This window comes from Cibotium barometz, chromosome 5 (assembly GCF_041138505.1).
Source record: "Cibotium barometz isolate CiBa-2024 chromosome 5, ASM4113850v1, whole genome shotgun sequence".
NCBI classification, from domain to species: Eukaryota; Viridiplantae; Streptophyta; class Polypodiopsida; order Cyatheales; family Cibotiaceae; genus Cibotium; species Cibotium barometz.
The window spans coordinates 29,569,435-29,641,523 of NC_141050.1; the positions used below are offsets into that span (position 1 = coordinate 29,569,435).

The following is a 72,089-nucleotide window of genomic DNA, read 5'->3' on the forward strand; positions in this document are numbered from 1 at the left end:
AAAATACTTTCAACATTTAAAAAAAGCTCTCTAATCTAACACATAAACTTAAGACATGCCAAAATAACTCTCCCTCCCTCCCCCCCCCTCTCTCTCTCTCTCTCTCACACACACACACAAAGTTAAGACATGACAAAGTTAATGCAATAACTCTCTCCCTCTCTCCCTCTCTCCCTCCCTCTCTCTCTCTCTCTCTCTCTCTCTCTCACACACACACACACACACACACACTTGCTATTCAAATTAATAAAACATTTTAAAAACTTTCACACACACACACACACACACACCAAACACAAACACACACATGGCAAAGTTAATGCAATAGCTCTCTCTCTCTCTCTCTCTCTCACACACACACACACACACACACACACACTTCAATAAAAGAACACTCTCAAACACACACGGAACACACACACACACACACACACACACAAAGTTTAAACATGTTATGTGAGTGAACTTTCTTGAGAATTTAATTATATTTATTCAATAAAAATTATTGTTAGTATAAGAAAATAAATTTATGATAAACATCCCCAAAACATAAGTCGATTTTTGTATACGGTTGAATTTAGCGAAACGACCCATAATAAGTTGTAGACCAGGCCTATTTCCATAATTTTAAGTACCAACTCGACTATATTCTGATGAAAAACTAGAGAGATATAGTGGCTGCAAGTTGCAGGCCTATACTTGTATACAGGGAGCCAAGATAGGCTAAAACAGGCAAACGTCTACAGGGAGTATTAGTTCTCTTATTGTTTTCCTTATATGGTTTAATTGTTTCATGAGAGAGAGAGAGAGAGAGAGAGAGAGAGAGAGAGAGAGAGAGAGAGAGAGAGAGAGAGATTAAACATGGTTTGTAAGAATTGCAGGTTCCTTAGATGAAGCTCTCATTTCTTTCTATCTTCTCTTTTCTCCTCTGATGAGAAGATGTATGATTGTATCAAATTACTTCATACCTTAATAAATCATTGAAATACTCATATGTGAGACCGCGGGTCTTACATATGGGGGGTAGATTGGACCCAATGCTTTTGTCTTGTGTTCATAAGTATTTTTTCATTTAAGTTTTTCGTTTAATTCTTTTTCTAAGGTTGATGTACTAACTTATAGTTAACTTGTTTAAAGTAATTTGTAAAATTTGTTGAAATCTTGTACTTAGAGAAAAGGTCTAGAGAAAAGGTCCTGTAATAGTGGTATCAAAGCTGCAGGCCAAGTACAAGATCTTTTCACATGCTTAGGGAAAGAAAATCAAAGATGTGGGTTATGGACTAACCTATTAATAATTGGACTATAGTGCTTTTGCTATTTTGGAGAACATCATTGTAATCGAATCTATGTAAGGTGCTACCTTCCTACTCTTAACTCGATCTTATGATTGCCAAGTTTCATATTTATTATTCAAGTTTATTTCAACTTCAAATAGGAATTAATCTTTTCATCATCATCTTCTTTGACATTAAGGTAAGCACATATATTTAGACTTGTTGATTTGAGCCATTTCAAACCTAAGGATTTCTTTCCTCAAATTTGAGAGACTCGCTATAAATATCTCTTTCCTCAAATTTGAGACTTGTTGATTTGAGCCATTTCAAACCTAAGGATTTCTTTCCTCAAATTTGAGAGACTCGCTATAAATATCTCATAAAGGTATTTATACAAACCTCAATGAAATTATGACTTACATTTTGTACAAGTTTATTTTGTTCGATTTAATTTGATCTATTTTTCTTTTATGTGCTGAACTTTGTTATTTTTCATTCATAAGAGTGAGTTATTATTAAATAGTTAAATTCAAGTTTTTATTTTATTAATCAAGATTGTTAGAATTGTTGCTAGTCATTCATATTTATATTTGTATTTAAACTTTCAATGTATTGAAAAGTCATTTCTATCTATTGTTTATTTATAATCTCGCATCCTCTCAACACTCAAGGTTAGTATGTATTATCTTGTATCCATGATCAATTTATCATTCATTGTTATGATGTTAAGTTTCTCACGAATTATCTTCAAGAACTTTATATTCCCTATCCAAAGAAAGCATAACGATTCACATCTCTTGGAGTGTTAAATTATTTTGATAGATAATTTCAATCACACCACAACAATAGAGGTATGTGTTGACTTTATTTAACCAACCATTCATATCATTTAAATTTTCTTTTATTTTTACAATAAAATAAGCATTCTCTTTCAGAATAGTTATACTCTATTTGTCAATTCTTAAATGGATACCTGAACGGTTTTGTCCCACCTATCCCAACCTCACCCAATCTTACTTTCAAACACGAGCCAGTTGATATGATGCAATTGAGTACAGTTGCTACCCTGGGCAGGAGGGATGTTATGATTTGTCCGTCCATCCTTTTGTGGTTAATTGGGGACGCCTAATTACCACTATGTTTGAAGTATGGCACTTGGGTGATCCCAAATATTCCATCTGTAGGACATATGAAATTAGGGATGGCTGGAACTAAGTGTTAGATTTAATGCTTATATGTTGTCGTGTAACTTTAGCATGTGTTGCTAATGTGAATGTGTTTGAATGGACAACCTTGTATAAGTTGGCGAGATAGACGGGCTTTGTTCTCATAAGCCAAAAATGGCTGGGACGTGATCATGGTGATATGGTGTGAGTAATTACCGGGATGGGTTTTCTTAGCCGCCACACACTGGATGACAGTTATTTTCTTGGGAACGAGGCACTGATCTGGTGTGTTTGATCACGCTCTGAGGTCATTGGGGATGTCCATGGCTTAAAGAAAATCGGACTTGAGTACGGGTTAGTACTCATGATTGCTGTCGGTGTTAGTAGTTGTGAGCTGCTAACATTATGTGATGGTGGACACCTGGTATAGTTAGAGAGAGTGTAAGCATGTGTTGTTCATTAGCGAGGGTGAATATGGTATGAATATAAGACAATGGATCGAGATAGTTGATATCTTAACAACAATATCGAGCTTTTGGTATGACGGGTATGCCTCTTACCAACTGTTATTATTTTTTTGAAGAAAAAAGAAATATATTTAACAACATGCATACTTTGTTCTTGATGGTTTTGGCAAGACTTGCTAAGCACATACTTTGTTCTTGATGGTTTTGGTAGGACTTGCTAAACACATTTTATTTTGGTAATGTATGATCTAATGTACCATGTGTACAACCTTGCTGGTTTGTTGGACTTTTCTTTTGTCAAATTTCTAGGCCAAGTTTTGCAAGCTACGCAACTGAGGACAGTTGCGTTCATAACCGGGAGGACTATTATGTGAGTGAAATTTCTTGAGAATTTAATTATATTTATTCAATAAAAATTATAGTTAGAGATGAGAGTATATGAGAAAATAAATTTATGATAAAAATAGCATATTTATGATAAAGATCCCCAAAAAGTAAGTCGATTTTTGCATACAGTTGAATTTAGCAAAATGACCCATGCTAAGTTGTAGACTAGGCCTATTCCCGTAATTTTAAGTACCAACTCAACTATATTCTGATGAAAAACCAGAGAGATACATTGGCTGCAAGTTGCAGGCCTGTACTTGTATATATATATATATATCTCACACACACACACACACACACACACACACACACACACACATGCTATTCAATTTAATAAAACATTTAAAAAACTTATTAAGGCTAAAGCTTTTAAGCTCCGCACATGGGCCAGAACGTGGAGGTATTGTTATGCATGAGGGGAGAGAGGGGCGGCCAACATGTCAGCTATGCATGTGGGGAGAGAGGGGCGGCCAACAATCCATCTCAAAGGGGGTGGTGTTCATAGGCCAATGTAGTTGGCGCCACCTCCATGTAACACTGTAGAGCAAGCGGGCACCTTCACGCAATGCTGCAGAGCAACCGGGCGATGCATACCCTTTGGTCTACATAGGGCACATCAGTCAAGCCGAGCTTTTTCTCTTCCTACAGTATTTGCTGTTTGCAGAGTAGGCATTTGTAAAGCAAGTGCTTTGTCTGTAGACTTATATGTAGACAATAGGAAATACTAGGGCATTGCTAAAAATTTTGCAGGTACTACCTACTAGCAGCAGCTTTTTAGGAATGTTCATTAGTCATTTAAGAATGTTTTAAGCGGGCTCTCGCAAGAGAGAGAGAGAGAGAGAGAGAGAGAGAGAGAGAGAGAGAGAGAGAGAGAGAGAGATGCTAACCTGGTTTTGATTTTTTTGCAGGGGGGAGAGCGAGAGGAGAACGTAACAACCTGGAGTGTTCGATTGCAGGGGGGGAGGGAGGGCAGAACGCAGCAAGGAGCGCATGCACGAAGGAGAAGGCCAAGGAGGGAATTTGAAAGCAAGGCGGTGAGTCGCGACTTCAATTCTCCTACAACCCTCTGGCTTCAAATTCCCTTGCAACCTCTGCATCCGACGTGCCCTTGGAACCCCTCTGCATCCGACGTGCCCCTGCAACCTCTGAAGTCGACGGTTGGCAGGTGTTGCATGGCGGTGGACCCCTTTTTAAAAAAAAGTGACACGTGGCGATAGTAGAGAAGCCTTGTAATATATAGAGATGCGTTCGATTCTAGTCCACCACCCCTTCGGTGTTCTCCTCGCAAAAAATTGAAAGAAGAAAAAAAAGATGTTTGGGCTGAATGTGAACATCATAAACGAAAGAGACCCGTCCTGGTCCATGCATGTGTGAAGCTGGTCGATTCGTGTAACGCTAGAGCATGATTCCTCTCTTTCTTGCCGAATTCTCGCTTTCGCTGTTGTGGGTCCTAGTACATGCAATGGGTCTTCTCCTATTAAGAGACATGCACCCAAATTTGGTTGCATTCTGATGCATATTTCTGGGCTGTCATGCGAGACTTTACACGTTCATGAAGTTTGCAGACAGACTAGAGACAAGTGAGCGTAGAATGCAAAGCAAAAAGCCCATGGAGGGTGGCTTAAGCTTGTAATTAGGGGCCTGTGGAGGGTGGCTTAGGCTTGTTATCATGGCCCTTTGGAGGACGGGCCTAAGCTCTGTTTATGTTTTTTCCTCCCAATTGCTTTTAAAGCTGTAAATAACGATGGAGCCTTCTCCGGAAGATGTCATTCTGGAGGAAGAGATTGACCCCGATTACGAGCCAACAGAAGAAGGTAAGCAACCCAACATTTTTTATCTCAGTAATCAGGTTTTAATCAAGAGTAAGCAATCAAAGTTTCCCTTGTTTAGGTGAAAGTTTAACTTAAGAGCTAACAGTGAATTTTCACTTGTTTTTTTCAATAAAAATTATGCTCCTCCATTAGGCTACTGAGGGGTGGTGAGTAGGCACCCCCATATGGCATTTGCGGAGAGATGGACACGCTCTCCATGTGGCCTTTGCCAAGGTATGATCATGCCCTCTAATGTACGCTTCTCCATGTGGCATTTGCTGTGGGATGGTGATACCCTCTATGTAAGCACCTCCATGGAATTTGCTGAGGGATATCGATGGCACCTCCATGTGGCATTTGCAGGGGGTGGGCCATGGCGATGCTCTCCATGTGAGAGATGGAAATGCCCTTCATGTAGGCACCACCTCTCTGTGACATTTGTGGTGTGACATGGTTTGCCATGAAGAGTGGTTGGAAGTCATGAATGCAGGGGTGGAAACTACCATTCATTGATTTTATTGTAGCTCGGGTGGCATTGCCATGTTACGATCCCGAGGAGGTGAATATAGGAGCTTATTGACGAGTGATTGAAGCCATATGTTGGTTTGACCGACAGGTGAATTTAGCAATGAAGCATAGGTCACGTAGTTTGTGATATAGACACCTTCACACAAGGTGACTAGGAAGTCTTTCATAGTAACAGGAAACAGCTGTTTCCTAGCCAAAAGTTGTGGAGAATCTGTTTCTTGGGAGGAACCGTTTCCGTTTTGGATTCCCCGTTTCCTAATCTCACCTAAGAATTTTCCCACGATTTTCCCCTGGCAAGTTTTGATTTCCCCAATTTTCCTTATTATCTTCCAACAGTGGGACTCACTTACAGCTTGTGTTTCAAGGTGGACACAGCCTTTGATGTTAATCCAGATAAGCTGGAGCAATGGGTCAAAAAGCTCACTCTCTACTTTCAATCCCAGCCTTTTTCTGAAGCAGACAAGCTTTACCTTGCCACCATTAAGCTTACAAAGAGAGCTTTGCATTGGTTGGATGCTATGCAAAGTAGAGTTCAAAGAGAACTCCGCCCCCCCATCTCAACATGGGATGAACCTGGTACAAGCCACGGAGAAGCAATTTATACCCCTAGGATAAAAAGAGAAGATCTCCATATATGGAAATTCTTGAGGCAAAATCCAGGGCTATCTGTATCTCAATACATTGGAGCCTTTCATCAGCTCCTACTCACGATCAAGGGTGAAGAGAGTGAGGAGATGCTCACCATTGAATGCATAGGGAGTCTTCTCACAAACATTTAGGAGGATGTCAATATGTTCTGCCCTAGAAGTCTTAGTGAAGCCTTCCTCATGGCAAAGAGAGTAGAGCTCAAAAACCCTATAAGCCTCAACACCAAAGCAACTCTTCTACCAAGCCCCATGACAAACAACATCACAAGGAGAGTAAGCATCCAACCCCTAATGAGTGTGCTACACTTGAAAGGAAGACTCAATGTAAATACTCTGAGAAGTATGGACACACTGGGAAGGGGTGTAGGAGCAAGAGGAGGGCATCAACACATACAACTGTAGTTGAGGTGGACTGTGGAACAAAATGAAGTCAGCCCACATATCATTCTCATTCCTATGTGTGCAGCCATCAAAGGGAGGCTCTATTCATCGCCAGAGGGCAGGTCAAACTGAGCCTTGCATCCTTTCTCTTTGACAATGGTAGCCAGCTCCCCATTGTATGCTTTCTCTTTGACAATGGTAGCCAGAAGGATTTGGTAAACTCCAAGCTCATTCGTAGCTCCCCATCCAAACACCTTAGCATGGATGAACGAGGGTCACAGTTATCTCGGAGTTCTTTACGATGGCACCGGCAAGCATCTTGATGTTCAGGTAGCATCATAGCAGCAAAACTTAGCCATCTGTCATGGGCAGGGGTCCCTCAGGCTCGTTGACGTTTTTCTTCCCAATACAGACTTTATGCATGTCCTTGCCTCCACAAGTGGCATAGCTGCTTGGCCAGCCTCTATTGATCAAGTGGGATAAATTATCCTCAGAGGTGTTCACGGTGTTGTGTTCATATAGGTTTGTGAGGGCCTGGTGCTTCTTTGATACCCCCATACAGATACTCACAGGCTTGGCTGGCCTTAGATCAATGGGGAGCAAATATTGTGGCCAGTGCTCATGGGTAGTGTGTGTTGCAATGTGGTGTCGTGTTTGTATGATTGTGAAGTCCACGATGCAAATCCATTAATCCGAGATACCAGGAGCCTTTATTTATGGGCATACATGCATGCTATTTGCCATTTCATGTGATGGTCATATTTATGATCACTATTGGGATCATCTTTGTGGATGTAGCGTAGATACTAGATCTAGCCCTAAATGCATAGTAGAGGATGACGTTGAACTTGCCTCTTCAACAGAGAATAGATGGTAGGGGTGAGTTGGGTAGCCTCCCAATCACTCCTTTGCTGGTCTAGGCCTTTACTGAAACAGCCCCTTACTCTCAATGAACTCATGCAACACAAAAAAAACAACTGGTGAAGTGACCAGCAGCTCGCCTTGCAACAATAGCTCCATCAAGAGCATCCCCGAGCTAGAGGCTAGACCAAGACCACGACCATGCTTGTTGCTTGTTACCCAAGTTCCAACCTTGGCGTTCCATACCAATGAAACAAGTTGTTCAAGTGTCTGATTAAAGTCATGGCCAATGCCTTACTCAGGTCTTAATCTGTAGAGACTCCTCCTTGTCTAGGATATGCACTTATGTGAGGTAATAACTCACTTATAATATAGGGCTGGGTTATGAGTGTTACAACCCCACGGATCTCCTAAACACAAAGCACAAGTGATTAGTACAAACTCCCTAAGAGGGGTGAAGGCTAGCTTACCTCCCAGCTGTAGGTTCTATGCTTTGAACCACTCACGAGCTAGAGGCTAAGGTCAAACTCCCACACATCCATGCCAATCTACCCCATAGAGGCCTTCGGCATGCCGATCCACATGCACCTGAGTCTTGGTCTAACTCCGACAAAAGTGATGTTATGACAATAATAACCTAGGTTTCACTACACATGGAAGGGGGAACTAGAACATTAATATTTTAATGTTTTATGTGTGGTGCCCCTAGGCCTTAGTGGCCCCCAGGGAACTTTAATAATTATTAAAGTTGGGGCCCTAGGACAAGTTTGGGGAGGGGGCAACTCCACTTTTGGAGTGCATGCCTCTCTCTTGACTCTCTCTCTAGCTTTTGGGGAATCGTGCAAGCCTAAGCGTGGAAGAGAGGAGAAGCATCGTGGGACTGCTGGTCGACTGCTGTTTTGGGGTTTTTGCTGCTGTTTTTCTGTGCAAACCAGCCGTATAGTCCACGTGTGCAGCCCATACAGCCCTGTACGACTGCAAGTACAGTACGGCTGTCTTCTCTGCTGTAGGTTTCACTGCTGGTACAGGCAGCGCTGACAGGTTGAACTGTGGGCTCAGACAGAGGCTGTACTACAGGTACAACCGTACGGACAGCAGGTACAGGAATCTGTACGACTGCTGACAGGTGGCTGTGCTGCAGGTACAGAATTGTACCATCAGGTACAGTCGGATACAGCAGGTGCACCAGTAAACTGAGGCGACAGTAGTACTGTCCGTACAGTTCTGTACGGACAGATTCAGTCAGGTGTGCAGAGGTTGTACGGACAGGTACAACATCCTCAGTTGCACACAGTTTTTCCAAGAGTTTGGTTGGTGCTGAGAACAAGTGATTGCAAGGGAAAGAGTACAGACAGTCACTGTCAAGTGCAGACTGGTACAAACTGTTCCCCGGGTGTAGGGTCAGGCACTGACTTGGTAAGCTCTGAACTTGTTCATCTGTCTTTCTTTCCATTGGCTTATGTCTGTTGCAGATTTGTTCTATCTGGCCCCTTGTGAGAGGAGGGGTATGGCAGATTGAAAAGGGTGGAAACAGAGATTGGGACAGTGAATGTATGTTTGTGCTGAGTTGTGGAATCAGGTGCATGAGATATGCTAGATGTATGCTCAAGGCTGTCCTACTGAATGGTCTTGGCTGATCAGAGGGAAGCACAGAGTGTTGCTTTGAGACACAGATCTCTGTGTGTGAATCCTCTGTGCTAAGAGGTATTGTGGGCTGCCAGATTGGCCATACAGGTGTATTCTCTTGGCTGGTTTTGTTGTACTCAGCCTTTCATATTTTTGGAATTGAATAAAGAAATACCGCAAGGGGCGCCAAGCTTTGGGGCCAACAGGTGTCGTTTTATTTTCAGATTTGGGGCACTCTAGCTCCAATCATTTTTGTTTTCATATCTAGACTACAAGTGGAAGGGTGACTACTAGTCCACCGCACTTTGGGTTATACCAGAGGCCGGTTTCAGTGGCACTACTGTTGGCCACACGACTGTCGGCGGACGTTGAAGAACCAGCTCCCATAGCCAACTGCAATTGAGAGGTGTTCGTTACCTCGCTTGATGTGGCCACTTGTGATATGCCCACATCTTGCGAGAGAGCAATCTCATCTTGCGATCTGGTGAACCCCTTCGATTGCAAATGAGTGCGTGGAGGCATTTTGTCTTGAATAGTTCTCAATTTGATATGCAATCATATTTAAGAATAGTTCTTAAATTAGTCTTTAATCATGATCAATTATTGATTTAAATAAGATGTGATGCAACTACCTAAATTAGCATTGTATTAAATTTGCACAATCTCTTAATATTTAGAAATTATTAGGCCATTTATATTTTAATCAAAAGAAGTTTATCTCGAGAATTTGGATGATTGAGGACTTTGGGCGTTGAGGGCGCGTGAGGACCGCTTAAGCTTGAGAGCGTTGAGGGCGAGTGAGGATCGCTTGAGGGCCGCTTGATCTTGAAGGCGCTCGAGGAAGAGTGTTGAGGGCACTTGGGGAAGGGTGTTGAGGGCGCTTGAGGGCGAGAGAGGGCTTTGAGAGCGAGATAGGGCTTTCGTCGAGGGCTCACAAAGTGTGAGCCCTCAACGTTGGTTGTGCAAGCCGTTGCACAGCCACGCAGGCCACGCCGTGTGGCTTGTGCCACGTGTGTGGCACGCGGCACGACGCGTGTGATGTCCGATTGCGGGCATTACACGTGATGGTGTTGAACAATCCACGTGGCAGGCCATGTGCTCACTACGTGGACTGCTTAGTCCACGTGGCAAGCCATGTCTAGCCACGTGTGTCACACGTAGTGACATGTGGCTGTGAATTACACGTGGCACCAATGACTAGGCACATGTAATGGCTGTGGTGCCCACGGGGACTGCGCAGTCCATGTGGGCGCTACGTGGAGTGCGCACTCCACGTGTAATGTCCAAGTGCGGGCATTACACGTGGCTGCCACGCGTGGCACAACGTGGCGTTGTGCCACTCGTGGCCGTGTGGCTTGCATGCCATTGGCCACTCGGCGTGGCCGGTGGCATGCATGCGGCATTGCGGCATGTGGCATGCATGCCATAGGCCACATTGGAGTGCCCACAAAAGCCTTTCTCCCAAGCGCCCCCCTCCCCTATCCCTCCCCAATGTCCACCGCCCAGACCTTATCCCCTTTGTACAAAGGGAGTAACCAGCCATGTGTCCACTCTAGCTTGCTCCACAAAGCACCTGCCTGCCACCTACACTGGACAACTCACCACCTCTCTCCTCCTCTCTAGAGATTGGCGCCTCCTTCATGAGGGATGTTGGGCTGCATTTTCTGCACTTTTTCCTTCCCAACTCCATTTCCAAGCTTGCTAAGGTGTTTCTCAAGCTTCCAAGAGTGTTTCCGGATGCTAATCACACTTCTACACACTCCCAATGACTGAAATTTTATATTTACATTTATTGTCTTATTACGTTTATTCTATTTAAGTGCCATTATCCTCACATATGATCTTGGCATGTATATCACACATATGACCCTACTCTCAAGAATAGACTTCGCACATTAGTAGCTAACATTGTGCAATTATTAGAGAGATTTAGAGAGACAAATACAATCAATTTGCACTAATAGGTGATAACCTCTCTCTGTCCGTCACCGAGAGAGAGAGAGAGAGAGAGAGAGAGAGAGAGAGAGAGAGAGACCAAGAAAAAAACATATAACTATAAAACATGTTGAGAGATAAAGAAAGAAAGAGTAAAGAATAAAGACTTTGAGAAAATAGAAAATACATGAATATTGCCTGAAGAGTCAAAGCAGGAAAGTTGACAACAGCTCTCTTTATTGCTGTAATTTCTGGTCTTTTTGCTGAAAATCCTAATTTCAGCCCTCCTTTCTCAAGTTGAACCGTAGGGGAAGCTTTCCCAAGGTTCCCTTCATCCTCTTGAAGACTGTTGTCGCGAAGAAATGCGACAAATCGAAGATCTCATCACTCCAAGGACTTCCATCGCGAAGACTTCCGCTGTCATTGACTCTACTTGCAATTGGTAAGCTTTTATGCTTAAATATGGGAGCAAGTAGCAGGAGGGAGGAACCAGATTACAAGATCACATACCTTGTGTAGTGTTCTCTTGTCCTATGTGCTCTCTTGCAGATTGCTGCTACCATATGTTGGTGGAACAATAGAGAGCACATGGTAGGGAACATGGGCACTTGAGAGGGCAGTGTGGGTTGCAAGTCTACATCGACAACCACTTGTTTGCAATACTGTATTCATATGCATTGGTATGGAAATCTGGTCAGAAATGCCCATGACACTATGAACTTGATTCTGCCAAGATCAATATACTTTATTTGAGGGAGGGGTTGGCCATTCCGGCTCATTGTGTGTCTCTTGTCAATTTAGCAAATTACTTCTTGTATTTGAGCAAGTGTCCATAAAATCTTAGTGTGTTGATTAGCATTGTGTTCAACCAAGTTACATTGGTATCAGAGCATACGGTTCTCTTTCACTTCTATCGTGAGAGATGATCACCGTGACCACTAGCTATCTCTACACTTAGAACATTATGGGCAGCTGAAACTGGCCTTTAGAAACTTGACGGGCGGTGAAACAAACACTCGCACACAAAACACTTTAACTCCTTTGAGGACCCGGAAAAGGAAAATAAACAGCGGGAGCTAGAGTGCTTATGCAAATAATACAAGGACACCGATGGGCCCCAAAACGCAGTGGCGCCCCTTGCGGTATTTCTTTATTTGATTATAAGAGAGCTTTGATTACAAAAAGGCTGGAAACTCAGCCATCAAAGTAGAACCCTTGAAGCCTGCAAAGACCCTGCATCATGGCTTCTTGTCCACTCGGCATCCATAAACAAGTCCAGCCATTGTTCACATCGAAAGACTCTCTCACATGAGTCCTCCATACAGAAGCTTTCCCCTTTGATCAGGGCTACCACATCTATCCATAGTCTCTCACCCTATGAGCAGCATACATCCCGATACTTCCAGTGCTCCTGTCTCACAGCAAGGACTCTAATCTGTTTCCAAAAGAATACTCTCGTTATTATAGCACAACATACCATAGAGAAGGGGCACACCTGTTGTTACGACCTTGTGTTTTTCTCTAGACAACAAGGAGGTGGGCACGGGCACGGGATGGACAGTGTGAACGGCATCAATTTGAATATGAAAAGGAAACCCATATGTGGCCAGCCCAAGTGTGAAAGGGGACAAAAGGGATTTTGAGTTTATAAGGTTTTATGACCTTTGATAATTAAAATAATTATTATGTTTGAAGGCATGCGTTTTTGCTATTGCTTTTAGTTTTTGGAGAAAAAGCAGGTGGAGGCGCCTCTTTATAAAGGGAAGGGTGGCGGATTCCGAAGCATGGTCGTCGTGTGGTAGCGTGTGGTATATGCGGGCGCATCTCCTTGGAGCAGGCCATGTGCGGGCGCCAGGCGGGCTGCAGCCAGTCGTGCAGCTAGGCGGGCGTCAGGCGGGAGACTCTCTGCAGCTTGGAGCAGGCCACATGCAGGTGTTGGCGGCTGCGTGTGTGGAAGCAACCAGCGCAGGTATATCAGCCAGGCGGCTGCATGTATGGAAACAGCCAGGCTTTTCCGGCTCTCTCTCTCGGTGGTGGAAGGCGGCTGCAGGAGAGGAAGCGCACAAGGCGACTGGTGGGCTGGATGGAAGCGCAAGGGTTGGACTGCTCTCTCCCTCTCTCTTGGATGCAGGTGGGCAGTTTGCAGGCAGCCACAGAAGCGCACAGCTGAACAGTTCTCTCTCTCTCTCTCTCTCTTTTGGAAGGGGCATAGGACTATAGGCGGCCACAGAGGTGTATGGCTGAACAGCACGCTTGACTCTCTCTCTCTCTTGGAAGGAGGCGAGCTGAAGGAGGTGCCGAGGGGCTAACAGCCAAGAGGTTTCTCTCTCTTTCTTCGCGAGCACGTGGGGTTGCAGGAAACGCACAGCCGAGAGACCTTTTCCTCTCTCTCTCTCTCATCATGGATTGCAGGCCTTGTTTTAGAGATTAGGATACAGAGGATCAAGCTAAGATGCACGGGATGATGTTCTTGGAAGAGATGTACGGTTCCTCTTCGTCTTGGACTTATGTGTATTCAGGGATTGCTTGACACGTCCTCTATCTTTCTCTCTTTGGGTTTTGGCAATCGTGCTTGGACAGTATATCTATCATGGAAACAGGACATTGGTTTTCGAGAGGAAACATGACTTTGGTATCGAGGAAACAGGCCTATGGTTTATGGGATACAGGTCTTTGGTTTATCGGATACAGGTCTTTGGTTTCATGTGGAAAGCATGTCTTTGGATTCATGTGAACAGGTTGTAGTTTTCTCGAGGTTACATACAAGCTGTGACTATAGGGGAGGACATATGGCTTGGCACAGCCCTACTGCTGTTTGAGAAAGGGTTTGAGGGATCCATAGTAGAGATGGAGAAGACCTTTTCAAGCAGGGAGATGTTGTAAAGGTGTGCCTTCTCTATGGAATGCTATGCTGTAATAACGAGAGTTCTTTTTTTGGAAGTCCTGGGTGAAACTATAAGGGATCTTATTGGTGGAGGATTCTACAAGTTGTACTTTGTACTCAAATTTTGATCAAGTAAAGAAATACCGCAAGGGGCACCACTGCGTTTTGGGGCCAATCGGTGTCTGTGTTCTTTTTGCAGGAGCACTCTAGCTCCCCCTGTTTGTTTTCTTTTCCAGGTTCCCATGAGTGATGAAGTGTTTTGTGTGCGAGTGAGTGTTTCACGGCTCGTCAGATTTGTGAAGGCCCGTTACACCTGTACAACACCTCACTGCTTTGCTGTTCAATCTCTTGTAATGTATACACATTCTCCAGGTGTTCTCCTTCTTTCTCCTAAGCAACACAGGTGCACCCCAAGGTGATTTACTTGGACGGATCTGGCCCATCCTCAAATAATCTTCGAGTTGTTTAGCCAACTCATCTTCCTCAGCTTGGCTCATCCTGTAAGGTAGAATACTGACAGGATGAGCACCAGGGATCAGGTCAATACGATGATCTACTGCCCTTTCAGGAGGTAAACCCGATGGCAGTTCCTTAGGAAATACATCTTGAAACGAATCAAGTATCTTCTGTAATTCTTTGCTTTCAAATACACTTAATTCATTGACATCCATAGAAGGTATGAGAAATGAAGAAAGTGGAATCAATACACAATGGAAAGCAGTATACAAAGAAGAATCCATTATATTTCCAAAATCAACTATATTTACAAGAGGTCCCTGAGAGGGATGTATACAATCACCTAAAATACTATACTGGGTGTTCCTATATGTTGAAAAGAAAAAATATGACTAGACCAATCTATCTGGACTTGAAGAGTCTTAAACCACTCAACCCCTAAGAATAAGTCTACATGTTCTAGGTGCATAATATAACATTCCAGAGTATCTTTGTAGTCCTGAATCCGGATTGGTAGCATCTCCACCTTTCGATCCCATACTTGCCGACCCGTAGGTAGGCGTACCTCAGGTATGATCGCTGGGCGACGTATCAAGACTCAATGTCTGCACAAGTTTGTAGTTAACAAAGTTGTGTGAGCTGCCAGGGTTTAGAAGAATGTGGATTCTATGGCCGTTCACTTCTCCATAAACTCGGAGAAGATCATGCAAGCCAAAAACTTTAGAGTTGAACAGACAATCAGAACATGTACTAGGGCGAGAAAGTACAGTAATAGATGTACCTGTCAAAGACAACTGGTTAGCTGCCTTTGGCTTGGGTCCTACTTTGATCTTTGCACGCTTTCGCTTCGGGCACTCGTTACGCATGTGTCCCTTTTCTTCGCGGATGAAACAACGTCCCTCCTTCTTGAGCTTCAAAGCCTTAAGGAGTCGTTTCTTCTTCGCTGGTGTCGAACTGGAATTCTTCGAAGGTTGGTCTGTTGACTTTCCTTTAGTCGTGTTAGCCATTGGTGCGGAGAACTTTCTTTTATGCTTGTTCACATGCTCGATAACGGGTTTAGACTTGAAAGAGACCATTGTATCATCATAGATACGAGCTGAATGAATGGCCTCGTCCAAAGTTTTCCATTTGTTATTTTTAACCTGTAAACGGTATGAGTCGGGTAAACCGGCTACGAAGAACCCCAAAAGAGTTGTGGGATCCATCTTCGTAGCTTTCATCTGCAAGTCTCTAAATTTCTGGAGGTAGACCTCATAAGTGAGGTAGGTCATGGTCAAAGCAATAAACCGGGCAACAACATTATAATCATCCTCTTTCTTGAGGAATTCTTTCTTGAAGACGTCTTCGAATTGTGCCCAAGTCGTTGGTTTAGGGTTGAGTTCCTTCCACCAAAGCAAAGCTTTGCCTGAGAGGAAACCTGCTGCTAGCTGGATCTTTTTCCCATCGTCATATGGTTGGAACTGAAAATGGACTTGCCACTTATGTAGCCAAGTGTCGAGTATCTCCTTGGTACGCTGCTTTTGCTCGCCCCCGAACTGTTCCGGAGTAATGTTGGGGCCTAAAGCAGATGCCAAGGTATCCATACCCGAAAGAGTAGATAAGGTAGTGGTCAAAAGAGAGACGAAGTTATGCAAAGTCTGCATTTGTGCGGCGATTGTGCTTCACGTTCCGAAGAAGAAGCTTCGAGAGCAACTTTAAACTCTTGGAAATCTAATTTTGACACATAATCATCGAAAAGATTGGCATCGGTGTCTTCCGTAGCCGACAGGCCTTCACGTTCGCTAAGGGACTCCAACTCGGATTCTTGGGTCGACATCTTGAAGAGAGCAAAGGGAGAGAAAATTCGAGCTTGAGAGCTTGAAAACTTGAGAGATGTGTGGCAAGAAGCCCGCTTAAGGGGAATATATAGGCTTTCCCAAAAAACAATCTTGAGCTTTTGCTTTTCTGTTTTTTTTTTTGAATATATATATATATATATATATATATTCTGTTTTCTTAAAAAAAAAACCTTTAAGCATTAAGTAGGTTTTATAAACCCTTTACTAAGGTTTAGGAAAAAAAAACGAAAGCATGAGAAAAAAAAACTCCACGCTACGTTGCTTTTCGCTAAATCCATCGCCCCTCCTTGCCACCCGTCGGACTGCGAGTATACGCCTGTAATCTGCCGTCGCCTGCGCACGTGTTTGGCCGCCTGCATCTAGGCTTAGCCGCCTACATTCGGTTGAACTGCCTGTCGAAGCTGTCGACTGCACACTTGTGCGCCTGCGCCGCCTACGCATCTGGTGATGCCCGCCTATACAGACTGCGCCCACTGCCCGAGTACAAGACCCGGCCAGCGTTTGGAGATGAGCACCCGCCCTGCGCATACAACAGCAGTTGGCGACCTTCTCTCTCTCTCTCTCTCTTTCTCTCTCTCTCACAAACAAAAGCCGACATGCTTTTTGTTTTCTCTCAACTGTTCATACGGCTGCAAAAAGCGCATCTAGCCTTCTTCTTGCTAAACAAATCAACCCTACTAGACCACCATCTCCATCATCACGGGTTTCTTCAATGAAAAAGCAACATACTAATCTGAAAAAACAACAGTATGCATAGAAAAAACAGCAAGCTTCTTGAACTCGTACCTTTTCTTCGACCTCATCTTCTCTACCTACCGACTTGCTTCTTCACGAGGCATGCTCTCATACCACTTTCAAATCCCCAAAGAATCTCCTCGTAGAACGCTCCTGGTACGAGACTTGAAACCTGCAAACAAAACAAACAAACAAGACGGGGGTGTAGGCCTGACTCACCTCCCAACCTCGACAGCCGTGGGCGAGCCCACAAGACTTGGCTGTCCCCACCGAGCCACGAGTTGAGCTATCTAGATGGACGTACCGACCAATCTCTACCTCGTGACGTCCCATACCGCCACGAAGCTACCCTCGCAGGCCTCGAGACTGCTGCCGGCCTCGGCTGCATGAAGCATGTGCACGTCTGCACTAGATCCAGGCTCCTGACCATAGAGCTCTCAGAAATCACGTGAGACTCTATATGACTAATGACTAACCTTGGTCACCCTTTTATAGGCTCTTGGCCGGTCATCGGGCGTCCGTACTTGGGGGCCTGCCCATTCGTACTTGGGGGCCCGTCCGTTAGTCTATCCCTAACTTAGCTCGCCGATTGTGACTAACTCTCTTAATCTCTCCTTAATTACTCCTTAATGCCTTATTAACTGAAAGGACACCTGTGAAGGGTCACACCCTTACACATGGGTCACTATCAAAGGACATGTCTATTCATTAAAAGGCACACCCCTAAGTCCAAAGGACATAACCGTTGACTCAAGAGCCACACCCCTTCCCAGGGATGTGTCTCTTCACTTGTACCTTTTCGGCCTCTATATTTAAGAAAGGCCCCTGTCTCAATGCAAAGATCTCAATCTTTCTATTAGCATTTGTCTTATGTTTGTTAATTAAGTCTTAATTATGTTAATAAAACTATAAAAGCTTTACAGTGGTATCAGAGCAAACTTTTTCCCGCCCTGTGAGATGCCCAAACCCTAACCCTAACCCTAACCCTAAAATCAGTCCAAACCCTAATCCTGAAATCAGCCCGCCCAAACCCTAAAATTGGATGTAGCAAGTGTTGAATGGAAGAGCAGGAGAGAATGCCCGATTTAATTTTACCCAATTTTGCCAATTTTGCTTGATTAAGCATTTTTTTCCCAATTTCATTATTAAAAAAAAAAACGATGGGAAGCAGAGACTCACACTAGGGTTCCATCGAAGTGCTTGTAGGCTGCCTGTCCTCTACGGATGGTCTTGAGCGCATCCTTTCGGGCTGAATCGTTCTCCCAGCCAAGGGGTGCGACTTTACTTAATGCTCTTTATATTAATCCAGGCAAAAGTGAATTCTTCAAGACATCCTTGGAATACCTTGGACATGTTGTTTCAGTAGACGGAATTTCCGTGGATCCAAAGAAAATACAGGTTATTGTCAATTGGCCAACTCCCACAAACATCCATGATGTTCGTTCTTTTCTGGGACTTGCCAACTTCTATTACACAAAGGATCATCGATTTTCCGAAATAGCTGCTCCTCTCACTGAACTTTTAAAGTCTGCTCCTGTATTCCAATGGACTGAAGCCGCAACAGAAGCTTTTGAAAATTTAAAGACAGCTTTGACGACAACTCCTGTCATGGCTATTCCAGATCCTACTCTCCCCTTTGATGTTTACACGGATGCTTCTGATATTGCAACTGGTGCCGTCTTAATGCAACAAGGACGTGCTATTGCGTTTGACAGTCATAAGCACTCTGCAATCAAGGAAGATACCCGGTATATGACAAGGAATTTTTAGCTATTGTTCATGCCTATCGTGCATGGAAACATTATCTCCTTGGTGTGGATTCAGTGGTGAAAACAGATCATCATTCTTTGAAATATATCTTCATGCAGCCAGTTATGAATGCTAGGCAAGCACGTTGGGTCGAATTCTTAGCCAATTTTCATATGACAATTGAGTATGTTCTTGGTCTTACCAATGTGGGTGCGGATGCTCTCAGTCGTATGCTATCAGCTTCGGTCTTGGCTATTTCTACAGTTGAAATGGATATACCTCAAAGTTTCAAGGACCGTTATTCAACAGATCGTGATTTTGGAAATGCATTTCGAATTCTCAATTCTCAGAATGCAACTCCTTCCGACTTAAAGATTTATGGAGCCTATACAATAGTGGATGGTTTATTATATTATCAGGACCGTATTTGTGTACCTCATGATACTCATGTTCGAAGAGTATTGGTGAAAGAACATCACGAGGTCACTTATGCTGCACACCCAGGCATCAACAAGACTTATCGTCTTTTGACAGCTACATACTATTGGCCTCAAATGAAGCAAGATGTTATTAAGTTTGTTACACCGTGTCTCTCATGCCAACGTATGAAAGCTAGTAGACAAGTTCCAGCTGGTCTTCTTCAACCACTTTCAGTTCCCAATGAACGCTGGGAAAGTGTTAGTATGGATTTTATCACTTCATTGCCACGTTCTTCGAAAGGCAATACACAGATTCTTGTGGTGGTTGATAGATTTTCTAAAATGGCACATTTCATCCCGTGCAAGAAAGCAGCCCAGGCTTCAGATATTGTAGTATTATTTATACAGTATATCTTCAAACTTCATGGATTGCCAAAATCTATAGTTTCGGATCGAGATCCAAAGTTTACAAGACATTTCTGGACTTCGATATTCAAGTCTCTTGGTACAAATTTACTCTTTAGCTCTGCTTATCATCCTCAGACAGATGGCCAAACGGAACGAGTTAATCAGATTCTGGAAGAAATGTTGCGACATTATGTTCAGTCTCGATTAGCTTCATGGGAAGAATATTTACCTTTGGTCTGCGAGGTCATGGTCAAAGTAGTAAACCAGGCAACAACATCATAGTCATCCTCTTTCTTGAGGAATTCTTTCTTGAAGACGTCTTCGAACTGTGCCCAAGTCGTCGTTTTAGGGTTGAGTTCTTTCCACCAAAGCAAAGCTTTGCCTGAGAGGAAACCTGCTGCTAATTGGATCTTTTTTCCATCGTCATATGGATGAAACTGAAAATGGACTTGCCACTTATGTAGCCAAGTGTCCACTATCTCCTTGGTACGTTGCTTGTGCTCACCCCCAAACTGTTCCGGAGTAATATTGGGGCCTGAAGCACATGCCAAGGTATCCATACTTGAAAGAGTAGATAGGGTAGTGGTCAACAAAGAGATGGAGTTCTGTAAAGCCTGCATCTGCGCCGCGATTTGTGCTTGACGTTCCGAGGAAGAAGTTTCGAGAGCAACTTTAAACTCTTGGAAATCTGATTTTGAAACATAATCGTTGAAAAGATCGGCATCGGTGGCTTCCGTAGCCGGCAGGTCTTCACGTTCGAGAATGGGCTCCAACTCGGATTCTTGGGTCGACATCTTGAAGAGAGTAAGAGGAGAAAAAATATTTATCTTGCACAAGGAGAGTGCTAGAGAGCTTGAGAGCTTGAGAGATGTGTGGCAAGAAGCCCGCTTAAGGGGAATATATAGGCTTCCCCAAAAGCTAACTTAGCTTTTGCTTTTGTGTTTTTTCTTTTTTGCAATATATATATATATATATATATATATATATATATTCTGTTTTCTTAAATTTAAAAAAAAAAACACTTATAAAGCAAAGCATGGGTTTTTTAAAACCCTTTCTAAGGTTCAGCAAAAAAAAACGAAAGCAAACGAAACAAGGCGTGGGTTTTTTGTTTTTTCTAAAAAATACAAAAGCTAAAAACTCCATGTCACGCTTTTGTTGTTCGCTTTTTTTTTTTGCACCCGACTACCTGCCTGCCTGCAATTAGCGCCCGCTTGCCTGACGCCAATCGGCCTGCGTGGACCATTTGCGCACGTACTAGCCTGTCTGCGCCTTGCTAAAATCGGCGCACCTGCGCCTGTGACTTCGCACACAGCCCGACTGCAAGGCGTGTCTGCCTACGGGCGCTAGGCCGCTCGCCTACCCGCCTGTGTGGGTGCCCATGCCTAAGTGTACCAGCCTAACTGCAACTGGCTGGTGTCCTCACACGTATAGGCTGCGTAGTCTTCAGGCGTCACACACATAGGTGATATAGCCTTTAGAGCAAAGAACCGGCGCTACTTTCTCTCTCTCTCTCTCTCTCTCTCTCTCACAAAAACACAGCCGACATGCTGTTACTTTTTCTCTCTCAAACTGTTCAAACGGTTGCAAAACATACAGCCCTTCTTCTTGCTAAGCAAACCAACCCTTAACAAGACCAAAACCTTCATCACGGGTTCCTACGACGCAAAAGCAACATACTGAATCTGAAAAACAGCCGTATGTACAGAAAAACAGCAAGCTTCTCAAACTCATACCTTTTCTTTGACCTCTTCTTCTCTACCTACCGACTTGCTCGTTCTCGAGGCTTGCTCTGATACCACTGTCAAATCCCCAAAGGATCTCCTCGTAGAATGCTCCTGGTACAAGTTTCGAAACCTGCAAACAAACCAAACAAACATGACGGGGGTGCAGGCCTGACTCACCTCCCAACCTTGACAACCGTGGGCAAGCCCACAAGTCTTGGCTGTCCCCACCAGCTGAGCTAACTAGATGAACGTACCAACCAATCTCTACCTCGTGACGTCCCATACCGCCACGAAGCTACCCTTGCAGGCCTCGAGACTGCTGTCGGCCTTGGCTGCATAAAGCAAGTGCACGTCTGCACTAGATCCAGGCTCTTGACCATAGAGCTCTCACAAAGAAAGGCGAGACTCTATATGACTAATGACTAACCTTGGCCACCCTTTTATAGGCTCTTGGCCGGTCATCGGGCGTCCACACTTGGGCGCACGCCCATTAGTCTATCCCTAACTTAGCTCGCCAATCAGCCTGCCTAGCTCCAAGCTTCCCCAACCTCGAAGCTAGTCTTGTGTGTGTGTAGCACACGGTAGATACACTGTGCACATGACAGGGAGGGAAGGTGGTGGAAATCGAGCAAGAGGGTGCTAGGCGGGTGGGGGCTAAGGAGAAAGCTGGAAGGTGGGAGAGGAGGGGCTACGGGCAGCAAGGAGGGGGGTGGGGGGGGCTTAGGAGAAGGGGGGCGGTATGTGGAAGGGCAGGTGATGGCAGGGGGGAAGTGCAGGAAGAGGGGGGGCCGGGGGGGGGGGGGGGGGGTAGTGGGGTTGGGAGGGGAGGGCACAGGATGCATAGGAGGGAGGGCGACACGGGGCGAAGGAGACGATATGCAAGCGCAGGGGGGAGCTCCAAAGAAATGGCCAAGGGGTGCTTGTTCACGTTGTTTCATTTATCCTTGTTAGATAACAACTAGAAAAGTAGCTTTGTACTAGGATGGAGCTCTGATATCATTGAAGAGGATACAACATGTGCTTATGCAACTAATGCTCACAATTGCAACAAAAAACTTAAACTCAAATTCCATAATAATAGATATGGAGAGCAATACTGTATTACAGATGTGACACAGTAAATGGCTACATGCTTCAGACTCATGTGCTCTTGTGATGGTTGATCAGGAACTGCTGATACTGAAGGGTGTATGCTAATAGAAGTTAGGGTGCAGTATAGATATCTGGTGAGCGAATGGGCTAGAGTGTCAGTAAGTAAATAGGTTTTGTGAATCACAGTAGGTTGAGGTGGCCCTCCATGATTATTGTGTGGTAGGCACAAAGTGGGTCGATATGAGTGTTTTGTGTACGGTGGATAGTAATGCTAGTCGCAAACAAGGAATCATCAGTGTTGCTGTAGCTTTTGGGCCCATTTGGAACCATCTAGGTGCCCATTTGGGCCTATAATCTCAACACAAGCTGTCCAAGACTACCAACCCATTGTGTGGACCTTTTTGGGGATATCAAGCATGTAGCATATTTGGCAATGTGCAAATCTATTTAAGCCATCTTTATTGTGACACACTTACAGGTAGTCAGGATCCACCTGATAGCAATTGATAGGCATCGGGCAATAGCACACAGGTGTCGGGCAGCAGCAGACACGCAGCGAGCCATAGGCTGCTGGTTGAGCGGTGACACTAGCAGCTAGGTTGGGTAGGCAGCAAATCAGCTGTTTTTTGCTACTCATGGATCCATTCTATAGGCTGACAGCCTAAAGGCTAGCTGACTGGATTGGATGGGCACTATATAAACATGCTCCACATCTCATTTTCTGTGAGCGATTGAAGCCTTTGGAGCATTTCTCTATATTGGGGCTGATATGAGGGTGATCTATAGCAAAGTTTGGGCTGAGATCAGAGATGTACACTTTCAAAATCTTTTTATTCTTGGAGAGTACCGTTGTATCTCATTTTGTTGTAGATTAACATACATTTTTTAAGGTAGTTGTGCGTTGTGCATGTGCTTCGCTATCCAGCTATTCTTTATTCTCTGCTGGAGTGTTCTCTTCAGTGTATGGCAGCATGTGCTTCTGGAGTATGTTCCATAGGGAGGACCATGCATTGGCGTCCAGCATGCAGGTAGATGTTGGTTTGAGCATACTGGTGGCAGATATAGGATTGAATCATTGATGCAACAATTCTGTGGAGCGGTGGATTTCCACTTGATTTATTCATTGGGAAAGATGTGTGAGGCTTCGGGAAACCACGGATGGTGGTCCATGTGTGGAGATTCATAGATGGATGGAGTTATGATTGAGGGGGTTCTCTCCAGGTGGCTGTTTTGCAGATATTGTACAGGAGGATGCACTACAGGAGTCAGCACTTTGACACGTGGTGTTGGTTTAGGAGGATGCTCACTGGTGATCAGCATTTGATCCTCCAGAGATGATTGGTCACAGGAGCAGTTGGCACTTTTCCTTGCACAGTTTAGTGCTGACAAGACCAGGACGGAATGTTAGGCTCCACAAGGCAGTCTCTTAATGCTAGGGACAGTTGACATCTTGGATGAGAGTGGATTGGAACTTTTCCTTTGTTGGAAGGACCATTTGTATGGACGCTGTGCAGCCGAAGACAGCTGCAATACGAGGGTGATCTACAGCATTGTTTGGGCTGAGGTCAGAGCTCTGCATTTTCAGTACCTTTTTGTACTTGGAGAGTAGTGTTGCATCTCATTTTCTACAGCATTGTTTGGGCTGAGGTCAGAGCTCTGTATTTTCAGTACTTTTTTGTACTTGGAGAGTACTTGGAGAGTAGTGTTGTATCTCATTTTCTACAGCATTGTTTGGGCTGAGGTCAGAGCTCTGCATTTTGAGTACCTTTTTGTACTTGGAGAGTAGTGTTGTATCTCATTTACTACATAAATATACAGTAGTTTAGTTGTGCATTGTGCACGTGTCTCTGTCTATTCCACTGTTATATTCTCTGTTATTCATGTGTACGTTAGGCACAAGTCTAGCCACATTTACACTATCTGGCTTCTCAGGTCACCATCCTTGTGGAGATAGGTTCATTGGCGAGTGCTTGGGTTGCTCAACCATGGCTGCTCGTCATAATGGAGGTTGTACATGAGGTAGTTGGTGCTAGGCATAGTCACATGGAACGTCATTCCCTAATGCTTGGAACGTGGGAACGCCACTTAGCACATGTGGGGAGCGTGGGAACATCATGGAACGTGTGAGGTGGCTGGTCACACAACTCACATTCCGGGAATGGATGTATGTGGGGAGCGTGGAACGGAACGGAATGTCATAACCTCTCATTCCTATAGCTATGAAGTTATAGAATGTCCGCATTTTCTATCTTGCAATCTCTCTCTCTACTAACTCACTCTGCTCTTTAGAGTTTAGACTCTCTCTCAGAGTGGAGACAGGTAGAATTGAGCGCTTCTTTAGAGCCGAGAAGCTCATACGGAGACTCAGAGAGGATCTGCCGACTATGCCACACAGAGGTTGAGACAGAGGAGCATTAGAGGTTGAGACGGAGGAGCATTACATATGCCGTAGGAGGTTTCACTGTCTATTACGTGAGGGATTCGGTCCACTCTCCAGGACCATTGACTTCCAGAACCAGCGTTGCTTGGGCCTCTTCCTGCTTGAGCTCCGCAGACACAGGGACACCTTCTTGAGAGAGCCTCGGCCCTAGCCACCCCGCCCCCTCCCTCGCCAGCCAACCGTCACCAGTTTCTTTCGGACCTAGGAGGTGGAGGACACTGACATAGTGGATCTTGTGGACCCTCCATGAGCTGCTCTAGACCTACCTCGCCCGAGAGGAGTTACCTCGGACCGAGCCTCTGCACTCCAGCGTGCTAGACGCCCTCGACCCCCCCATCGGCCATGATCACCTCATCAGCTCCAGATCTAGGACATGCTCCACCGCCATCGAGCTACCTTTCCATGTGACATAGCTGAGGGAGACCTCTCGGCCATACTCATCAGCCCCATGCTTGATATTTTGGAGAGTGGTATACCATCTACTCGGAGCTGATGTCGCTCCCATGTTTTTATGTTCTTAGTATTCCATGATGAGTTTCCATGGACAGTTTTGTATCACCCGAGTGAGATAGCTATGTTTATGTTTTCTTTCTGTTTTATTCTCCATTCCATGATGAGATATGCCATGGACATCATTGTATCACTTTGGTCTCATAGGCCCATTGGGTTTTTAGTAGCCGCACCAGAGGTACACTGATTGATCGGGCTATAGAGTTGGGGCGGTCTAGGCGCCCCAAGATGAGAGGCCCATCTCGACACCAGCGGAGACTACAACAGAGGATCAGGACCATACTAGCACGGCATGGGAGATGTCCAGTCAGAGTACTCACCATGGAGGACATTGAGGATATCCGCCATCGACCGATGAGAGACATCTTTGGATAGTGATGTGTATGATGCTTACCTTTGTTGCTGGAGTTTTCCTCCCAGATGTTATCCATTAGGAGCTCCTAGTACCGTACTTTTCCTCATAGTTGTTTCAGTTTCAGTTAGCTGTTTAGTTGTTTTTAGCTTTTCTTACACAGACATTGTATCAGATCCACCAATTGTTGTAACCTTTTTGGTCTCATAGGTCATTTTGGCCTTCTGAAGACGTTAATATATCATTTCATTTCTCTCTCTCTCTCTCTCTCTCTCTCACAGAAGACATGTATGGCTGACCGCGAAAAAGACATCACAGAAATGCAAAACACTTTGGAATCATGTAAGGCAAAAGTGGCTGCAGGTGAGAAGGAAATGCATTCATGGGCTGAAATTGCCAATGCCACAAAGAAACAAATTGAGGAAGTCAACCCATGGATTGAAGTAGTAAAAAAACAGAAGGATACACCAGTCAATAAAGTAGAGGTGATGAATGCTACGTTGGAAGAGGAAGCCAAGAGACGGGCATGTGCCTTACATGTACGTGTAGTTGGGTGGGAAGATAAGGGAAATCCCCAAGAGGATGCAAAAGCTCTTGCAACAAAAATTGGAGCCACTGATGTACCCATTACCGGAGCATGGCGAGTAGGCAGAGATGAAACCAGGGTGAAGATATTGATCATCAGGTTTGGTGACTTGGAGAAGAAGAAGGCCTTCCTCTCCAAAAGGATGGCCCTTAAGGGAGAAAAGATTTATTTGGATGAGGACCTTACACCGGCACAGATAGCACACCGGAAGGAACACATGCCGCGTGTGCTTGAGGCAAGGAAAGAGGGGAAATGGGCGGTATACAGAGATGGTCGAGTCATCATTACGGAGAGGAGGCCCGCTTGATGGTGCGCGGCCTATGAGACCTTGCGATTCACGGTGTGGAATTGCAACGGAGCCCTTAGAACAGATGAAGGATACTTTGAGGATACTTTCAGACACAATGATATTGCTATGTATACGGAGACCCATCAGTGCACAAACAAGAGGCTTCCTGACGTCCGGGGTTATAGATGGGAATCAGTTTTCCGCCCTCAGCCACGCACAGTAGGAGGTACCAGAGGATCTGGAGGAGTGGGAATACTTTACAGGGAGGAGCTTCGTGACAAAATACATGTGGTACATAGAGATGCAGATGCGAGGTACATGTGGGTCCGAATATGCAAAGGGGGGCTCCGCGAGCTATATGTGGCGGTATGCTACTTTCCCCCAGTCCACTCCAGGTTTGCACCATCAGGAGAGTCGCCCTATATACCACTATATGATGATATCATGAGGTTTGCCTGCATGGGAGACATACTACTATTGGGAGACTTTAATGCACGTACAGGCACAGAGCAGACAGAGTTGTATGATACTCAAGAGGCTATGTACCGGGAGATCGCGGCAGAGGATGTAGGGTTGCAGAGATCAACACAGGATGAGGGGGAGATTACAGATTATGGCAGGCATTTTCTCACACTCGGGAGTGCACATGGGTTGGTCATATACAATGGCTTATTGATATGGCAAGGATCAGATGCTCTCACACACTAGAACTCTAAAGGGGGAGCGAGCACAGTGGACTACTTGATGGGATCTCCTTCATTGATACCTGATGTGCGGGGTTTCACGATTTCCAGTAGGCCCACTGGCATAGCAGCCGATCATGCATACCTGAGTTTCACACTAGTAGGTAGATCCCCGAGAGATGGGCCAGCCACTCATCTACCTAGGTACCCGAGATATCAGTTTACACGTGAGACGGTTGGGGTTTATTGGGATGCAGTATTTGATGGCTTGTTCGCTTTAGACCCTCATAGCTCTCTGTACGAGATCACGAGAGGATTGGCAGGTATTCTACATGCATCCGCCTCATATGCTTTTCCCTGCACTATGATCCCTTCCACCCACCCCCGCAGCACTGTCCCACAGAACAGTTGGTATGATGATGAGTGTCGTGAGACACGAGCACAGCTACATCGTGAGATTGCCATTGGGTCTCACATGCATAGACAGGCCAGGATGATCTTTCGGCGCCTTGTGCGGAGGAAGAAACGAGCCTATCTGGCTAAGCTAGAGGAGGAGATCTACCAACTCTTCCTGGGGAAGGGCAGCAAGAGGGCATGGAAGATGTTTCAGGAGAGACAGCCTGGTACTTCGATTACTGCACCTGAGGCATGGCATACTTACGCTAGAGAGCTATATGATGCACCAAGACAGCCCCCCACCCCCCCTCCACTGGGAGCTAGACCGGCTAGCAGCACCTTTTTTACTATGCGGATGGTGCTAGATGCGATAGACAGGTTACAGAATGGAAAGGCACAGGATCATGATGGGCTAGTTGGAGGGCACTTCTCATATGCACGAGACACTTTGGCTCTGCTCATCGTACATGCGTTTAATCGTGCCATTTGTGAGGGTTTCCCGACAAGCTGGACAGAGCATATCATTGTACCACTCTTTAAGAGTGGAGACCCCATGGTACCAACTACAGGACGAGCATGATTGGTCATTACTTGGCCAAATTATATGGCTCTATATTGGAGTCGGAGCTGAGCCGATGGGCAGAGAGGCATGGTCATCGAGCACATGGACAGGCTGGCTTCAGGAGAGGATTACTTACCTTGGATCACATACTGACACTTCGGGCACTTATTGAAGAGGGCAGGGCACAGAAGAGAAGGATATATTGCTGCTTTGTGGACTTCCGCAAAGCCTTCGATACCGTACCACGTGCCAGGCTTATGCACAGATTGCATGACATTGAGGTACCCGAGGATATGCAGTGGGGGATATATGCTTTGTATGAGTCTGTGACAGGCAGAGTCCGAGCTCCAGGCGGACTATCTGATAGGGTGACCAGCACGATAGGGGTGAAGCAGGGATGCCCGCTATCGCCCACCCTCGTTGGATTGTACATTGATGCAGTCTCTGATTATGTAGACAGATTGGGAGGCCCAGGGGCATGCCTGGCAAGGGTGTTGATACCCATCTTGTTATATGCTGATGATATTGTTCTAATCTCAGACTCTTCAGAGGGACTACATAGACACCTGGATGCATTATAGGCATTTTGTGCGGATAGAGATCTGACAGTGAACCTTGGGAAAACCAAGGTTATGGTGTTTAACACCACACAGGCATGGGTGACGAGATCAGAGCCTCAGTTCACTTTTCGAGAGAGTACGTCAGGTCATATATCTACTTGGGAGTTACTTTCACAGGACCGCGTTTCTCCCTGAAGGGGGCAGCAGTAGCTAGATTAGCTCGAGGGCATGCAGCCTTGGGGACACTTGAGAGGCAGTGTGCACACATACAGTTTTAGGAGCCACGCACCAAATTGTGGCTATTTGATACGCTTGTCACACCGACTCTCCTGTACGGGGCTCCAATTCGGGGGCCCAATATAAATCACAGATCTCAGAGAGGGACAGATGAGGGATGGAGGCAAATGGAGAGACCACTGATTACGATGATTGCTTGTATGATTCGGAGCAAATCATCAGTACCACATGAGATTGTTCGGGCTGAGCTGGGTGCCCCACTAGTAGTAACCGAGGCCCTATTCCAGGCAGTTACCTTTTTACAGCGGCTATGGGAGCTCCCTCAGCAGAGGTACTTCCGTTTGGCATTGACCTCATCCATACAGTTGGCAGAGGATGGAGATACTCATTGTTGGTACGCTCAGATGAGATCATGGTTTGACTACATGGTTTGTGGATAGAGGCACTACCACCCTTTTAGTACAGTCTGGATTGTCCATTTTTGGATCTCACCCGCTCAGAGCAAAACCGCGTGATCAGGATGGATATCATCAAAGTGGACACAGAGAGGACATGGACTAGCCCCCTTGAGCCCTTGGGCACGAAAATGACTCATTACAAGAGCCATTTTCTACACCTCTCACCGGATGATTTTATCACCCGCCCGGCATACATGGATGTGTGAAACCCTGCAAGTCCATGCTGACTATCATCCTACAAATACAGTACTAGATGTACACCTATCACATGGGATACGTTGTGCCATTGGACAGATCCGGACCTCATCACACCAGCTGCGGATTGAGACAGGGCGATATGATGTGCATAAGATCGTGGATGACCGCATTTGTCAGCTATGCTACCAGGAGGTAGAGACAGAGGAACACCACATTTGCCGATGTACAGTCTATTATGAGATCCGAGGGAGATATCACTGCCTCTTCCGAGAGGGTTTTGGGCCGTTACGCAGGGTCATGGAGTTTGAGGATCAGAGATGCCTCGGATTGTTTCTACTTGAGCTCAGGAAACACAAAGAGACCCTCTTGGCAGACAGGAGGCCGAGCCATGATGTACCTAGACAGAGGACCTTGGCAGATTTCTTTGGCACCAGCACCAGCAACCCAGCCCACACACCTCCTGATACGTCCTCCATTGGACCATCAGGGCACCGACCACGCTCCCAGGGAGTCACCACTGATAGAGCAGTTATCTTATGTCGTGCTCGTCGGCCACGCCCATCAGGATCCCGACCACGGCATCCTCACCATCGCCAGATCAGAGCCATTATTGCTCGGCATCGGAGGCGCCTACCTCGCTTCTACGACCTCTCCATTCTAGACAGCCCCATGGCGGAGATACTTGATCTAAGGAGAGGGCAACAATTCAACTGATCAGCATACATGGATCTACCTGATATACATTTTCCAGTATTTTCAACTCAGTATCATCTCGGAGTCTTTCAGTTATGTTCTTATAACTGTAGGACAATCAGTTTATTGTACTTTTTAGTCTTGTTCTCTTTGATGAGACACCAACTTCAGATGTACTCTCAGTTTTGGTCTCATAGGCCACTATGGCCTCTTAGAGACGTTAATATATCATTTCATTTCATTTCATTTTCTCTCTCTCTCTCTCTCTCTATCTCTCATGATGACATGTCGTTCCCGTTCCTATTCCCGTCCCGAGTCCAAACGTCCCCATTCCCCGTTCCGAAATCGGGCCTCGTTCTTGCTCACGTTCCACGTTCCATGTGACTATGGTGCCAGGACATTAGAATATAAGGGTGGAGCATTGATACCCAATAGAGGGGAGCCTCTTCTTTTTTTAACCCTCATTATTCCTATTTGAGGGTTGTAATTTGGTTTCTTCAAGATGTTTTGTGCAAGGATCTTGTTCACAGAGGAAAAGAAATTGATTCTTGTGAATTATTCCTTGCACGTAGCCTACATTAGAGATGGAATTATTCAGGTTATGTATGTCATGTATGGGCATATCAATGCCACCATGCTTGAGACTGACTGGCATCTATCTAGGCTTGATTTTGGTAATGGCTCTAGGCTTGATTTTGGTAATGGCATAAGATTTTATATGGTGCGACTGCCAGAAAAAGTAACCTTCTACCACTTGGTAGTGCATTTTAGTGTTCCTATCTCAGATTGGGAGCTTCATTGTTCAATAAAATCAGTCTTTCTTCTTTTAGGGGTTAATTTACAACCAAAATCTTCGAGTTTCATGGGCTTAAAATGACAATGATTGAACCCCCCCCCCCCCCCCCCCCCCCGCCCCCCGTGCATGATGCAGAGCTCGTGGAATATGCAACTTGGCTTGGGATGGATTTGGCAAATCATAAGGACTTGCTTTGGATAGCAAAAGATGCTCTAATGGCACCTCTTCCGAATGATTGGAAACCTTGGTAAATGCAGTTTATCTCAACTCGTGGCAGTGCGATAGCTTCAAGGATCTTAGGTCTCCCATCCTATTGGAATTTAAGCAAGAAAGCTCCACCATTATAGGAGGAGGGTAGAGGACCCTTATTTTAAGAGGCCTTTCACCTATTTTTATTCAGGTGCTTTCATGTACTTCTTTAGGAGATGAAAGGACATCAGAGCTTACCACCATCTGATTTTGTGCAGCTTGACAGAAGAAGACGAGATATATTACTTCAACTTTACAACCGGACAAAGCATATGGGATCACCCTTGTGATGAATACTACCGGTATGTCTCCCACTGATAAAGCCGATTAGCTTGGTAACTGGTTCTTTTGGTGCTTTTGAAATGAACTGTATATCATCTGTGCATACTGACCCTTGGATGTGCTCGCCATGCCACGTGTGTTAGAATGCCACATTGGATTAAGCTTTAGCATAGAAAATAACATGCTCTCTTGCTGTCACATGAAGAAATCGTGCTGTTTCAATCAACGCTGCCTTGCAGCAGGTTCATCAACTTGATTCTGCTCACATCCTGTGCCCCTTGTCATAGGATGTAACTAACCCTGGGGTGTGGCATGATATGGCATTGGGATCTGATTTTATTCTCAATTTTGGGCATTTTCAAAACATTTTTGAGGGTTGTCATTTTCATTTCATTGGAATACTTTGTGACAACTATGATATGTGGGTGACTTGGAATTAGAGAAGAGTCCATGATTGGCAAGGTTGGTGTATGCAGAGAATGGCTTCTGACTTTACCTGTTGGGTTTGTTAATGGCCAATAATTCTTGAAATGCCACGTTCCTTTTTCCCGTGTGACAGGGCATAGCTAGGGTTAGGATTTTTCTTTAAGCCTACGCTAGTCTCTGGGCAAGACTTTTGATTAGATACTTAGAACACAACAGGTGAAGCTTCTAAGTTATGCTCATGTTTCAAGATTGCATCTGAATGCATGTTTATCCGATGCGCTGTGGCATACACACTCATTGTACATATGCACATGCATGTGTTTGTTTTACCTTTTGAGTGTGCCATTTTTTCTTTTGAACTTTTTGTGCTTGCAATGCAGAAACATCTATAAAGAGGAGGCAGAAAAACTAAAGCAGGATTTGCAGCAAGGCAGGCAGTCTTTTTCAGGTCCGAATTCGAGGGTTAAACCACTTTCAAAACATTCACAAGTAACCTTCTTTTCATGCTTCAAAAACTTGTGAAGAGCCAAGTATTTTGTGAATGTGTTGCTCTTGAATTGACTACTAGAAGATTAGTTGTGCACTCTTCTCAAACATAGTATGCTTGCAAGGGCATCCATATCTTTGTGGCATCTAGCTCTGTACTGCTTGCTTCAAAGATCTTGTAAGTTGGATGCTTTTCTCCTTAACGAGTGCTTCCTTCTTCAAGTTAAGGTCAACAAGAATGTAATGAATATGAAGAGCTATACTTCATACATTACTTATTGGAGACTCATAAGAAATCTTGCTTAAATAGCTCTATTTTAAGTTTCCTTTTGATGGATGATCCGCAAACAGAACTCCTTGAGTCTATGTTAAGCTTTCTGCTTGTGGAAAGATTTCCTCAAGTGGCACATCCTCCACAATTGCTGGATGCTCAGTGTGCGAGAAGGCGTATTGTAAGCAGTGTATGCTCCACAACCGGTGGATATTCGCCTAAATATGTGTGCCGTTGACAAGAAAAAGTATTCAGACTGGAAATTCTTCTCTTGGGGTGAGTGGCATTAATGTGGACCATATATGAACTAGGCATATACAGAGTATTTGAAAAGACTTCTATATGAAAACAAAAGAGGAGCACCTGATGCATGACACTGGGGCTTAGCTTTATGCAGGGCAGAAGCATCCTGAGAATGTGTGTTCTTTCTAGGAATGAGTGGATTGTGCCAAGATGAGCAACCGGCCCCTTGCCATTCACTGCTTGATTGAAAGGCTAATGATAGGGTTGACTAGGGTCTATTGGAATGCACTCTTAGACATTTTGAATTTTTAAAGTCATGGACCAGCAGGGTGTCTCCCTTCCCCCCTCAGATACAAAGTATCTGAAAGACTATGAAAGAGAAAGAAAAGGATCTGATTTACGACACTTGGACTTGGCTTGATGCAGGGCAGAAGCATTCTGACAATTTGTTTTGTTTCTAGGAATCAGTGGAATGTGCCAAGAGGAGCAAACTGCTCCTTGCCATTCTATTGTTTGATTTTGTAAAGGTTTATGATAGGGTTTACTGTTGAATTTTGGATTTTGAGACTTCTTTGGGGGTCTGCTCCAAACACAATACGGAAAAAAATGGAAGAAGCAAAGATCCTTTAATTTGCAACTTTTGAACCTTGCTCTGATACCAACTGAAGGTGCAGGCTGCCCAGGGTTAGGGTTTGGCAGCTACGGTGGGTGATAGGTGAAAGCCATGGTGTGTGCAGAGAGATAGAGAGAGAGAAGAGAGAGTGATAGAGAAAGAAACACAAATTGTAGAGAGAGGATATTGCACGTACAAATGATGTGATTGATTGATATTGAAATGAAGTACAAGGCCTTTGCATCTATAGCCCTTTCAATATACCAAACCCTTTGACCCTTATTAAATGCGAGCTTATCCACCTATAAGAGGTGGTTCACACGCGAATACTCTAAAGCACACTTATAGCCGTTAATGGGGCTATTCACATACATACAGGCTCTGATATATCCCAACACAATCATGGGAACCACACACCTCTAAGTGGGCTCTTGTGTCCTCCTCTTAGGTAATCACTTCACCATTTTTGTAAGCAGTCCGTTTATCCTTTGGCTGACTGCACTTGTTTTAGTCCCTCTTTTCTGTGTTTGCTGTTAGTAAATGTATATTGTGGTCTCCTTCAAGGGTTTGAATATCCAAGCCAATGCTACAGGTCCAAACAAGCCCAAGGACGGTTGTTGAATCAAATCCAACATCTTCACAAATGGATAGAACTGGAGTTTCTCAATCCTCATGGGAGGACTCTATGGAGAGAGGGAGTGCAAGAGGTGAGAGCAGAAAGCCAAGCCATTTCTAAGTACTGCGCCAATTTGTCTTGTTTTGCAAATACGTCTACTATCTGAATTGTTTACTGGATTCTTTTATTGGATCAGATCTCACAGTGGATAGCAAGAGCTTCTTTATGTCATGCTTTCCAATAGAGTTGCTTTCAAGCAGCAAAAGCAATCTTATCACTAGAAGTTTGCCAGCACCTCACATAATAGGGCACCAAGGTTTATCAAATTTGAAAGGCAGGTCCTTTGACAGCATGATCCGCTTGTATGCGGAAAACAACACACAAAATGAAGGTGGCATGCCATCAGCTGACTTCTATAGGGTCCAAGGTGAGTAATTGCCAACGACACTGTCTGCTTATGAAGTGCTTTTTTCTTTCCATTTGGAAGCTTATGCGTATACAGTGGCTGACTATATGTGGGTTCTTTTTTTAGATGCAACAGGCAATTCACAGCTTGAGAGAGCTGAAAATCATACGTCTGGTATAAGTACAGATACGGCAGAAGAGCACCCACATATGGACAGAAGACTGCAGAATCGAATGTGGATGCAGGGAGAGGAGAGGAGGGCACTTGAGAGCAAAATCTACCAGATTAAGGACCGAATAGAGAAGAAGCTTGTTGATGAAGAGCGCATTGTGCTCCAGCAGGAACGTGTTGAGATGCTAGAGAGAGTGTGCAAGCAAGTACAAGAAGAGGAGTCACACATTCTTGACTCTCTGCGGAGAGAGATATTGGAGCGGGTGGAGAGGAACATCCGAGAAGAGACCCAAGCCCTTCTTACCAAGAGAAGAAAAGATATTATCGACGAAGTAGAGCAGGAGATGCGGGTGGAGAAGCTTGTGCTTAAAGAGAGCCAAACAAACCAAGAGAAAATGAATTTGGAGACGTACACAGGAGCCATTGCCTTGACAGGTGGCAGTGAGCTCAAAGAAACAGAGGCATTTTCATCCCAGGCCAAGAAACCCGATACAAGCAAAACACTCAGTGAGAACAAGTTTTTGCTAAGTGACAGGCATGTGGTAGCACCTAGACAGCAGGTAGAGGCAGGAGAAGCCATTCATATAAAAGCCCAGAAGGAAAACCTTCTAAACAGTCATTACAAAGAAGAGCATAAAGACGGTGCCAAAAAAATGCATGAACCAAACAAGGAAACTCAAAAGATTCTAGTAGATCACAATGAAGAGGCTGGCACTACAAAAGATTCCACACAAAAGTTTGAGACAGACTGTCGGGACGAGAGATTTGAAAAGAGCTTTAGTTTGCAAGACTTGCGGACAAGTATTCTGCTCAAGCTGGAAGTCTTTATGAAGTTTGGAGGGTCAACTGATTGTTCCTAAGCAGAAAAAGCCGCCATTCAACAAAGCCACCGATGTTGAATGGCTTGCCTTCCTTTTCTTTTTTCAAGAAGGTAGGGGGTGAGTTGTGAGCTAACCATACATACACACAAGAGCTCCCTAACTGTTGGCTTGCTTTCACAAAATAGCTAAGCTATGCAATAAAGCTATAGGTAGTTTGTTTCCACTAAAGTCAAGTAATCTGTGTAAAATCCTCACCACTACTTTATTCCTTTAGACATTGTAGTTTGTTACTCCGGGCACAATGGAAGCATCAGAGTTAAGCCGTAGTTCAAATGTAAAATGCAAATGTAACGTCACTTCATTATGAAATCAAACGAAATGTTGAAATCATGCACATCATTGCAGCAAAAGCACCATGTACACTGTCTCAGGAATTTCACAGACCATTTGCTTGTTGGCAGATAAGGGGGGCTTGGGCGGGAGGGATGTGCACCAATGTGGTGGAGATTGCCCTTTTTTCCTGAGCGCCCTTTTTTCATGAGTAGTATGAATATGAATTTCCACTAGTAAAAAGGAACGGTCTGCTTGAAAGCAGATTACAAGCCTTTATGAAGGTTGAATGAGAAATGAATGGGGGGGATTGGTTAAGAGAGGGGGGGTGGGCCGGGCGGAGGAAGTGGGTTTGGAGGCGCTTTCCTCCATGGCTGGCCAGACTACATTCGTGGGGGAGGGTCCAGGCTGGGAATTGCGGTGCCAAACAATGGGCTTTAGTGAGGAAAGGCTCAGGGCTCCAACTGTGGAGGAAAGTTGCATGGCACTCTTTGCATAGCCTGGGAATTGCCTTGAAATTTCTCCCATTGGGCTTAGTTTATCTAGATGAAGCAGATGGTCTCTGTTGGAGGGGTGAACATGCCATTGATGGCCTTGCTGCAGTGTGCATGCTAGATGTGCTAGGTTGTGATGCTGTTGATGAGCTTCCAGTGCTGGTCTGTGAGAGTCAGACCGGTCCATGGGGCCTAGCTGCGAGTAAAAGCAGCGATGAGGTTGTGTCAACTAGAACACCAGACTCATGTCATTCTCCTTGTATGAAATCGTCGAGATTGTCTCCATTCCCCATGCTATGGTGTCCTAGGTATAGATGTGGACCTCCAATTTGTCCATCATGAAAGAGGTGAAGTATTTGCCACTAAGCCTGTTCAGCCTTTCAAGCAGACTGAAAAGCAATGGTGTTGGGACTCTTGTAGAGCATCACATTCACAAGTTGCAGAGCAGCCACCAATCACTAACCTGCCCACCACGAGGCTCCAATGAGTGAAGAGCCATAAAAATATGGAGATTTTTTGGGAGTGAAGCTGCTTCCTTAATCGATTCCAAAAGTTGGAGAGGACGTGAGATGATATACCATAGAATGCCCAGTGTCCTATGGTGGCTGGGACTGTGCCCCTCATGAAGATGTATCCTCTAGAGGTGGATCAATCGGGGGCTTGAGCCATGAAGATGCTAGGGAATGGGTGTGAGCGCTGAGATGATGCCCAGTGGGTATAGGCAGATCAGGGCATTCCAAATCAAGGGTTGCCGCAAGTACTGTCATCCATGGTAGGCGAAAACTGGAGTCTAGACGAGGGTTGGTTTTAGAGTATCCTAAGGTCGAAGAAACTTGGCTGTAAAACTTTTTTGGAGGAGGAATCGAACTTGCAAATGATCTCACCAGTGAAGATCCAGTGAAAGGAAACTCTCTCACCTCTTTGGCCGATCATCTATGGCTGCTAGTTCCATCGATAGCTCCTTGTCATCTACTGCCTAATCACAAGAAGAAAAGACTTCATCACCATCCACATCCATCAACTAAAGAGAGCTTGAGACTTGGTCCTTGGGTGGATGTTGCTTGTGCAACATGATGAACAAAAATGTTACCCATTTGAACTCCTATTTCCTGTAGATCTCATCCACATCGATCTCTTTGGTAGGTGGCCAAGGCATCCTTCTCTATTTGCCTCTAGATCTAGGTGAACCATGTCTTCTTTTGGTCTCGGTGGTGCATCCTCTTTGAACCTCAAATTCATCATGTTAAACTTTGTGATAAAGTTTATGGTGTCTCGTTCACTCCTGGGTGGGTTAAAGTTAGTCTTTGTACAAGCAGATTTTCCGAAGTATTATAATTTGTTCTTTATAGTTATTGGGTGTTTTAATGAATGACACTTCCTTCCTAGTGAGTCAAAGTCACTTGAAGATGAAGTTTAAGAAAAAGAGTCACTCTCTACCAAAGTAAATTCATCTACTTCATTGGTGGTTGAGCTAATCTCTTTTCCCTATGGTAATAGATGCCTAGATTAGCTATCACTGTGCATCTGAGTAATGTGCTCATGGCTATGAACATTGTCCTCATCATCATGTTGAACTTCAAGGGGTTCTTTTGGTGGTTTCAGAAGCTTGTCAGAGACCCTAACTACCATGAATTCTTTCACTCAAACGTGCACAGCAATTTTGATTTCCCTTTCTCTAGTCTAGAGTTGCACTTGATCTTACTATTGCCATTGCTGTCCTAACCCTCGGCCTTCCTAGATCAATGGTTAAGGAAATCTTAGATCTAGGAAGTAGACAATGGAAATGGTGAACGTGAGTCCTGCTATTTGCTCTCGTACATCCCTCATTAATTCCATTGGCTTAACTGTTGCTTGATGAGCAACCTTGATGACAAAGTCAGTCCTCTCTAGACGTGCTTAGTATGTTCTCTTTCCCCCTTCCTCTTTTGAGGGAGACGTAATTTTCCCCATCCATTAAGAATTATCATTCAGGAAATATTCATTGGTGACCTAGTGAGTGAAAACAAGAACTTTTTCTCCCTCCCTATGCCTTTCCACCATGGTGGATCTACGTCATACCACTTGTGGAATTTTTTTTTGTAAGTGCAGGGTCACATTCTCTTGGGATGGTAATGTTTTTCACCCCCTTCTCTAGATTTTCTTTTGCCTCTCTTATGGTGGTTCTTAAGAAAGAGAATATGGGTTAACAATACAACACACTACTAAACTCTACTAAGTTTTTTAATTGTGATTGGTAAAGAAAAAACCATTTTGCTTGGGCTCCTCTAATTTTTAGTGGCTCAATGTCTCGTTTATTATCCCACTCCAACCATGTTGAGTGAGGTGGATGGTCATTGTCTCTTTTTTTTCTTTTTTCTTTTTTTCTTTTTCTTTTTTGGGAGAGGGGGGGAGGGGGTGGCGGGGTGGGGTGCACTTGTATCTGAAGATGATGCTTTCATGAGACAATACTTATAGAGATGGCCTACTCCACATGTAACAGTTTCACAGGGTTAGGGGAGTTAAATAGCAAATGATTAATTTCAGAACTAAGGTAGCTAATTAATGATTTGGAAATAAACAAGACTTATGTAAAAATGCAAAAACTAATCACATAATAATAAATCTCATTGCATTGCAAATCTTGGCTTATAAATCAACCCAAGCCACACCATAATATAGCTGGTTTGAGCTTGCAAGCACACCACATCATTTACCAATCAAGTGGCCTAGACATATGCTTTGTTACCATTCAAAAGTTGATCACATTAACTTCAAAGCTCATATCTCTAACTCACACCTTTTTGACCAGTCACCACCCCATCATTTTTACCAATAAGTGGCCTAGAATGTGTCAACATATGCTTTGTCACCATTCACAAGTCTCCTAACCCTTACATCTCCATCCTCATTTGGGAGAGACTGGTGTGGGCTATGTATGGGTTAATGACTCCTACTCAACCACATGCGACACCATAGGAATATGTTACACCAATAGCAAAGGTCCTAATGTAGCAGCTCATCTTGAGTGCACAAAAAATTCATCATCAGAGAGAGTCCTTATGTCTGCACATCCATGCATTTAGATTTTTACTTCATTTTTATACTCAAAACAATGGTACATTTTGTTGGCTGGGGATATATTTCATGCGCTCCCCCTTGTCGTGTAGAGGGGGAGTGCATGACCACCTGGAACCCTCATGCCAGCTCAGCAGAACCACCTCGGATGCTGGCACGCCCGTAATTTCTCGCCAGCCTCAAGATAATAGAAAATGTTTTCAACGGGCTCCATTAACTGCGGGATTCATTCCCCGAACAATTTTTGAATTTGTCTTAGAATAATCTAACTCGAATTTCTGTAATTAGCGGGGGATAATAAATATCAAATTATTTGCGTCTCGACTCACATTTTATTTATTTATTTTCAAAGGTACTATAATCTCTCGCTGCAGTGTGCATGGCATGCATGGGAAAAAGGGAAAAGTCTAAGAAAAAAAGAGAGAGAAAAAAAGGGGTATATATTGCATGGCTGGAGGAGAAGAAGGCGACCCCACAAAGAGCTGGAGGAGAAGGCGACCGCCCGCAAGAAACCGAGCCATTCCCGCCCAGGCAGAGCAGAGTCAGCAGACGACCACCGTAATTGATTATTTTTGGTTAAATTTGTTGCTATATCTAATTTTAATTTTATGACAAATTTAATTGAGTTCTGAAATCTCCTGTTTAAAAATAAATCAAATTGGTGCCAAACAGAGAAAGATTTCCAAAGTCAAAACATCAAGCCCAAGCTCGAAAAGAATATATCATTTCTCTCATTAGCCTTGTTTTGCAAATAATGATCATACACAGACATGATCATTTCTCTCATTAGCCTTGTTTTCCTAATAATGATCATACACAAACATGAAGACGGTGTCTTTTTTCTCAACATTGTCTTATTTCAACTGCCCTTCATTGCCCATCCACAATTACACATTTAAATTAAAACCATTTAGTAGCATGACCTTTACTTGGTGCTTACACATATTGCCCTTCATTGCCCATCCACAATTACAACAACCCCAATCACAATCGGCATTATACACAATGTAATGGATCTTGGCGCCCGAGGATTGACTTTTTACCTTTGCCATAACCCTTGTGCCTTCATTAAAAAATAGTACATCTCCATCTGGGATGCTCTGAGCTCTTTCCAGTGAATGCTCAATCAATCTTTTTATGGCTTTATTTTTGACAAAGCCACCCTTCTTTGCCTCATCTATATACCAAAAATACGACAAACATGCCGTCATAAGTTTGTGCAAAAGCCAATCAATTCTACATCCCCATATGTACTTCTTGCCACATAAGAAACGAGACTTTAAAGTAGCATGATATGACTCGATAGCTCCATTTGTATCTTGATTTGCATGTGGAAGCATCCTCAAGCTTCTTGCCCACATCTCTACAAAAAGATAAGGCCCAGGTGAGTACTAATGCATAAAAAGTACATTAGGTTCCAATGATGTATTAAAGCTTCAATCAAACTTTTAACTTCTTAAGCTTAGAAGGTTGAACTTACCAACTTTTGAAACCCAATAAGTATGGAAATATTCAATAAAGGCCTCCTCATGTGAAAAGTCGGCCAAGAACTTCAATACACTGTCAAAGCTCCCCCTTGGACACGCATGTTCATGATTGCACCTAGGCGTCTAAACATGATAGCTCTAACTTTCCAATCTTGTACCTTCTTCACTAAGTGCTTCAACCAACTTCGACGAATGTGCCATAAACATAAATAAATTGGTATGTTGAATACCACCCTATTTTCAAGATTGAAATAAATTAGAAATAAAAGTTAGCTAGTTTGACAAAGAGAAAGAGATAATACTTTGTGAGCAATAATGTGGGCATGCACATGATTTACCTGATGGCATTTATCTCGGCGGTTGCATCATCAACAAGAAAGGCATTTGGATCCCATGATTTGTTGTAGTCAAGTATTTTATTGCGAAGACTTGTAAGCCATTGGACAATAGTGTCCGTATCAAAGCTTGATGTTATGATCCACGCAACTGGGACTCCATTTTGATAGTTATCAAATACTAGCACAGTGTAGAGTTGGAACTAAACAAAAAATACTCAATGAGATAGAATCTTAACATTTCTACATATAAAGTAGCATAAAAAAAGTACATATATACTACATCCGTACCTTGTAAAAGTTTGTTCCAAACGTTGAATCCATTGATATGACCCCATTGTTGCCATATGTGTTGAGCCTCTCAAGTTGCCAATGTGTTTGAATACCTAGCACAAATGGTTTATTGTTTGTAGCATCCATCTCCTCATAGTAGAAGACATCTTGAGAGTGTTGTTGTGTCCACATGCAAACACTTTGGGCATCACTAGAATGCAGCTCATGAGTACTACTTGCATGCTTCCTAGCAATATTTAAGATGTCTCTAAGTGATAGGAAATCATCTCGTGACAATGTATAGCTAGGATTGTTCACTTTTTTTTTGTGAACAACTTGAATATGTGCCTCATGCACTTGCATTGGAGTGTAACGTTTGCAAAGCATTTCAAAGACCCATGATTTTATTTCCAAAGAGAGCCATGGTGCAAAGGATAGGTTGTGGCCCAAAGTTGCCTTGATGCCTTCTTTGTGACAAAGCTCATCATTCTCATCAACATGATGCATTTGAATATAGCGAATGCAAGCTACATCTTCTAATAGATACAATCTTTTTACAAAGAAATGACATTGACAACCACACATACGAGTGCCTTTTACACCACGTGGACGGCTTCCTTTCCCTGTCTTTGGTGTCTTTTCATTTGCGAGGAACCATGATCTCCTTTCCACGCATATCTTTAGGACCATAAGCACACCAAAACAAAGTCTCCTCTAAGTAGCTATCAAGAATTGGTTGCTTTAAGCTACCCTTTTCATGCCTTCGCACGGATTGCCGCCTAAAATTTGTTTCTACATCTGTAAGAGACTCTTCTCCTTTTAAAAAATCTGTTAAGCGATCCCAGTGAAAATAGGCTACCCGAACATATCCATATATAGACTTTTCACACTTTTTATCGGTCCATTGTAGATGATTAGCATTGAAAGGACCTAGCGGTGGATATTGAAGGTGGATCCTAGTGTCCATTCTGCACACACACAGACTAGCACTCGAACAAATAGAGACGGTAGCCTTGGCGCTTTGCTTCTTGTCAGCGATAAACCTGTGCTACACAGAGCCTACAAGAGTTCGCGGCCAGTGATAAGCATTCCGAGGTTTTGAGCTGAAGTGCCTAGGAGAGTCCCACCTGCCAAAATTCAGGGCGAAATTCCAAGTGATTAAATTAATCCCCGTTGGGCTGGTACGCTGCTCAAAGGAAATTAAAATCGTGCTTCACAATATATATTATTGTGTGCTTTTTACAGTAACCAGACTCACCCGAATTCGAAACCCGACCCACATGCATATGAAAATGGCCCCCTTGGCGTGCACCGCCTCCACTATAGGCTTCCACGCCTAGACGTGAGCTGGCTCGTAGATTGTAGGTGAGTAGGGCTGCCTGCAATGCGAACAAATAGTACACCGCCACACACGAATCAATCACCGCAGCCACTTTCATTGGAAGCACTCCATTATTGTGCAAGTGAAGTGTATGCAGATTCAAGCCACTATCAATAGGCAGGATCTTGGATACGGCACTGACCAATAAAATGGAAATAGATTTTGTAAATTCAATGATTACATTTCAGCATGCAGCCGCCCGCGGCCATCATCCGTCGAAAGGAGGAGGAGTCACAGTGTTGAAGGCTCAGTCAACCAAAAATAAACAATTACGATGGTCGTCTGCTACTCTGCTCTGCCTGGGCGCGGGAATGCTCGGTTTCTTGCGGGCGGTCGCCTTCTTCTCCAGCTCTTTGTGGGGTCGCCTTCTTCTCCACGGCTGGGGATATGCGTCCCTTGCGATCTACTCGATAAACCCGGTATGAGTCCATGGACGCGGCGACAAGAGAAGAAGCTCCGGCAGCACAGCCGGCTATGGCGCAGATGGGGGTGTGAGCCCTGAGAGAAGGGCTAGGTCAACTTTCCACGCGCTTTTTCGGGCTTCGCTTCTGGGAGCACGTACCATGCTCCCCCCCCAAAGACACAGTTTTGAAGAAGCTAGCAGCAGGCGGAAAGCAGATACGACTTCCAGCTCACCCTACGCCCTTGAGTGAATTCAAAAATTGTTCGGGGAATGAATCCCGTAGTTAATGGAGCCCGTTGAAAACATTTTCTATTATCTTGAGGCTGGCGAGAAATTACGGGCGTGGTAGCATCCGAGGTGGTTCTGCTGAGCTGGCATGAGGGTTCCAGGTGGTCATGCACTCCCCCAAGGGGGAGCGCATGAAATATATCCCCAGCCCATTTTGTTCGTTCAAAATTACAAAGATTGAAATTTCCACAAGAAGAAATGAGTCCCACTCATTAGAAGGCCGCCTTCTAACAGCCATAACCACCTTCTAACAGCCATCACCAAGAGACTACCCAACACAACGAAGACAAATGCAACATTTTTCCTGCATATGTATAGCTATATCTACCCCTCCACAGTGGCCACACAAAAGCTTCTCTCCATCTTCGGAAGCAGTCACCATTCTAGGCATTCACATCTAAAAGGATCAAAGCTTTCCATCTTAGGAAGTAATTTCAACACTGAGCAAAGAGACATTGACTTTTTGACCAAGGATGAGAAGCCCAAGGACAAATACAACAAATATGTGAGATGGTCTCCTCCTTAGAGCAATAGTAGCGTAGTCCAGCTCCAAGACCCTGATTCGTTATCCCTCCCTCCCTCCTTTCTTCCCGAGGTCCAAACTTAACGTTGATAAAGGACCCAATAAAAAGTTTAATGTGCTCACTTGGTATTTGTTCTAGTCAGGAGCTTACCTAAGCCTTGCTGAATCAAGTGTCCATTGGTACTTTACCATAGAACCACAAATACAACTTCTCATGTGGGTGCACTAGCTCATCTATCATGTCCTCACTCCGTTATTACACCGGAATGCTTACTTTGCTAAGAGGAGTGAAGGTAGAGCTTCTTTTGCCTAGATTGAAGCAAAGAGGAGATAGGCTTGTGGGTGCACTAGCTCATCTATCATGTCCTCACTCCGTTATTACACCGGAATGCTTACTTTGCTAAGAGGAGTGAAGGTAGAGCTTCTTTTGCCTAGATTGAAGCAAAGAGGAGATAGCCTTGCGGTGGTTCTCTCTTATAAAAGGTGGTTGGTGGGGAAGAAGCTAATGAGAGAGAAGCCTACAATGAAACCTATTCAAGCAAGCAACCATCTAGCATGCAAGAATCCAACACAATATAAGCAAGCAAGAGAGTGGGAAAGAGTGAGAGCTCACAAGTATTCTATTGCAAAGGAATGAATGTGTATTGCTTGATGTCAAAATTGACTTATATGCAAATGGCTAGTGTTCACGCTCGGTTGGTTCTAACTTAAAAATGGTCCAAGGTTACTATTTCTAACCTTAAGCAAGTATATATATAAAGTATGTAACTTCCATATTTGTTGGCATTAAGCACAAGGTAAGGTCGCTTCATAAGTCCAGTGCCGTATTTGTTGGCATTAAACGAGTATATAACATGAAGTATATGACTTTCTTAGTTTTTGGCATTAAACAAGTATATAACACAAAGTATGTGACTTTCCTATTTGTTGGCATTAAGCACAAGGTAAGGTTGCATCATAAAGTCCAGTGCCATCTTTACAAAGTATAGGCTTCCGTTATATGTGGGTAAAATGGCAAAGTGCCTTATGGTAGGACATGCAAGCAAAACCATGCTAACTAATGGAGTGGTTATTAACATACCCTCCTTCCTAATCATGGTGATCACGTGCTTATATCACCAATCATAGGTGGCGAAGATGCTGTCAGTTCAGAGAGGTGTGTATAATCGAAGATGTCGTCGGTTTCGGAGAGGTGTCAGTGGTCGAAGATGTAGTCGGTTTCGGAGAGGTGTCAGTGGTCGAAGATGTAGTTTGTCAAAAGACCAGTCCACGTGCTTCAAGCTTGTTGGTGTGGAGATTAAGTCTGGCTAGTTGCTAAGCTAGGAGAAGCATGTCGAGGCTACATGTTATGTAATGTGGGCTTCAAAATGCTTGATGTAAGGCCTCATTTCCGGGGTTGTGAGGTGTTTTTGACCCATACAAAAGAGGTCCACAATGGCTTTGCTTTGCAGATTCATATGCCAAGACCACCTTCATTTGATGGGCAATGACCAATGGTGGTCTAAAATTGTTTGTCACGGTAAGGTATGATTTCCAGATCTCATGGTGGTACTAGAGATTAGGTTGCTTCGTTCTGTGTGCTACGCATTTAGTGGTACTAGAGATCAGGCTACTTCATTTCGTGTTACATATTTAGTGGTGAGGTTGTTAATCCAATGGAGACCACAAGGAGGAGTTTTCTTTGAAGACATGGGTGATAAAGGGTGTGGGTGTGGGTGATGTGAAGGGTTAGCATGGGTGATGAAGTATGTGGGCGTGTGTGATGAAATGTGTGCGTGTGCACATGAGCATGGGTGACAAAATGAAGGCATGGATGATAAAGTACGTGGACGTGGGTGATGAAGTGGGTGATGAAAAGGCAAAGGCATGGTTGATGAAGGGCATGGGCATCAGCGTGGGTAATGAAGTGAAGGTGTGGATGATTAAGGGAATTGGTGATGAAAGGTGTGGGCATGGGTGATTAAAGAACGTGGGCATGGGTGAGGGAGTGGGCAATGAAGGGTGAGCATGGATGATAAATTACATGGGCATGGTGGGTGATGTACATGGGCATGGATGATGAAGTGAAGGTGTGGGTGATGAAGCACCTGGGCGTGGGTAATGAAAGACACAAAGGCAGGAGATGAAAGGCATGGGTGGGTGATGAAGAGCGTGTGTAATGAAAGCATGAAGGTGTGGGTGATGAAGGGCGTGTGTGAGGAGGGGGGGTGTGGATGTGTCATGCATGAGTGCACACATGTTTATGTGTGGATGCATAAGTGTGCATTGGGTTTGATTTTTGGAGTGGTTCAAAGGCTGGCTTTGGTATCGAGGTTTGGGTTTAGGCCAAGAAGATGCCCGAGAAGGTTCTTTGGGGCGCTTTTGCATCAAGCAGGTACTCGTTTTTTTGTTTTCTTTTGGCAATACATTTCCAAGTATAAGCTATATATACACTTGTGATACTGCATGAGGTGTTACATTACATATGTGCAAATGGGGTTTAAGACTTCCGACTTAAATTGTGAGCTCATTGAAGGCTGAAAATTGCTTGCCTATCCACCACGATAAAGGCTTTTATGCCATCGTGCCGGCTTTGCTAGTGTGTTTGATTGAGCTTTGTCCTCCGAGTTTCAACTTGTTGTGCGGCGGGGTGTTGCAGGACCATGGTGACCCCTTTTGAGCCTTGGGGTTTCTTGGCAGTGCCACAAAAGTGTGTGCGCAATTCCCTTGGGGGCTTGGCACCACAAGTGTCTCTTCTTTGATTTGATTTGAAGGAGGTACGACCACTAGCCAAGGTCGTGGGGTGATATAGAGTCTTTTGACTATTAGGTCAAGCGGCCAAGGCACACAAGTCTAAAGATGCCACAATGATTAACGTGACAACGGTGCATGCCCACTGATTGGGCTCCCCCCACCTCGCATCTCCTTCATCTACAAATGTGGAGGGATAAGAGAGGACCCTTGAACCTTAGCATATAAGAACCTTAGGACCTTGACCTTCATTTACATGCATGGGATAGGCTCCCTGCCATGTGGAAATTGGTGGCACTTATCCTTCCAACACCCTCCCTTGACACCAGTGACCAGCTATGTGGCAATACACATACAACCACCTGACAACCAACCTCCTTCAACACAGCCCACCAGCCAATCACATTCGGCATACCGATCCCATTAACGAGCCTGCCAGCACAAGCCAATTGCGCATCCATCATACCACCTGTTCATCTTCATGTTTTTTGGCAGTGATGACAGAGATACACCCTTGTTTTCTTCTCCGTCTATCCTTCATACTCATGGTGGCGACACCTCAGCCCCTCTCCTTCACCGATGATTTGTTAGATCATGAGCAGGAATGGGGAGATACAACGGTAGATGTTGGGAAACCCTCGCCTGTGATATTGAGCTTGTGGCCCCACCATACCATCATGGTGGAAGTGGAGATAGTTGTGATCGAGAAGACTTACTTTGACAGCAAGATGCAAGAATGCCACTGTGTCCACATCATCTTGGAGAGGATCCACAAAAGTGCCAAGCCACCTCCATGGTCCTAGCCTACTTGACTTTGAACTACCTCATCATTTAGTCATCATTAATGCCACATCATCTTGCCAACTTTGCATTCACCTCACACAGTGTGGCATGCCATACCACATCATGGAATACCATGTCATACACCCTTCCATATCATCCCTCCACATGTCATATGGAAAGTAGCTACATCAGCCATAGAGTTACCATGTGGCATGGCAAGTGTCATGTGGTAGGGCATGCTCTCCTCCTGTTCTTATTATTTCTTTTTAATATTAAATAATTATTTTAATATATATTATTATTTTAAAGATAAACATCATACATGTAAAATATACATAGAAAGAAAAATAACATAAAATTTTAGAGAATTAAATATCTAATTTATAAATATAAAAATATAAAATAATTTATTTCAAAGGATTATATTTTTTAAAATTATAAAAATAGTAATTTTATAAAAGTCCAAGTTATTTTAATTTAAAAATTCCATCTTTTAAATTTACTGGATGTCTTGCAATAAGGCTGTCATGGGCTTCATTAAGAATTTGTCCCTTGGTTCCCTCATCATTGGAAATGCACCATTGAATGATTTTTGGGGGCATGATGGTATGGAGAAGAGTGGGATTTTTAAAGGCCTCTCGAGCACTAAGAGACTTGAAAAATGTGCACTAGGCGCTACTTGACATATCAAACATCTTTTGATAATGTGCAAGCATGAAGGGAGACCCCCACATGCTCAATCACAAAGTTTGCTCCCATTGGATGATTTTTAGGCATGATGGCATGGGGAAGAGTGGGATTCTTCAAGGCTTCTCAAGCACAAGGAGACTTTAAAAATGGCATGGAAAAAAGTGAGATTTTTCAAGGCCTCTTGAGCACAAGGAGACTTAAAAAATCACATTGGGCACTACTTGTCATATGAAACATCATCTAATGGGTGATCAAACTTTGCAAGCATGTGGGGGGTCCCTCCCCACATGCTTGCAAAGTTTAGTCACCATTGGATGATTTTTCAGTATGATGGCATGGGGAAGACTAGGATTTTTCAAGCCCTCTCAAGCACTCTCAAGCACTAGGAGACTTGAAAAATGCACATTAAGTGGTACTACTTGACATATCAAACATTATCCGATGGTGACCAAACTTCGCAAAGCATGTGGAGGGGTGCCCCCCACATAATTGTAAAGTTTGGTCACCATCGGATGATTTTTTGGGTATGATAGCATGGGGATGAGTGGGATTTTTCAAGGCTTCTCGAGCAATAAGAGACCTTAAAAATGTACATTGGAAGTTACTTGACATATCAAACATTGTTTAATGAGGTGACTAAACTTTGCACGCATGTGGGGGGGTGTGGGGGGGGACCCCACCACATGCTTGCAAAGTTTCATCACCACCACAATGAATGATGTTTGGTGGGTATGATGGCATGGGGAAGATTGGCATTTTTTCAAGGCCTCTTGAGCACTAGGATACTTGACAAATGCACACTCGGTGGTATTTGGCATATCAAACATCGTCCGATGGTGACCAAACTTTTCAAGTATGTGGGGTGGTCTCACCTCACATGATTACAAAGTTTGGTCACCATCAGATAACTTTTGGGAAGAGAGATTTTTCAAGGCCTCTTGAGAACTAGGAGACTTAGAATATGTGCATTGGGTGCTACTTGGCATATGAAACATTGCCTGATGGGTGGTGACTAAACTTTACAAGCATGTGGGGGAGTCCCCCCCCACATGCTTGTAAAGTTTCATCACCAATGGAGGATGTTTGGGTATGATGGAATGGGGAAAAGAAAGATTTTTCAAGGCCTCTTGAGCACTAGAAGACTTCAAAACATCGTCCAATGCTAGCCGAACTTTGCAAGCATGTGGGGGGTCCCACCTCCTCACATGCTTGCAAAGTTGGATCACCAATGGACGATGTTTTGGTATGATGGCATGGGAAAGAGTGGGATTTTTCAACAGACAACAAGTAGATCTTCATCAAGGTAAGATCGTGGATTGGTGGTGGTGTATTCGAGAGCTCACGAGTCCCATAAGCTGATATAGCCTACTCTCTCTCTCTCTCGATGTCGTGCTACTGCAAGACATCTCTGTCTATAAAATCAAAATTTATAATTAGCCATGGTCCATTTCTACCACTTTGTACATGTAAGCTCCTCTACTATACAAGGACACACTGCTTATGTGAAGCAACACTACTGCCACCACCATCACTTGAGGTGCCATTAGGATCAGCACCACTCACATGCTTGTATGCTATGAGCTTGCTCTCTTGAAGGACTCTCTGGTATCTATCAAACTTGTGTGCACTACTCCACTCAATCTCTAAAGGCACCTTAGGCTCTTGAACTCTATCCTCAATGAAAAAAATATCCCCACAAAAAAAGCTCATAAAAATATAAAAATGCAATCACTAACTAATCCACACCCTAGATTAGGAATGCCCACTGTTTACTAACTAGACTTTCTTATTCCTCTCGGAGGTACAAGGACCATTGAACCTCACTCAACATCAAAAGCCATCAACAAAGCTTGTAAATTCCCCCACACAAAGGTCTTCAAAAACGATCCACAAGGATACGATCGGCATCAAGAAGGGGGGAATGTTAACTCAATTCTAGGGTTAACAAGAGATACTACCATTATCTTACATCAAGGATTCAAGGTAGACACACCAAAAGGTCATACATTCAAGATATGAAGTAATGGTGTCCAAATCTACAGCTTGGATGGGTGCCCGTATGGTCCGACGGAATACATATGACGATTTCTACTTCAAGAGCATGTGGTAGCAAGTTAGGATGAAGTCCCAAGTGATGTATTTCATGGATATATTATGAGAGTAGTCATTGTAATAGCATTAGACTTCCTATGAGCCTAAAGTTCTCGGCCGGCCATAGTTTAAGTGAGTGTGAACACTTATGGCCATGTATATAAGTGAAAATCTCTCATAATACAAAAGACTCTCCCATTGCATAGTAGAGTCTTGCCCTTGCTAATCCTCTTACTAATATATCTCTAATCCATATTCTAGTGAGTGTGTGTGAGTGAAGTGAGGTGAGAGGAGGAACAAGCACACATAGTGCAATGCGGTGGTGTGACAACACTCTCAAGAGGCATGGTGGAATTACTTCTCAAGGAGTGTAACCATAATAGGTGTTCACATGTCTTCCAAGATATCTCATTGTGGTCTAACACATGTTCTACCCACGACTAACAAATAGTCTACCACTCCATCATCAAAATAATATCAGTTAGTGCACAAAGCCGATTAAACACATTAATACTAACTATATCGCACAACTGATTAAACACATTAATCAACACACACAACTAATTAAACACACTAATCTTAGAAAATGATATAAATAAAAGGTACATCTTACACATAAAATATCCATGAAAAACATATTTCACACATATGGAATTAAATAATGGCATCACCCACATTCCCATGTGTAAGTAATGATTGCATAAACATCTCCACTTGACCATAGAGGTTACAACTAAGAGTACCCAAGTCAGATGACATAATTAGGAAAAAGAGTTATATGTAGATATTCACGCATTAAAAATTTGGAGACATTACTTGTATGGATCCAAATTTGTTTACTTGATTGACCATGAGTCAATCAAGTATTTCTATGTGATAGACCTAAGTTGAGGGGGAAGAAGGCACAATGGGCAAAGTTGATGCAGGATTTTGATAAGGAGATTCGGTATCCAAAGGGTAGCTTGAACAGGGTTGTAGATGCTAAGAGTTGGATTAGGGAGGTGAATCTTTTGAGTTTCATCAAGACTCAAGTTAACCTTTATGATATCTCGATAGGGCTATGTGAGACATATAAATATTTTGGTTGATTTTTGCACAGGTCCATGCAGGGGGGCTCCATTATTCTAGACCAAAGCTCAGGGATTATTTTACTTATCAAGGTGGTTGGATGTCAATATCTTATTCAAAATGGGTTGTTATTCCAAAATGATCAAGTTTGTGTGATGGATAGTGCTGAGATTAGGAGGAGGATCCTTATGAGTGTCACGATGCTCCTACAATAGGTCATTTGGGGGTACAATGAATCTATGACTTAGTAAAATGTATGTTTTACTAGCCTAAGTTGAGGGCAAAAGTCTAGGACTATGTGGTAAAGTGTCATCATGTAGGTGAACAAGGCTGAGCGCCTTAGGGCTAGAGGACTTTTACATCCTCTAGAGATTCTTTATATATAGTAAATGGAAAAGTATTTCCATGTACTTTATCACCAGTTGACCATCATGCACTTGCAAACAAAGGGCACGATGCCATATGGTGGTGGTAGAGATAGATTGACAAAGAGGATCCAAGCACATTTGCATTGTTAAGAGATAATTACACTAAAAAAAGACGTGGACGAAAGTCTAATGCTCCTATTACATGGTATGAGAGGTATGATTGGGCTTTTAAAAGGATCAAGTTGATGGTGAGAGATGCACTAGTTCTAGCCATACCAGATCATGGCAAACCATTCATGGTTGAGATTAATGCCAATTGAATAGGGGCTACCTTATTCCAGAATGGCTGACCTATGAATTTTGAAAGTAAGAAGCTTGATGATACCTATCAGGATCTTTATGATGCTTAAAGAAGAATTTTTTTTTCTCAAACATAAAAATTAGAACAAACCATAGATTGAAATAAATTAAAAGCATGAACTTTATATATATAAAAATTCTACCAAAGTAAACAAATATGAAAGCTTGAAAATAATAGAGAGATCATCGTCGATACAAGATTGGATTCAATGAGTGTGGCCCATCGTACCATCCATTCATATTTAAATATATTAAAGCTTTGTTTTCAAAAAGACTAACTCTAAAAATAAAGCTTAAGAGCTTTTTGAGCTCTTGAACGTACAAGTGCTTCCAAAAATATAGCAAGCTAAAAAATATCAAGTCTTGGGTCTACCAAAAGCATAAATACTAATTGGTATGTACAAAGGTTTGAGGCCTTAGCCTTCCAAAAATATAAATGACAAAATATGTAACCATGATAGATGTTCACATGTCTTCCAAGGTATCTCATTGTGGTCTAACACATGTTCCACCCTCGACTAACAAATAGTTTGCCACTCAATCATAACCTACATCAAAATAGTATTAGTTAGCACAAAAATCCAATTAAACACATTAATCTTGATTATATCATATCAGCATACACATATTATTAAACACATTAATACTAGAAAATTATATAAATAAAAGGCACATCCCGCACATAAAATATCCTCGATAAATATACATCTAACATATGGAATTAAATAATGGCATCACCCACATTTCCATGTGTAAGTAATGATCGCATAGGTTTCCTCACTTGATCATAGAGATTTCGACTAACGTTTTCTCTTCCTCGGGTTGCAATTGACCTCAATTGCATGGATAGTATGAGTGGATGAGATTTTGGTAAGAGTGGAAAAACCTTTCTAGCATCCACTTAACATCTTCAATAGAATGATTATTGAAAGTCACAAGATACTTAACATAAGTCTTTGCTTGTGTGTGTAGTGGTGGTCTCATGGCCAATGATAGACTCACGCACAAGATATCCTTCTTCATCTACTAACTCAAGAGGTTTTTCTAATATAGGATGAGAAGGTAGAGGTCCTCTAGAAGGTCTCAAAAGACTAACGTGAAAATTGTAAAATGTGTAAATACTTATTATATGAAAATTGCAAAATGTGTAAATACTTATTCCACTACTTAGGCTGAGATAAAATATAAGATCTTAGCAAATCAAGAATTGTACTATTTATTACTTCAGTTTGGCTATTTGATTTAGGATGAAAAGCAAAAAGTTAAGTTTTGTTCTAAGATTATCAAACAAAGTAGTCCAAAATCACTACAAAACTTTTTATCCCTATTAGAAACAATGATCTTTGGTAAACCAAGATGCACAAACACTTGTATGAAAACATGTGCAGCTTGATAAGCAGTCAAATATCTATGTACAAGCAATGAAATAAGTGTGTTTACTAAATCTATCTATAATAGTCCAAATCATATCATTCTTGCTAGCAGCCAAAGGAAAACCAATAATGAAATCCATACTTATTTGTTCCCATGGTTCATTAGGAATACGTGATGACATAAGCAAACCAAATTTCTTTCCTTTATGACTCTTAATCTTTTGATAAGTAACACATTTAGACATAAACTTTGTAACATCTTGATGCATATTAGGACAAAAGAAATCTCTGGAAACAATTTACAAAGTAGATGAAACTCCTCTATGACCAACAAAGGGCAGTTGATGAGATTCTTCAATAATAGCTCACCTAAATGATCTAGTAATGCATAACTTCTTTTGAAAGAAAATAAAACCATCATCATAAGAGTAATCCAAATGAGGTAACCAATCATTGTCTCTTTCATCTTGTTGTATGCATTGAAAAAATAAGAATCTCTTTCATATGCGAACTAGGCCTAATAAGTTTCTTATCAAGTAGGTTCTCAATTTGATTTTGGATCTCTTTTTCACTCTTAGAAAATTTACTATAGAAGGAGCTCTACCAGGCAGAATGTTACCCAGAATAATGTCTATCCTATGGTCTTTTGGTCTAGAATTAGGAAATCTAGGAGGAAACTCATTCATAAAACAATCTAAAAATTAGGACATGAATGGCTCATGCAATGTGTCCTTGGAAATTGGTTTAGAAGCGGTAAGCTCATTAACCATGACTATATAAGTCTTTTTCTTTCTCCTCATGGCTCGCTTGGCTTAGGGCATGGGGCCAAGGAATGAGCAACCACTAGATTCTTGTAATCCTTTCAAACATACATTCTCACCATTGACTGGAAAAAATAAGTCATGAGAATTATAATCAATGCAAGGATTGTGCTTGTCTTTCCATGGCATATCGAGAATAACATCATATGAGTGCAAAGGTGTAACGAGAAAAGTGTGAGGTTGCCTATATGGTGCAATAGATAAAACCACATCTTTCACTTTGTTAGTGTAGATATACTTTGTTCCTTGAAAAAAATTCTTAATCTTCTACTTTGAAGGAATAGAATTCAACTTAAGAGCATGCACAAGCTTTTCAAAAATGAAATCATGCGTACTTTCATCTTCATGCAATATATTTACTTCCTTGTCCTTAATTTTTCCTTTCATTTTTAGAAGTATATAAGGTGAAATTTTCTTTACAATGGGTTTATGCATACCGAGATCATCAAAAATATCTTCATGTTTGGAATTACCCTTTTGCTTGAGAGAGAAGTCGTCATCGTTTGAATCTTCCTCACCATCAATCATGTTAGCTCGTACAGTTGGTTGCTTCTTCTTCTCTGGGCAATTGGGTGTAATATGTCCTTTTTGTCCACAGTTATAACACTTCACATTTCTAGGTATGGAATCTTACTTCTTCTTTGCGTCATCACCCTCTTTGTTATTATTGTTGTTAGCACCACAATTATCGTTGTTAGAAATCATTGTTGTTGTTGTTAGCACCATAGTTATCATTGTTAGAAATAATACCTCTAGTATCATTGGTGTGCCTGTCAAACTTACAAAAAGAAATAAACTTTTTAAACTTGTTAGCATGAGAATCTTAAGATGGTTTGTTCTCCCTTGGAACTCCATTCTTTTGCTCACAATTGTAAGCCAAAGAGACTGCCATGGATAGAGAATGAGGTTGAAACATATTGATCTCTGCTCTAAGAGTAGGCTTGGCTTTTGGTCCTTTTATCTCACTCTTTCAATGGATTGTATAAGAGTTTGATAAAACTTGTCCACATATACCTACGTCTCTTTGTCACGTTGGCAAAGGATGTCCCATTGTTGACACACTCTAGATTTGTACTGAGGTGCTAAGAAATTCCGTTTGATGAGCTTTTGGAACTCCTTCCAAGTTTTTGGCCTTTCCCAAGTATTATAATCTATATTATCTTGTTAAGTTGGTTTAACAGCATAAATTTAACAAAAAAAAACATCATAAACATAACCATCGTAGCTTAAGAATTACCCTTCTATGTCACTTGGGCATTATCTATTCTAGTTCAATATTCTCATAGCCTAGGAATTACCCATTTGAGTTCATAACAATTCATACTTACTATGTAGCTTAAGAATTACCCTTCTATGTCACTTGGGCATTATCTATTCTAGTTCAATATTCTCATAGCCTAGGAATTACCCATTTGAGTTCATAACAATTCATACTTACTATGTACTATAATAGAATAATTCATTGAGCACTTCAATCAACCAATTTATCCATACTTATACCAAGTAAACCATCAACAAACCGGACACAATAACTTAATACTTCTTGGTGAGTCTCTTACCATTATCCACATGATTCAATTTAATTATAATTATCCTAATTTTTTCAAGGATCTATCAAGGTTATCTTACTCTTTTCTAGAGCTATCACTCTTCTAAGGATATATTCATAATTTCTTCAAGGGTCCATCAAGGTTACCTTACTCTTTTCTAGGGTTATCCCTCTTCTAAGAATATCTTCATAACTTCTTCAAGGATCCATCTCACAATGTTACCTTACTCTTTTCTAGGGTTATCCCTTTTCTAAGGACATTTTTAATCACACAACTCTTTCTGGTTTCTTTAGGCTTATATCATGTGAAGCATTCCACAACACTCAAGCGATCAATAATGGACATGAAAGAGCACTTAAGATCTTACTAAAGTCATATGTCCTTCTTTCAACTCTAACTGCAACCTCAGATATACCATCAATTTCTAACCCGTTTAGGTAAACTTAAATCAATCTTTAATAACAACACACTTGATCTAAGTTTAGGTCCATAACCTTTATCAAGAATTACTAAACTCCTAGTCATCTTATTCCCTTAAAACATAAGAGACTAGACTATCTAAAGATCATATAGCTCACAAAGTCCTACCTTACATTAAAAACTTTAATCATAGAACTCATACTTTAAATAAATGGGTCTCAATCTCCTCCACATGAAGTTCTAGCATATTTTTTATCTTTAAGATCTATGATTCTTATTACTAAGATACATAAGAGTAGTTATGATTGATCTTATGTAAACCTTTCTCAACCCATACACATTCTTAAGAAGATAATACTCTAATAATCTAGGGTCTACTAGAGTGTTAATCTAGTAGGAGTAACTTAAGTGTTTTTCTCTAGGTTAGTTTCTTTTTCTTCCTCTCTCTAAATGCCCAATCTCAGCATTAGTGACTCTACCCTTATGTTTTCAATGAAGCTTGTCTCTCTCTAGTTCCTATGGTGGAAGTTGATACACGCCTTCACTCCTAGGTTATTTACAAAGAATCCTAGTATCCAAACCCTTAACCTTTCTTGTCTGTAACATCTCTGAACTCTTGGGTATTCAAAAATACACTAGCATTCCCTCAGGTAACTCCCTAGGCATGATACCTCTATCAACATAAAACCATGCTCTATCTTGAGCACTCATGATAGAACCTCTAGCTCCAGCTAACATCTCCTACATATCTGCCAAGAAATCCCTAGCCGAATCATTTTTAATACCCTTAAGTCCCATAGTTATTGGAGATCTAGGTTGGTATATGTACATAAACACAAATGGATTGTAACTGTTGAGCCGCATGCTTAGCACTATTATAGGCAAACTCAGGCATCAAGATGTACATCATCATAAATAGCATATAACTAGTGGCCGCATGCTTAGTACTATTATGGGTAAACTCAACCATCGAGATGTACCTCTCCAATTTTGATGGTCTCTTGGAGACTTATGCATGAAGTGTATCCTTCAAAACTTGATTTACCCTCTTTGTCTTCCCGTCGGACTGAGGATGATCACAGGAACTCAAACTCAGTTTGATCTCCAATTTTTAGAAGATTAGCTTCCCCATAAGTGTCCAGTAAACTCGATTCCATATCACTCACTATGTCACAAGGTAAACAGAACGCCTTAAAAATCAAGTGTTTGGCACACACATTGTGCAAATAAATGAGCTTGGATGTTGACCAAACTTTTTAAGATTAAGGGTGCGGTCTCATATACACACTTGCAAAGTTTGGTCCAACAGTCCAAATGCCTACTTTTTAATGTGTCTTGGTCTTAGAGAGTCCCCTTGAAAATTAGACCTTCGACCTACATAATGAGCTTGAATGGTGACCAAACTTTGCAAAAGTGGGGGTGGGGTCCACATGTACACACTTGTAAATTTTAGTCACCATCAAAGCACATTTGGTTGGAATGTGCAGACCAGAGGCACATGCTTTTTAACGTGTATTGGCCTTAGAGAGACCCCTCGAAATTGGGCCTTTGGCCCACACATTACAACCAAATGAACTCAAATGGTGAACAAACTTTGTACAAGTGAGGATGGGGTCCACATATATGTAGTTGTAAAGTATGGTCACCAGTAAAGCACATTTGGTTAGAATGTGCAGGCTAGATGCCTACTTTTTAATGTGTCCTTGAATTGGTCCTTTGTGTTGTGCATGATATCCTAGCTCTTCCCCCTAACGGCTTGACACGTGTCACATACCCCACATTATGTCTGCTCTCACCCTAGCATAGAGTTCATATGGCACATTCAATCCATCCCCCCCATTGTCCCGGATCCACCCTTTTAGGAATGGTGGGGGGTTTGGGTGGCTAGGCGACAGGGGAGTGGGGCCCCCTGCACGCGACCCTTCCTTGGCTCTTGTTGTTTTCGAAATGGTATCAAAGTGTCTACATTTAGCAATTGGCATCTACATCCGCTATCACCTTGATGTCCTGTTGATGGCTTTGACTCCCTTCCTTTGTTGGCATTGGGTCTTGTTTTCATCACCTTGGTCTTGATGCTCTCCGCATTGGCATGGCCTCCTCTTGTGTAGTCCATGTGTTGCCATTCGCTTGGAGCGGATCTATTGGATGATATATCCTAGCTCATCCCCCGATAGCCTGACATGTGTCACATATCCCACATTATGTCTGTTCTCACCCTAGTGTAGAGTTCATATGGCACATTCAATACACCCCCCCATTGTCCCGAATCCACCCTTTTAGGGATGGTGGGGGGTTTGGGTGGCTGGGTGGCTGGGTGAGTGGGACCCCCTGCACGCTACACTTCCTTGGCTCTTGCCGTTTTTGATACTTTGGCCCACATATTCTAACCAAATGAGCTTAGATGTGGTGACCAAACTTTATAAGAGTGAGGGTGTGGTCAAAATGTACACACTTGCAAATTTTGGTCGCTATCAGGGCACATTTGGTCAGAATATTTAGCCCAAATGCCTACTTTTTAAAGTGTCTTGGCCTTGGAGACATTAGGAAAATTTTGGACTCAACTTTGGGCCCTCTAAGAAGTGCCAACTAAGCTTAGAGAGAGAGAATCCAAAAAGCCTAAAAAAATAAGGTGAAATTGATTTTGGTGTATTTTCTCTTGGCATTTTCATGAGATATAAAATATATATTTCTATTCTTAAATGTACATAAAAATGATAGAATATTGCTAGTTCTCAAAGTCTTCAATCCATTCATGTACTATATGTACTACGTGAACAATGAATTGGTCAATTCTCCAAGTTTAATGGCTTATATCAAAATCTCTACGTACAAGACGAAATAGAATATTTCTTGAAATTTGAACCAAGGATCATCCAAAAATAGTTCGAGTTCCCTCCCTGCAAGAAACTTCACCTCAAATTTTAAAGGTTTTACATATCAAAGTTTGTAGGTACTGGTATCTTCAAAATCAAGGTTTTTCTCACAAATTAGTTCGACTCTTTACTTCTTTTTACTATTTTGGCACCTTTCTCTTTCCATTCAGATTTTTCTACTGATCAAGAGTAAGGAGGAACAAAGAGAGGATCAAGAGGATGGTAGAGGGATCAAGAGCAAGGAGAAATACAGAGAAAAGAGACATCTACAACCTGCACATCGAGCTTGAACATGAATATGAACCTCTAAGTAAGAGAAATAAACCTAATACTTTGTGTACTACTTCTAAAGAAATGTTGAGGATGCAAGGGAAGAAAAACATAGATTTATGGATTGATGGGAGGTTATATCCAAAAGACCCTTTTACAAACTCCACACCCCCATTTAGGAATATGACATCTCTCCTTAACTTTGTTGGAGATGGCTAAAATGGGCTCCTAGGATATACACATCATTTGGAAGCAACAAGCAATGTTCTTAAATGAGAAAGAGATTTGTTTGAGAAGGAGAACATTAATTTGAAGAAAACCATGGAGCATTGTGTGCAGAAGTTATTAAGAAATAAGGAAACCATTTTAGGGCTTGAAAAGTAGTACTCCCAAAAGAAAACATAAAGCTACTAGTAGATCTTTTGTATGTGACACTACCAGCCCAATTAAGATTTGTGTACCCATGTAGTTGTATCTCTGTGCTAGCCTCATAGAAAAGTCCATAATCAAGTGTGGACTTTATGTACCTAAGTGTCTAGCTGCATCCAAGCGTGGCTTTCTTAGGTCTTATATAATCTAAATCACAAGTCTAGCATCATAGCACAAGTATGGCCTAGTAATGTTCATTAGATCAAGCCACCCACTATGCACTTGGGGTCCTCCAAAAGTTCACCTCTATCTACGGAAAGCTTTGTGTTCTGCTCCAATGGCACTCAAATAGGCTTATACCATACTTGGAAAACATGTCTAGATTATATTGCCTTTGTAAAAATAGTAAAATTCCAGGAGGTGATCTCACCATCTCTATACCCAAGAATAACACAGCTCATCCAAATCCTTCACCTCAAACTTCTACTTCAAAAGCATGCTGACATCATGTAGGTGTTAGCATCACTATCACTAGTGATAATCTAGTAATCAACATTCATAAATAACTAATAACATGATCCCTTAATATGTCTTTTTCACATAAAGTGAAAAATTTACATTGGATATCTGAAATCCAATGGTAACAAGATACTCCAAGATCTTGTTTGACCACCATCCACATATGAGTGACCTGCTGGATCAGGCACAAAAAGTTAATCTACCTTTACATGTGTATCTACATATGTCTTCAACCTGTCTGACCATGGACTAATAGTGAAACCACTGCTAGAGGACTCTCCAAGTCCACTAAGCACATTTCTCTACCTTTGGATCCAACTTGATTCTCAATTCATCCAGAACGTACGCATATACAATACATCCAAACACTGTAAGTGAGACACAACTAGTTGTATGCCTGTAAACTTTTGTTCAAGCACCATGCGATGAACAACTGCAGTGGGGGTCCTTTTCATTATGAAAACAATAGTTGTTGCTTTAGTTTAAAAATAATATGACATATTCATTTTAGACATCAAGGCACATGCCACTTCTGCAATGTGCCCATTTTTTCTTTTTGTGTAACACCATTCTGTTATGGAGTGTACTTGCCTTTGGATTCCTTGATTTCTTAAAAATCATTGAGCTCATTGCTCTCCCCCACTATCTGATCTCATGTATTTTATTTGCATACCTTTTTCCTTCTCGACCAAGGCTTTAAATTTTTGAAAGTGAGTAAAAACCTTACTTTTCTCCTTCACATGAAATAAACCCACACTTTCTTAGTGTTGATCATCATCATCAATGAATATAATATAATACCGACAACCTACAATTGTTTCGATTTTGGTTGGTCCCTATTTATCCAAATATATAACATTCACTGGCCTTTCATGTAAGAAGCATGATTGGTCTACCTACCAAGCTGGCATGATTCACATACTCTATATATACCATCAACCTTAAACTTTGAAAAACTTGTAATAATATTTCGGGCATGCATAGACTTCAGCTGTTGTATATTTATATGACCAATGCGCTTGTGCCATATGTCAATATCTATAATAACACCTATCCCATGCACAAACATGGATGCCTTTAATATATCCAAAGTAAACATCCTACCATTTCTATTATCCTTTAGAACCAAGTGGCAATGATTATTGAAGTCTTCCACAAAACCTTACTCATAGACACTGCTCAACCATCTGTCCAACAGATAAGCAGGTTCTTCATAATATTTGGAACATGAAGCATATCTACCAAGTTCTTATTTTTTCATCTTGCATAGATAATGACATTTTACCAACATGTGCAATGAGGTACACGGTATCATTACTTGTTTCTACATTGCCTGTTAAAGGTGCCAGAAACCACATACTAAAAATCTCCTGGTCTTAACATGTCTCCAGTCATGGAACTGAGCATGTGTTGCAACACAAATAGCTGCTCACTTCTGTCATCACCCTGTTTACTTGATGATGCATAGTTTTCTTGCTTACAACTTTCCACTTTTGACACCATTTTGCTTTTTATAATAGTCCTTTACAATGTGCCAATAAATTAGTCATCCTAAATTTTCATGCTTGGAAGTTATTCTTGTCTAGTTTCTCGCTCATAATCTGGGATAGACTGTTAGACATCTTTATCTACATGAAACTTCAAATAGTACTTGTAGATACTTCTTCACTTCAACAAACTTTCAATCTTTAACATAACGTGTACTACACATCGTTTAACTGCAATTGTACATGAAATATCCACATAAGCATACATCCTATAATAACCTACAAATCATAGATTCGCTACATAGACTATTTGCAACCAAATTTCTACCGCAACTTTGTAACAAACTAGAAATTGGGCATACATAGTTAAATCGACACTTTCACAAAGTTTCTACAAGAAACTTACGGAGTTAAAATGGGGATCGAAATGTCCTCGAATCGCATTAAAACATGCAAAAAATCAGCTCTGCTAACAAAGTTAACTAGACACAATATGGTCTTCTTCCTCCACCATATTGTGGATAGTTAACAAAGTTAACTATACATAATATGGACTTCTTCCTAGGAGGATGCCTCAATATAAGATAATGACTTCCCTGTCTGCCTATAGCTCTCATGTCTGCCAAAGGTGTTGCTCCAAAATTAAAAAGGGAAAGGGATGGAAATACCCTTACTCGTGTGCCGCTTCCTTTCTAGCATTTTTCTTTGCTCTTGCTTGCTTCCTTGGCTCTCACACAAACTGGAGCTTTGATACCATAAAGAGAATACATGCGAGAGGGTGAGCTTGAGATTTGATACCATAAAGAGAATGCATGCGAGAGGGTGAGCTTGAGTTCCTTGTAAGTAAGCACACACACACACACACACACACACAAGAGAGAGAGAGTAAGACACAAGAGAGAGAAATGGATGGCTGAATTTTCTTCTATCTTCTTCTCTTCTCTACAACCATAAACTAAAGAGATTAGAGTACATGCTATAAGGGAAAGTACTCTCCTACTATATCATATAATGGTCGGTCTATGGTGTGTGAACCCAACTATATGAGCTAGTGCTATAGCCTTGCCATATTGTAGTAATCCAATTGTGGATGTCCCACAACATATAATCCACTAGGAGCATATCAACCATAATCTCACCAACCGTGCTAGTGGCATAAGTGTAGAAGCTATCACCTAAGCATGTCATCAATGTCCATAGCACTAGTTGAGCTCAATACCTTAACAAGTGAGAGAGAGAATCATGTTAAAATTTAAAGTTTTGTCTTTGTTTTCCTACTAAGGAAAGAAAACCCATTTCTTAGTCTTGCATTTTGCAAAAGGTAAGATGACAAAAAGCTTTAGTTCTTTTTGGGTTGGTTATAGTATAAGGCTCCTCACTTTGGTACACCTTACAAGCTGTTTGTAGCAAAAAACAACCATTTTTATCTCACCCAGTTAGTAAATTAATATAACATCAAGCTCTTCTACTGAAACATCACACCCTTAATCGTACACCTAAACATATGGCTTGATTGAAAATCAAAAATTTCAAAAGCCAAATTCTTTACATCACAAATTTAGTGTTAATGGCATGTCCCAAATTTGCATAAGTAGATAATGTAATTATAAAATGTTAATAAATTTCTTGTTTTAGCTCCAATGCCATCTCCACTTTGCACACCAAAAAAACATGTAATGGTGATCTTAACTTGATTTATTGAGTAATTTTTAAATGTATTTTTTACTTTAAACTTATTATATGTTTCAAAGGTATGCAAAAAGACTATTTATATATATATATAACACATCTTTATCACAAAATTTATTTATATTTACTTGATTAAATGGCACAAGGATAGGTAATTATGGGGACAATGTGTCCATATGGTCAAATTTCATTTTTAGTAAGACTAAATTCCAAGATCTATATTAGAAATTTACTTCATGGTCTTACAGTAGTTGAAAATAATTAGTAAACTAAGTAATATCATTATGCAATTTTATTTTATGTGAGATAGTAGTGCTAATCATGGTGAATCTATGAGGAAAAATTGGTTTAATTTGAGTAAGAAAAGGTATAATTTTCAGCCATTTTATGTGAGAATAGCTCTTCTTGAGTAGTTTCTACTCTTCCAAGCCTAAACCCAAGCCTAACTAGGCTTGATAATCTAAGTTAGGTAATGTACCAAGCCTAGATGGAGACCACTAAGGTGGCCATACATGTGCCCATGTGTTTGATATGTCACCTACACATAGCATGCATTCCATATCAATGTGCAACTTCATTATGCCACCTCATCATTGATGACATAACATGCTATCTCATCATTGATGATATGACATGCTACTTCATTTGATGCCATGTCACATGCATTGACACATCATCAAGGAGGGAGAGTTGTCACCTCACTATAATTTTACTCCATCCACCATGTTGACATATCACATGATCTTTGAGTTGGTCCCATAAGTTATGCACGTGTATGCCATGTCAGCAATCTGCCCTACCATGTCATCAACAATTGGAATTACCATGTCATCATCACCCCATGCATGGGTGCATCCATTCATAGTTTCACATTCATATAAAAAATATATATTTAATTGATAGATAATCCAAACATATGTATATATTTAATTTATAGATAATCCTTGTATATGTGTGTAAAATATCCTTATAATATCAAATTTTTTAAATAAAATATGCATGAATTAAAAAATATATTATAATACCTATATGAATTTCTTTATTAAGAAAAATCATTTAAAAAAGTTATCTATTTGTTATTTTATATAATATATATGTAATATAAACTTTTTGTCATGGTTGGGATGTTTTGTGTGGAGTTGAACATAAGCAGCATAAGTTGGCTGGCATAGCCTATGTATATAAGGGGTTTCATGTTTTCTACAGCGAACATCCTGCTTTCTAGTCAGGTGTTATATAAATTAAATAATAAATTATTTTATAGTTTAAAAAAGTATATTTAGTTTTTTAGAAATATTATTTTAAAATATTTAATTTTTATATATCAAAATTTTATCCCATTTTAGAAATCTAACCAAAGATATTATGCATTAAGAAAATCTTATCTATTAATATTCATAATCATCAAATTGAATAAGAAAAATAACAATCAATCCATTTTTGACACGTGTCATCATATGTGCGCAGAGCACGTGGTCTGCCATCATGCATGTCTGCCACACGTGTACAGACCGTTAGTTTCCATGGATAAAGGTGACCCACATTCATTATTCGTTGCTTCTTGCTCTCCTACAATTTTTCTTGCAGTTGTTGTGACCTTCACGTTGCTTATTGCTCTCCTACAGTCAACTTCGTTGGTTGCGATCTCCCATTGAATTTTGTGTTTTCAAATATTTTCGCATTTCAATTTGGCCCGAAATTGTATAATTATTTTATAAATATTCCATCAAAGATTTCAGCTTTTAGATTTTTAAGAATTTAATTTATTTCTCACAAATATTTCATCAAACCACTACAACGCGAAGAGGGATCTAGGTGAGAACTACCATACCCATATCGCCTTGTAGTGATTTTGCCTACAATGGTAATTTGCTTGCATAAATTTCTTGAAATCATTACAATGCAAGAAGAGGTCTCGGTTGTGCGAACTCTCTCAAGCATATCACGTTATAGTGATTTGTCCTACTGCCATTCTTTTTTTGCTTTTTCAAAGATTTTGGCGTTTAGATTTTTAAGAAATTGATTTGTTTCTTATAAATATTTAATCAAATTACTACAGCACGAAGAGGGAACTTAGTGAGAACTCTCCCACTTATATCGCATTATAGTGATTTGTCCTACTGTCGTTCTTGTAGTGATTTTTCTTTCAATCGTCATTGCCTTTGAAATATTGCATCAAATCACTATAACGTGAAGAGAGGGCTCGGTGGGAATTCTCCCACACATATCGCGTTGTAGTGATTTTGGCACATTTTTCTTTGCAATTTCATTGTCTCACTAATATTTCATCAAATCACTACAACGTGACTAGAGATCTCGGTGAGAGTTCTCTAATGCTTATCGCGTTATACTGATCTTGCCTAATCTTTTATTATCTTACACAAAACTTTCATCGTCGCTCGTGACATATTTCTTGCTTGTAGATGGATCCTTTCAAGATTGAGGTTGAGTCTGATGCTGGCCTTTAAGAAACCCCAGATGAAAAGTTGTTTGACTTCCTTTATAAAGTTCGATAGCATTATCGCCATCCTAAAATCTCACACATGTTTAATTTCAATTTCTCCATCAAAGACATGATCGTTTCTGCTCGTTCGTATCTTGAGGAGAAAAAGTAGCAATTTCACCAGATCACTTCAAGTGGTATAGTCATGTTTGACGACGTTCAATACGTGCACGTGAATGATATTGAGCCTTTAACAATCCTAAGACAAAAGTTAAAGAGGGATGTTTTCAAGGTGCCAAATGATAAGAAGAAGACACATAGTAAGTGCCCCATCCACAATCGCAAGTGTCATCTCATTGCGTACCACTACGGATTTATCTGCTAACCTGCATGTGTTGCTTGAGGATGAAAAAATTACAAATGATGAAATTGAGGAGAAGGCAGAGGAACCTCCAAGAGCAGAGAATGAAGTTCAAGAGATTGCGGAGGAGATAAACTTAGCTGTGGAGAGGGACTTAAGTGAGCAGTTGGATATTGACGTGCTCAAAAGAGAAAACACCTTCGTGGTTACAGCAGGTGACGATCAGTTGGATATTGACGCGCTCAAAAGAGAAGACACCTTAGTGGTTACAAGTGACGAGCAGCCCTCTATGATAGAGGAAGCAGGGGACTTTCCAACCCCACTACTCCCCACATTTCCTATTGGTGACAAAGAATATTTGTTAACTACAGATATCAAGCTGTGTTTAACATAAGGGAAGACTACTATTTGGCCATCATTGCACAGAATCTTGAGGGAGATGAAGATTTTGTCGATCCAGATTTAGATAAGTATCTCTTATTGGATTCAAATGTCAAGGATAGTGAGTTCCATTTTGCTGCCGACATATTATCTCTATGATGTACAAGGATGCAAAAAGCTATGAATCCAACCTTCCTAGTGAAGAGGAATTTCAAGCTATTCAGGCAGACTTAATATTTCACACATGGGAAGGGAAGGGGCATCCTCATCGGTGGTCCAGGACACCAACTCAACAATCAATATATGGACAGATGATTTGCGAAAATCAGAATGTGTGTTTACTTGTTGATAACTTTTTATTGTGCTACTGAGTAGCTTATTCTATTTGTTGTGTTGGCTCATCGACAATATTATTTTGCAGCTGGTTGTGTTTGAGGATGAGTTTCTCGGGCGTGGAGCAGAAAAACGTGTGATAGGACTCGGAATAAACTCATCACTAGGAGAGTACATAAACGGCGATTGAAGTTTCCACAATTCACTATATTCCACAAAGAATTCTCAAAAGACAATGCAGAATTTCCTTTGTTTGCAATCAAGACATTATCCAGACACCTTGGGGCATATCCCATCAGGTGGAATGTAGACAAAGTTATGCTTTTGGAGAAGCAGTTAGCGTTGCAAATCTTTGGGCAAGACCCTGGAGTCTATGCACTAAAGAGTAAATATTACTTAGCCTATACTGTTTATGGATTGGCATGTGGGATTAAGGATCCCAATATGCTAAGTAGCTTCTTAGATTCATAAAACCGAGGGTTCCTCTAGTTTTACAGTTACAGGATGTTGTAGAGCCATCTTCAAAAAGGGCAAGGCTTTATGCACCCGAGGATGTTAGTGAACAGGTTAAGGAGTAGTAGTATATTCCTATCTCTTGTAATAATATTCTCTCTCGTGTAATGTCATGACACTTTTGCATATAATCATTTCGGAATTTGAAATGTTAATCATGGATCTATGGGGGGTATCCAAATCTTTCCATTTCTTTTTTTTGTTCCTCGCCATTCTGCATGCTTAATACTTGCATTAGATCACCTCCATATATCTTGTTTTCTTTCTTTATTCACAAAGTTTTACTTCTTGATTGATTAATTTTGGATGCTTTGAACTTCTACTTCTTTTTGGCTTTATGTACAAGCTTCCTATATGTCCACTAATGTAATTCCTCTAAACTATTAGCTTTTTCTACTCCTCCACCATGTCTTGTATGATTGAAATACCCGAAGCATGCTTGATAATGTGTTTTCTCCATTCCCTGGGGTTGACCATATTGATAAACTACCATACTTCTTTGCAAACCAAGGAATATCGAGAATTGGCTTAAACTTTGGGTCTTTCAAGTGCCTTCTTCCAATTCCTCTTATCAAACACCTTTGCACTACACATGCAATATAAGCAGGGACTTTTTGAATTGGCACCCTTTGACACATTGTGCATACATTTCAGAGTTTTAAGATCACCCGCCATATGCCACTCCACCTTATATTGTCCCATGCCTTCCATATCCAAGATTTTGCCATTTCTCTGCGGCGTTGATGATCTCGGGTATCGATGTCTTATGAAAGACCCAATGTAGAACATCAAAATTCTTTGATTCTACCTGCAATACATAAGAAACATAGGAATGCAACACCCATTAGTGTTTTTGATATGTAATTATTTTTTCACAAACATATCCGAGTCTAATAAATTTTACCTCAAACGATCCCAAAGATAATATATTGTTTTCAGATTGAACACTATCTAGGTTCACCTTTTAGAATAGATGTATCAAGTGTCATGATCATCAGTGTGATACTAAACCTTTCTAACTTTCTCTCCTTCACAATTTTACACTCATCAAGCTTTAGCACAAATTTGAGGATACCATCACATTCTTCAGGAGGTAACTTCAAACAATTGAACAACATATGATCGTAAGGCCTCCAAGCCGTGAAAATATTATTGTATCTATTGTAGACCACATCTCCTGTTGTTGGTGCAGCATAGGTGTCTTCAATATGAAATGGGGTTCCCAGTGCTTGCAGTACCTCTTCGTTTACTTGTTTACACATTTTTTTAAAACCAAGGAAGGATTTGGCAATAATGATCCTTTCATACTAGAATCCTTCATCTTTTCCTGCAAAGTCTTATAAATGGCTGAGTACCCTCTGTGTGATATACCAGCCTCATCAAGTTCCTGTGGATTGAGTTGATTCTCTTTGAAAAAGTCATCTATTTGCTTTTCTGAGACCTTCTTATATTTCTTCTTGTTCATCAGTGCTTCTGTATATTGGCAATCTAAAAGAAGACTTAAATGTGCACCAGAAGGTTCTGTCTCATGGATTCTTTATCAGGGTGCAATAATGATCTGATATTAGAATAAAGTGCAGAAATTGATATACATGAACATATGTAATAATGATTGCTATTCATAAAACATCACAATAGAAACAATAAACTAGTTAATAGATAGGAGCTTACTTGATTGCACGTATTCTCTTCTTGATGCCACCACCTCCCAGCTTCATTTTGTGAGGTCCCCGCCCGCCCGTGCTACAGGGCTCCTGCTACCACGGCGACGAAAACGGCGTAGGGCGGGGGTCTTGCACACTTGGGGCCTCGCCCGCCGCGGATGTCCGAGGGACGAGAGGCTAGCCCGAGGGGCGGTCCTTCCGAGACCAGGCCCGGAAGACTCCCCTCGCCCGGAAGGCACGGGCGATTCCTCCAGGAAGGTGAAAAATCTTTTAACTAGGAGATTACTCTAACGAGTCAAGTCTTGACTAAATTAAACTAATCTGACCGAACCTGAAGTCACATGGCCAAATCAAGAAGAGACTTGCACTTGGTCCATGGAATCACTGCTTTTTTTCTCATTTTCGAGGCACAGCCGATGATCCCTTCCCACAGAACAAGGTCTTCTCAGGATTTAAACTGCTTAACGTAGCTAATCGAATCTAGTTGTTTCTCAGGAATCTGATCTAGCCATCCGGCCCATGGGTTAGCCACAACCACCACCGACCACTGAATTGGTGGGATTCCTTTATAAAGATTTGATTGGGTTTTTTGCCCGGGTACCGAGAAAAAGAGTTCCCAAGCCCCCTAGCTGATGATTCATACAAAAATCAAATAAGCATACCACGTACACACCCAATATGAAATTGCCATTTATAACATATTCGAACTGGCTTTAAGACAATCCTTGAATAAAATCATAATATTTTCGATCATCATTTTTCAAAATTCCAAGTCCATTGTATTACAAAAATGCATCCTCTAAACTCTCCATTGAAGACCACAGCTGGCCAACCAACGAGATCCAGTATCAAATTTTTGTTCCCAAAAACCTTTCCTTTTTGTCCATCAGATATCTTCCTCTCGACGTACGCCTGGGTGTCCTAGCAACCGCAAGCCCGTGCATCACGCCTGGTCAGAACCCTCTAGGATCCTCCTTAGGTGTCCTAGCACTTCACTCAGGGACCACTTCGTGGGTCCTCGCCCATCATACCGAAAGCGCACCATTTTAACCGTATCGAGGCTGGTCAAGACCTCGGCAAGCTTTGTCGCTCATCCGGATCCGACTCCCCGCCCCAGCTATTCCAACGAATCTTCTCTTAGAAAAACATAAGCCAAATGCTTCCTCCAGCATTCTGGCGTAAAACAGTCCTTTGAATGCAAGTGAGATTCCAGTTTGAGATCGGTCCCAAAGACCCTTTTTCCAATAATTCCCAGTTTCATAATGAGGATCCTTGATCTCTCATGAGGGTCATCTACCTGTCATTTTATCCATTTATCCAACTAAATTCTTGGTGAGATTGGTCAGGAAAAAACTAGATTAGTTTCGGTAGTCTATTCTTTGGATTTAGTAACTGGAATTGGTCACACGAAGTTTTTGTTTGATTCAGTTCAAGAGAAGGACAATTAGGTTTACTGTCCGACCTCACGTAGTCTAACTAAATTCATTCAGTTTCGTTCTACCAGAATTCCTTTCAACTAAACATCTAGTTTTTGGGTAAATATCCATTTAGTGATTTTTCTAATTCAAATATCCAAGATATTCTTTTTCCCACATAAATTCCCAACCTTAATTCATTAGGTAGAATTATGATGGAAATTCATCTTTTGACATTAGAATTTAATTCAAATCCATCTTTTCTCAAATCCATAAATTCTCAACCAGGTAGAATTATGATGGAAATTCATCTTTTGACATTAGAATTTAATTCAAATCCATCTTTTCTCAAATATCATGGAAATTCATCTTTTAACTAAAATATCAATACCAATTTTTTTTAATAAACTTGAAATCCTTCTTTTTCTCATTTCAATGAGTGCAATCTAATTATCATGGGGATTCCTCTTTTCCATAAATTAAATCTATTAAAATTCTTCTTAAAATTACATAAAAATAACCATTAATTCCTTTAAGCTAAAAATTTCACTTTTCTCATCTAAACATTTGATTCCAATATAATGGGAATTTCTCTTTTATCATTTAAACTTATCTATGCAAAAAGATAAATTTAATTAAATTTTTCTCTTAAAATTTAAATAAAAATCTCCATTAATTTCTTTGCACTAGGAATTACACTTTCTTCATTTAATTAATTGGATTCAAATATGGTGAAAATTCCTCTTTCATCATAAAAATTTATCTATGCAAAAGATAAATTTAACTATATTTTCTCTTAAAAATTAAATAAAAATCTTCATTAATTCCTTTGCACTAGGAATTATACTTTTCTTATTTAAATATTTGAATTTTAATATGGTGGAAATTCCTCTTTCATTATTAAAATTTATCTATACAAAAAGATAAATTTAACTAAAATCTTTCATAAAATATACATTATTTTAGCATTCAAATTTTTTTTCTCTAAATCATTGGAATACATGGATTTCCAATGTCATGGGGATTACTCTTTTAACATAAAAATAAATTACTAGAAATTTCTCTTTTTCCTAATTTACTAATTATGCATAAACATAAAAATCAATTCCTCCATGATTACAATCAGAATCATTCAATTAATCTAGTATGATAATTCCTAGAATATGGTAGGAAGTCCTCTTTTCATATTATGAATGAAAATGTTTTATGTGTTTA

The 72,089-nt window shown here is 41.7% G+C and overlaps 1 protein-coding gene across 1 annotated transcript; it reads left to right on the top strand.

Annotated features, from left to right (window-relative positions):
• The first annotated feature begins 4,651 nt into the window (after nt 1-4,651).
• On the top strand, nt 4,652-36,058 carry LOC147638333 (uncharacterized). The gene is made up of 7 exons (XM_086795530.1): nt 4,652-5,108; nt 31,287-31,398; nt 31,619-31,702; nt 32,489-32,597; nt 34,314-34,428; nt 34,534-34,764; nt 34,870-36,058. The coding sequence occupies exons 1-7, from the start codon at nt 5,039-5,041 to the stop codon at nt 35,772-35,774; spliced, it is 1,626 nt and encodes a 541-aa protein (XP_086651656.1). The 5' UTR covers nt 4,652-5,038; the 3' UTR covers nt 35,775-36,058.
• Nucleotides 36,059-72,089: the final 36,031 nt, after the last annotated feature.

Coding starts and splice junctions, on each gene's coding strand:
- LOC147638333 (XM_086795530.1), top strand. CDS start 5,039: ATGGAGCCTTCTCCGGAAGATGTCATTCTGGAGGAAGAGATTGACCCC. Junction 31,399..31,618: donor CCGAATGATTGGAAACCTTG/GTAAATGCAGTT, acceptor GATTTTGTGCAG/CTTGACAGAAGAAGACGAGA. Junction 34,429..34,533: donor GGAGAGAGGGAGTGCAAGAG/GTGAGAGCAGAA, acceptor TTATTGGATCAG/ATCTCACAGTGGATAGCAAG.